Source organism: Danio aesculapii, chromosome 1 (assembly GCF_903798145.1).
Source record: "Danio aesculapii chromosome 1, fDanAes4.1, whole genome shotgun sequence".
Classification (NCBI taxonomy): domain Eukaryota; kingdom Metazoa; phylum Chordata; class Actinopteri; order Cypriniformes; family Danionidae; genus Danio; species Danio aesculapii.
The window spans coordinates 16930167-17002255 of record NC_079435.1 but is presented as its reverse complement, the minus strand read 5'-3'; the positions used below and the strand labels follow the sequence as shown (position 1 = coordinate 17002255).

Sequence of the window (72089 nt, the reverse complement as noted above, 5' to 3'; positions counted from 1 at the left end):
AGTGATGCAAATGTCACTGAGCCCCGATAAGAAGGTAAGAGGGCTGGTGCTTAATTTAGCATACCGCGATAATAGCAATGCTGGAGTTCGACAACAAGAGTGTCTCGGCTGCTGAATAGACTAATTAAAATTACATCATGGGTTTTCTTATCATGCTTACGGAGCTGCCACATGATTGGGCATCGGGGGAGATTCACAATTGCAGGCGATTATGAAAATTAAGATGAGATCGCACAGCACACCATGTTGTTTAATAAGAGAAATCAGCGCAAAAGAGCTTAGGTGGTGCAGGAACGCATCAGACAAACAGCTTCTTGATTTTTAATTATCAGACATGATAAAATGAGATCTAAAACAATAGAACAAAATTACTGGTAAGCGATTATTATTTTTTATTTTTTCATTCTTATAGAGGTTTAAATCAGCAGTTTCAGTCTCTCAGATATCTGACTTCAATGTCTACATATATTCTGGATAGGAACCTATTTGACAATCACTTGTAATCGAGTAGAGGAACTGTTTCTTACGGAAAAGTGGCCAATTTGTGGTGCATAATGGCACCAAAGTTCAATTGCACCACCACACAGCACTAGTTTTAGCTGCAATCATGGCCTTTGTTAAAAGCTGTAAAAGTGCTGTCACACGTTTTCATTTACAAACAGTAACGCAATGGATTGTAATGCAAAGTTTTAAGCGCCAGCAAAATTTAGACTTGCAGGGTAGCTGTAGTAGAAATCACGGCTTGAAATAGGGAAGATTGAGGACACTTACCTGAATTACACTTACCTACACTTACCTAAATTTGTTGTTCTTTTTAGAAAATATATATATAAATTAACAAGAGAACAAGGCTGTGATCACAATGCAAACCTCCAGAGTAGGCATGGGCCAGTGTAAGATTTTGACGATATGATAGCCTTGGATAAAAATATCACGGTATTGTGATTACTGCTCTAAAACATATTCTTTTATTTTTGTGAAAGATTTATAATATTTTGGAGCAGTAAACATGTCAGGCTAAATAATTCAAAGGAATCATTGACTTATGCTTTCTTCGTTAGTTTTAAATACAGATTTCTTTACAATTTAAAACAGCATCTTTGGATATTTTTTCTGCTTAAGATACTGTCCTCCTAAAAAACAAAAAAAATGTAAATAAAAAATCCTACACATACCCTAGAAACAGTATTACAAAAAATGTTGGCGGTTTTAAAACCTTGGCTTTTCCAAACCACGGAAAACTGTTATCATCCCATGCCTACTCCAGAGTTTGAAAAACATGTTTGAATGTGACAGAATTTTTGCTCTCCAGATAGTTGTGAATTCTCACTTTGGACCATTTGGTGAAACTGTGAGTTCATTATATTAATGCTAAAAATAATAGGGATGCAACAATACAATTTTTTTGGAACCGATCCGATCTCAATACCAAAATTATCTACCGATACAGATGCGATACCAATACTGTGCCAATTTTTTGTTTGTTTTTTGTTTGTTTTTCTAAGCATAATACAGTTTACATAGCTCTGGTGATAAACTCAAATATTAAATCTTCTTTAGTAACAAATAACAGACCTATAGGCCTACTATACAATGACAGACAACACACTCTAACTAAAAACATGATGATTGCTGTAATCCAGGTTACAATATTTAAGCATTCGTTATGAAATTGAGCTGTTGTCGTCCACTTTATGTGTTTTTTTTAGATTAAGATATTTCTCTGAAATCTGATCATGATGACCGCATGGCGCAACTCTCCGCCAGAGAGAGCCTGAGAGACAGGCTGCAAACGCTGTTTGGATCATATTTGTGCATTGATGATGTTATTATATTCATAAAAGGTCAGTCAAGTTAGCGTTAATTTGCATGAATTTAATGTTTTAATATTTTAAACTGTCATGCTGTAATAAAATAAACATGATATAAAAATTAAATGAGTGTGAAGTGATTTCATTTTAAACTTTCATAAAAGAGTTATTAAACATATCATTAACTTTAAGTTAAAAAGAATAATAGTATATTCTGACATAAGTTTTTAATAAGACTTCAAACAATGCCCATTTTTGCCAGTGAATTAAAGTTATGCGCCCTGTATGGAACACGATTTTAATAATGTACGGAACACCGTTAATACCTATCATCTTCTGTACGGTACTTTTCCCCTCTGTTCTCAAAAACTACTGGTCCAAAAGGCATCAATCAAAATTTGGATTGTGCAATAAGTATTCACCCAGAGAATGAACACACAAACATGCTTATCTGGCTTTTAAAGACGGAGGAGTGGTCGTTTGAGTCCGCTAAATAGCGAAAAGTGTACGGAACATGGTTAGTCTACGTTGAAACTTAGTCAGATGGTTTGTATGGTTAACCGCTTCTCAGATTACCTTGGCTTATAACAATTCATATGCCAACTGTCCACCGGGGCTCTACGACGCATCGTTTTTCCGCTACATCGAGATTTGTCCAAAACCTACTTTTGCAAACTAGTCCAGTGTTTATTTAAGTTTGTATTTCATCTACATAACATGTGTCAAACTGCTCTGCATAGTTTAGTTCCAACTCTAATTAAACACACCTGATCAAACTAATTGAGTGCTTTAGGCTTGTTTGATATGTACAGGTAGGTGTGTTGATGAAGGGCTGGAACTAAACTCTGCAGGGCGGCGGCAATCCAGGAATTGAGTTTGACACCCCTGATCTACATTGATAATGATGCTTTTATACAGTAGGCACAGTTGATTTTCTTATTCAAGGAATTGTTTTATAAACCTGCACTTGGAAAACAGGGGTCCAGTTTTAAATTTTTTTAACAAAATTATATTGTATAAAGCTGCTTATTAAAAGACAAAAAAAGTTTGTGCGATTTGACGTATATATTTAACTGTGATTTTTGCGTGTATTTAAGTGTCAGTTTTGAATTCATAATAGTATGTAGCACACACTTTAAGTGAAAGGAATATAAATGTACATTAACTATATATATATATATATATATATATAGTTAATGTACATTTATATTCCTTTCATTTACAGTGTGTGCTACATACTATTATGATATGTATATATATATATATATATATATATATATATATATATATATATATATATATATGTATATATGTATATATATATATACACATGTATATATGTATATATATATATATACACACATATACACATATACACATATACACATACATATATATATACACACACACACACACACGTGTGTGTATTTAATAACTATCCATATAAACACGCATTTACAATGCAGCCTTTCACAATAGGGTATATGCAGAAGGATTTAAAAAAAAATTTCATATGGCGAACTGTATGCAGTTACAAAATCAGCGCGTTTAAGGTCTGTTTTCTTTAAAAAATTAACGATCTCCACTCCCTGATTGATATACAATGTAAATTCGGTCTCAGATTGTACAAGAAGCACAGCAGTAAATTACATTTTTCCACGCAATTAAAATACTTATTTTATACCAGTATTTTCAATGGAGTTTCTGCGCTCGCCTGCTGATCCTGATGGGCACGTGCGTGTAAACGGCTTTTCATCTCAGTTCACGCTTCAACAACTAAATGAATGCTGAAGTCTAATTAATGGATTATATCTTAATTACATTACAACATCGGTGCTATAAAGGGAACTCTAAAAAAAAATTAAAAGTCACATTAAGTGTTCACTATAGGTTTATGGGAAGAAACACATGCTGTGCAAATACTCTATTAGCTAATCGCAATAATACAAGATTTACAGAGAGTTATATATTAATGATAATTACAATTTGAAATGGTACTACCTGACAGAAAATTTACCTTGAAACTGCCAGTCATGACAGCACTAAACATGAGCCCCAGGTTTCTTTTTGATATAGAATATAGTGAATCACCAAGACTTGTGCTTTTAGCTAAATATATTCTGTAATTATTTACTGAAGAAAAACTGTCACCTACATCTTAGATGTAGGGGGAAAAATTGTGGTTGAACTATCACTTTGTTTTAAACTCAGTTCACAGATTACAAAGCATTAAAAGCAACAGCAATGCATGAAAACAGTTTTTTTAAAAAGAGCAAAATAATCTGAATAATTTATTCATTCTTCTATCAACATGCAACGTATGACTGTTCACAGTTTCCACATCTCAAAACTGCTCACACTTGTTGGAAACAAAAACACAGAAATATTGTTTGTAGCTATTCAAACAAGATTTGTCTTTGCAGCGCTGGCTGTTTAATATTTAAAGCCCTTTTGCATTTCTGAAACAACAACGCCTGTCAAGACTTGCAGAATGTTTTCAAGATGAATATGGGGAACAAACTCAGGAAGGATATGATTTTAAGTTATTAGTTACTATTGGCCTATGTTGTATTGTTTAATATTGCTTTTTTTTTTAATTAAAAGTTTTGTGTTAGTATGATACATAAGTGCACCAACCGGCCACTTTATTTGGTGCACATTACTAGTATCCGCTAGTGATAGCATCACACAGTAGCTGCAGATTTGCTGGCTGCACATCCATGATGCAAATCTCCAGTTCCACCACATCCCAAAGGTGCTCTATTGGATTGAGTTCTGGTGACTGTGGAAGCCATTTGAGTATAGTGAACTCATTGTCATGTTCAAGAAACTAAACTGGCATCAATAAGACATTTGCGCCCACAGACCCACCGCTGACTGGATTTTTTCTCTTTTTCGGACCATTCTCTGTAAACCCTAGAGATAACGAACAGTTGGACAGGTGTACCTAATAATTTGGCTGGTGAGTGTAGGCCCCACTGTTGGGTGTAATTAGTTACAAAGTAACTAGTTACTGTACTTAGATTACTTTTAAGCTGAACGAGTAAAGTAAGGGACTATTTTTCATTTTCAGGTAATTTAATAACAGTTACTTAAAATGTACTTGTTTAAATACTGTTCATAAATTCAGTTCTGGATCAATCAATTAAGAGAAGCAGAGTAATTCATTTATCAAGCAGATTGAATATGCTTGAGAAACTATGAAGAGAAATTAATGTTAATATATGGTTTGCATTCAACATTTTGTCACTTTGAAATGTTTCGCGTTTTGATACATATTGTATGCGTGTATATTTTGGTCGTCTCACATGTTTGTTCTTGAACGGGTCGATAATATATTGAAATGTCCATAACTTTTGCAAATAAAGTTGGATATTCTAATCCATTTATTGTCCAATTTGTCAAAATTAAACATCAAAATAAATATAAACCCGTTCTCACAGCCAATGTGGGCGATCGCTCTTGCTAGGGGTGGCATGGAGAATAATACAACCCCCCCCCCTTCATTTTTGTCTGCAAAAAGGGCGGCACGAAAGCCAGTATAAGGGGCAGTATGGAGACTCAACACCACAGCCCCACCTCTCCATCACAACACCCACAAATCCCCAAAAAAATCAGATTTAAGGAATTAAAAGCATTTAATTTATATTGTCTATGTGGCATTAAGATTTTTATGTAATGCATTTATGTGTTGAATTTTAAGTTGTGTTAAGTCAAGTAATTTATTAACTTATTGAGTGAGTTACTTTTAATTACACAGTAATTAAATTTAAATTAGTTTATATATACACTTTATTTCCCCATTTTACAATGGTTTAAATGGCAGAAATATTTAAATTTATTTAAAGATCTATTACAGTTGTTCAATAAACCTTTATATGCAAATGATCAAAATTCAATGTCAATTCATTTCTGAGCAAAAATATAGTAAATTTGATTTTACATTTTGTTTAATGAACATCATATAAACCAGTGTGAATATGAAGCTTTATTTTAAAGTTAAAAGAAACCATTCGTCATGTTGCCATAGTTGTACGCATGCTTCTACACAGGTGGGTCATTTTTAATGGCCTCTTCCAGTCCTCTAGAAACCCAGAGGCAAGCCCTGAGTGCTATTGTCATAGGATGTCACTTTTCCAATAGGTCAGCATTCTTCCCTGCCAGAGCTGCTCTAGTCTACTGCAAATGCTATTACCGTGAAGTAAATTGTTTAGGAGAAACAATGGCACAGCGACTAACTGGTCAGTTACACACGCTAATAGAATCGGACAGGTAAGTGTTGAAACATTTCTAAGAAACAAGCAGGAGGATCGAGATTGTACGACCAAAATATAAAGCCAACCAAAAATTGTTCAGACATCAAATATGTATAATTTTAATTTATTTTTTACTAGTGGGTGCAGGTCACTAGTTCCTTTAAGTGAGGATAGCAAAAAAAAAAAAAAAAAAGTTAACTGTGACACATTATAGCCATGAAAATCAAGTTTGATTAACCTAACACAGTGATGACTCAATGAGGTAACACAGTGTCCTAACAACATGCAAGATAAGACATTTGGCTGTCTGCACTCCACATTATGCAGAGCCAACAGGACAGAAACATTTAAATGACAAAGACATTCAGAAGTGCAGAATATGGTAACATTTTAATTTAAGGTGACCTAGTTACACGTTCCATGCACTTACTATTGTAACTACAATGAATTATGTAACTAACCCTAAACCACTTTCTAACCTCAACCATCTAGTAATGTAATTAATGTACTGTGTGTAAAATATTGTGCATGTAATTAATTCATATTACTCGTTATTAAATGAATAATTACACTGAAACTACATCACCCAGAATATTTTCACAACAAAATAGACTAATAAATGAGCATTAAAGCTCATTAGCATTAATCAAAGTACACACGGAGTTGCTCATGTTGTTGGTTTGAGTCACAGATGTAAAGTTGTTTAATATTTAATCCATATGTTTGCTTGTCATTTGCATTTTAAGATTCAAGGTAAACTGCTGGCATCACATAAAAATCTGCTGGCATCACATAAAATGGTGTTCAATGTCACGCTGACAGCATTTAAAAAACTAACGTCCATAGCTTCATCAACCTGGATTCGAACCCATTATCTCTGCATGATAGTCTGGAAATCTCACCATTTCAGTAAATCACTTAAAACCTCAATTACACTGTGGGCTATTATACCTCAACTTGCTTATCTGCTTCTTTGCTGAAGCTGTTCCAGAGCAATGCATAAATGACCACTAGGTGTCACTGTAGAGACAGGTTTTAAAACGTTTCAAAGCTTCAACACATTTTCTTCGGCTGTTTTATGAAGCCTCGCTTTGCCCACCACTACATAAAAGGGAAAACTCCACGATGGGAGAAAACAAACAACAAGACAGTAAACAACAGGGGAAAACAAAATCCTTACCTGACGCAGAGCAGGAGAACTAGGCAACACAAGACAGCTCACAGAGTTCACACTCAAAAACGGAGTGAGATACAAAGAAACAATCACAACTTAAATACCCTGGCTGGAAGTCACAGGTGATCGGAATCAGGTAAACATGAACACACGAGGAAGAACTGTGGCATAGGGGAACACGGGGACCTCTAGGGGCATGGAGATAAAGTACAGGATGGTGACAGTTTAGTGTAGAACAAAATACATACAGTGCATCCGGAAGTATTCATAGCGCTTCACTTTTTCCATATTTTTTATGTTACAGCTTTATTCCTCATAATTCTACAGACAATACCCCATAATGACAATGTGAAAAAAGATTTTTGAAAATTGTTGCAAATTTATTAAAAATAAAAAAACCTGAAAAATCACATGTACATAAATATTCTATAAGTATATAAGCAATATAAGCATATAAGCAATACTTTGCTGATGCATGTTTGGCAGCAGTTAAAGCCTCAAGTCTTTTTGAACATGATGCCACAAGCTTGGCAAACCTGTCTTTATAGGAATTTTTGCCCATTCCTCTTTGCATTACCTCTCAAGCTCTATCAGGTTGCGTAGGAAGCAACGGTGTACAGCCTTTTTTTAGATCTCTCCATAGATATTCAATAGGATTTAGATCTGGGCTCTGGCTGGGCCATTCAAGGACATTCACCGAGTTGTTGTGAAGCCACTCCATTGATATTTTGGCGGTGTGCTTTTGGTCATTGTCCTGCTTGAAGATGAATCGTTGCCCCAGTCTGAGGTCAAGTGCACTCTGAAGCAGGTTTTCATTCAGGATGTCTCTGTACATTGCTGCATTCATCTTTCCCTTTATCCTGACCTAGTTTTCCAGTTCCTGCTGCTGAAAATGGTATTCTGCTGTGTTCACACCAGACGCAGAATGCCCGGAATTTTTGACAAATTCCAGGTTGGAATGGCTTCCGTCTGGCCACTCTACAATACAGGTCTGATTGGTGGATGGCTGCACAATAGGTTGTCCTTCCAAACATCTTCCACTTATGGATGATGGAGGACACTGTGCTCATTAGAACTATCTGAGCAGCAGAAATTTTTCTGTAACCTTCCCCAGCCTTGTGCCTTGAGACAATCCTGTCTTGGAGGTCTACAGACAATTCCTTTGTCTTCATGCTTGGCTTGTGCTTTGTCATGCAGTGTTAACCCTGGGACCTTATATACAGGTGTATACCTTTTCAAATCATGTCCAATCAACTGAATTTACCACAGGTAAACTGGTAAATATACCATAGGTAGGTCGCTTGTACCACAGGTATAAGTTAATTTAATCCATTTTGGAATAAGGCTGTCACATAAAAAATGTGGAAAAAGTTAAGCGATATGAATACTTTCCGGATGTGCTGTAGGTGCAACATGAACCAACAATGCAATGATAGTGGAGTGGATATTGTCATAAGAGTTGCTTGAATTATTTGGGGTTGATTGTAATCCATTAAATAGTGTACTTTCCATTCAAATGTTCCGACAAAGTTTAACTGCACTTTTAGAGCATATTTTATTATCATTTTAACTGTGGTAATGTGAGAAATGTTGAAGGTGTGTGATAATTTCAGGTTTGACCACAGGTGCCCACATGATGTGGTGTATGTTTCTGCCACCGGACTCCAAAACACCCCGAGATGCTCGAGTGACTTCCATTAACTGCTCAGATCACAGCATCTGATGACAATGCTCAGCGAGACATTATGTTCCCTACTGACAGACCCTTGTTGTACCATCATTTCCTTTGTATAAGAAATTTCACACTGCGAGTTAAATTGACTCTTTCAATCAGTTTCCCAAAAAAAAAAAAAAGTCGCCAGTGTTCTCACTGATGCAGTCAATGTGCAGTCTGAGTGTTCTGGTGATGAGAGGACAAATGGAATGATAAAATTGCCTGACTGACCGCAGTTTCATGTTTGGTGTGAGGTAAAAGGACCCACCAGTATAGGCCAGAGATGTGACTAAATCGACAAACCAATCCATCAAACTGTTCTGTCTCAATGACTTCTCTATTCACATATTTTTATGCACATTGTGGAAATCACATAAAAAATGGCAAGAGGCATATAAATGATGGAAATGCATATTAAAAAGTGTATACACACAACTGAGAAGGATACATTACATATACATTACATTTTACATTTAGTCATTTAGCAGACGCTTTTATCCAAAGCGACTTACAAATGAGGACAAGGAAGCAATTTACACAACTATAAGAGCAGCCACAACTTTTATCCAAATAAGAAAAAAATGTGATTAAACTATGATGGAAACACATTTTATTTTATTTGTGACTTAGTTTTAAAAGATTATGAGATAGCAAAATGGGTGAGATGGAAGGGCATTACTTGACAAACCAGCAGACTGGCCACATTATAAAACATCTGAAATGTTGTTTTGGTCATTCTAAAGTGCCTTAGTGAAAATCTGTCATCAAATTGATGGGTAACACTTTATAATTACACACTGTGAATCATGTTTTAAGCATTAGCGAATCGTTAATTCTTTATCTGTTAAGCATTAACTCTACATTAACAGATGTTATTAAGCAGTGTATAACTGCAGATACAAAGGCTCTATTCTTGACTTAAAAGCACATGTAAAATGTGATTTAAAATGTTCATACTTTGTTAATTACTATTTTTTTCATTACTAAATTAAGTATTGAATTATTTACAAACCAGTTATTCTAGAGAAGTTGCTGGTTTTTAAAGATTATTTAGAACGCGTAAATAAATGATTAATAAACTATTTAAATAACATTTATATATCTTATTATTCAGGCATATATTAATAGTTAATTTGTAGGTTAATAAATGCTTTATTAACTTAACTTCATCCAGTTTTGTGACCTAGTGAGGACTATTTATGCTTTATTAATCCCTTATGAATGACAATTAAAGACTCAATTATATTCTAAACAGAAAAATAAATGACTTTATTCTTTTCTATTAATTTGAAGATACACAAATGAAACTAAACATCATTAAATAAATGAAATGTTATCTTAATACAGTTGAAGCCAGAATTAAAAGTTAAGGTAACTCAAACTATTCGAGGAAACTGATTGCAACAAATAATTTAAGTTCAAAAACTAAAAGTAATGAGTACTGTGAACTTAATCCATTTGAGTAACCCAAGCAATTTGAGCACAGTAAAACCAAATAAATGAAGAGAACTCAATCCAACTGAGAACTGTTACTGTAAAAGCCAATAAGTTATGATAACTCACACTGTTTGAGGAAACCGATTGCTACAAACCATTTAAGTTCAAAAACGAATCTATATGAGTACTGTGAACTTAATCCATTTAAGCTGAGGTAATGAGGTATTTAATTAACGCATTACTTTCAACACAGAGTTCAAAACTCTTTTCAAATGAGTAGAATTAACTTTCAATTCAAATTTTGAGTTAACTACACTCATTTATAAAGTTGCCAGTTGGGTTTTACAGTGTACCGCATGTCTTTGGACTGTGAGCACCTGGAGGAAACCCACACGAACATAGGGAGAACGTGCAAACTCCACACAGAAATGTCAGCTGGCCCAGCTGGGACACGAATCAGCGGTCTTCTTGCTGTGAGGTGACAGTGCTAACCACTGAGCCACCATGCCGCCTTTCTCTTCTTTCCATAAATTGCAAATGTGTTCATGCGTGCTCCAATCTAGCTTTCATTTAAATAACAATAAGTTCAAATTCCCAACGTTTGTGTAAACAAGTTAATTCAGCGAGTGACTTCTCCTTGAAAGTAAGTCATATGGTCCTTTTTGATTCGCCTCAAAAAGTGACAGACTCTGCCTAATTAATTAAACGCAGAGCTCCCGCTGCTCGAGAGACGAAACGGTTGAGGACCCTTTTCATGGCTGACATCACAGGCAATAGCTTCCTTTTTTATCTCGCTTTCCCATGGGAGACATACTTCCCCTGCTCTTTCATTTCCGTCTTTTCAGTTTACTTCCCTTCTCTCATCACCTCTCTGAGCAAATACAATAAGTGTCCACATGTGACAGCAAATGGCAGTGAAAGAACAGGTGGGACTCTTGGAAATGAAAAAAGAGATAATATTGAGACATACACACTGTGACCACTTCTCATACAAGATAGCAGCCCTAATCATCCCTAAGAGAATCGAATGCTTGTTGAAAATGAAACAATGGAACAAAGATGCCTCCAATCATTTAAAGCACCTCAAATTTTACAAAATCAAAACCTAGCAGCTGCATACCTGCAGAATTGCAATTGCATTTTCAATAATGCAGCTGAGGGGAAACTGAAGGATGGAAATCATCCTGGGTAAAAGCAGTTATGTACAAACTGGCATGGAAAAAGCGTAGGCGGACTACAGGGTCTTGACTGAGGAAGCTTTTTTTTAAATGTCAAAAAGTCTGCCTTTTTAAATCTTTGCATCTTTATAAAACCACTTACTTTATCTGCGTACGTGCCCTTTAGCAAGAAATGCAGTTTTTTAAATGGGAAAAATGTTCTGAGATTCAAATTAAGGTTAAACATTTTGTAATTTTGGATGCATGTAACTTTCTCTAGCTCAGTTTAAAGTGAAAATGGGACACTTAAATATCAGTGTGACGTAACTCTTTGAATCTTTGAACTCTTTGGATGTTTCTTCTTGTAACTCAGAAACTGATCAAAGTATGTCATGATGTAAAGTGCATAGCTGGTGCAATGTGCAATGTGAGAAGTTAGGATGGATCAAGGGAAGCTGTTTCAACAGGCTAAGGTTGTCAAAGCTGAGTTACAAAACTAGCTAATCAATAATAAGTCATAATAACTACAATGTATAAATGGCCACAAAAATCATAACAGAACTAGGGCTGAGCGATAAAATTGGTATCGATGTTTATTGACCGAGCACCATTGTCAATATTGATAAAAAAAGATTTGTTGTGTAGTTTTGGTATGAAGCGCTATAGTTTTATTAAAATGTGGCTGCTGAGCGCGTGCCTTGGAAGCAGTGGCAATAAGCTTGGGGTGTAATTTTGTCCTTTCCAATGGAGGCGCGCGACTTGCACGACGCGCATATGGGAGCGACATGCACATGTTGTCCAAGCAGCGTGCACGTGAACCACGCGCATTTTCCGGGTGCATTTTCAGGGCGCATTTTCCAGGTGAACCTAGATGAAAACAGCTCAACTTTTCCGAATGCTGTATGCGCACCATGATTCATGAAGTAGAACTAACCAATCTGCTTCACACTTTTATGGAATATACACATTTCAGTAATAATGGCAAACTAATTACCTCAGACAAACACAGCGCACCCAAACACTGCAGTGTTTTTTACTTTTCTCCATAAACTTGCATCATATGGAAGCATATGAGTAGCATGATTCATTTCGAAGTGTAATATTCAAAATGGCAATGCAAAATGTTATATGGGAATGTATTTTTGCATTTCAATTAGCATTTTCCAAGACATATGTGCAATGTTTGCTGCAGAATGAAGATGAAAATTAAATCCCATCGTTTGCATTTCTCATTTCAAACACGGTTTTAATATGTAAATTGGATCCACATTTTAATGCTTTATTAGTTGCAAAATTGAATTGAAAATGCAATACACAAACTGAATTTGATGTGTATTACAAGCAGAAACTGTAGCAAAATGATCATTTAAATGTTATTTGTCCTAAATGCATTTACACTCACGTCTAGGAAATGCAGGATTGCATTTTCAGCATAACACTGTGGGATGTTTGTAGCAAAATTCATTTTGAAATGTAATACACAAACGATTTTGCAATATGTTAAATAGCAATGTATTTCTGTATTTCAGTTAGCATTTTCCAAGACACATGTGCAATGTTTGCTGCAAAATGAAAATGAAAAAAAAGAGAATCCATTTTCATTTAATGCATCGCGACGAATCAAAGCCAATGTGAAATTGAAAATGCATTCTGGCCTGGCCAAGCCCACATACGGCGGCCGTTGCTGCAAGACAGGTATTAGATTTTGTCGTCACGGCTGCAGCGAGGACTACTTGGGACATTTGGCAGCATAAACATGGTGAAGTCTGTTCCTCAGCTTCTTCATGAAACTGCACACGCCCTCGAGTGTGAACCGGGAAATACTTTGGAAAACCACCTCCTAGCTCAGTTAAGATGGTTTTAGGTTTGATATTCGCCGGACAATCACGCACGTAATTTTAGGGATCATCTGCGAATTACATTGACCGAACCAAAACGCACAGTAATGCAAAGCAGAAAATAAGTATTTCTAGAAGATACCAGTAAATGGGTAGAGGCCAGACTGATTTACTATAGATAGCAAGGATACTATACCTTTCACTATACAATACATAAAAACAGAAATAGGCAATAGCTCTTGTCATAAGGATACAGTAGACATCAGCACAAGTCAGGGTCTGGGATAGAACCCAGGTCTCTGGCATGAGAGACGAGTGACGATACTACAGAGCTACTGGGAGTGAATGAACACATCGAAAGACAACTTGCCTGCACACGGTACATTCCACACACTATACACAAATGCACACAAGATACACTCTACACATTTACAGACATGATACACTTCAAACATATACAGACATGATACTCTCCATACATGTGTACACATAATACACTCCATACATATGTACACATGATACACTTTCAAAATATACACACTATACATATCCACACATGACACATATGATATACCCCATACATATACACACATTATATATTCCATATATATGTACACATACATTCCACGCATGAAACACTCCATATATATGCACACAATATATCAGAATCAGAATCAGAATCAGAAAGAGCTTTATTGCCAGGTATGTTCACACATACGAGGAATTTGTTTTCGTGACAGAGCTTCTACAGTGCAACAGGATTACAGAGACAGGACAAAAAACAGATAATAAATATATTTTTTTAAAAATAGAAGTAAGTAGTGAGTGCAAATATACAGATTGAAAAGTGTATGTACATGTTTATTACTATATACAACGTTATATGTGCAGCTGTTATGTGCAAATTGGCATGTAAAGTGTGTTGTTAAATAAGTGTATATGTGTATAAAAGTGTATAGCAAGTAGTGATGTTGGTTCCGCAATTATTATCATCAAGTGTTCATGAGATGGATTGCCTGAGGGAAGAAACTGTTTCTGTGTCGGGCTGTTCTGGTGCGCAGTGCTCTGTAGCGTCGACCAGAAGGTAAAAGTTCAAAGAGGCAGTGTGCTGGGTGTGAGGGGTCCAGAGTGATTTTGGCAGCCCTTCTGCTCGCTCTGGATAAGTACAGTTCTTGGGGAGTAGGAAGGGTTGTACCAGTGATTCGCTCAGCAGTCCGAACTATTCGACGTAGTCTTTGGAGGTCGTATTTAGTAGCTGAGCTAAACCAGACAGTTATTGATGTGCAGATGACTGATTCAATGATGGAGGTGTAGAACTGTTTCAGCAGCTCCTTTGGGAGGTTAAACTTCCTCAGCTGACGAAGAAAGTACATCCTCTGTTGAGCTTTTTTGACAATGGAGTCAATGTGAGTGTCCCACTTCAGGTCCTTAGAGATGGTGGTGCCCAGGAACTTGAATGACTCCACTGCTGCCACAATGCTGTCCATGATGCTCAGTGGGGGGAGAGCAGGGGGGTTTCTCCTGAAGTCCACTATCATCTCCACTGTTTTGAGCGTGTTGAGCTCCAGGTTGTTGTTACTGCACCAGACAGCCAACTCCTTAACCTCCTGTCTGTAGGCAGACTCGTCACCGTCCTGAATGAGGCCGATAAGTGTGGTGTCGTCTGCAAACTTCAAGAGCTTCACAGAGCTTCACATATATACACACATGATACACTTTATACATAGACACATGTACACACAAGTCAGGGTTTGGTATAGAACCCGGGTCCCTGGCGTGAGAGGCGAGTGACAATACCACTGAGCTACTGGGAGTCAAGGAACATGTCGAAAGGCAACTTGCTTGCACACGTTACACTCTATACATATCCATACATATGCACACATGATATACTCCATACATATGTACACATACAATACACTCCATACATATGTACACATACATTCCATACAATACATGTACACTCCATACATATGCACACATGATACACTCTATACATATCCACACAAGATACATTCAATGCATATGCACACATGAAACACTCAATACATATGCACACATGATACATTCTATACATAGACACACATGATATACCCCATACATATACATTCCACACATGATACACTCCATACATATCCACACATGATACATTCTATACATAGACACACATGATATACCCCATACATATATAGACATGATACACTCCATACATATGCACACATGATACATTCTATACATAGACACACATGATATACCCCATACATATATAGACATGATACACTCCATACATATGCACACATGATACATTCTATACATAGACACACATTATACTCTCTATACATGTACACACAATACACACAAGTCAGGGTCTGGGATAGAAGAGGCGAGTGACGATACCACTGAGCTACCAGGAGTCAATGAACACATCGAAAGGCTATCTATACATGTACACACGATACACACTCTCCATACATATACAGACATGATACCGTCCATATATATGCACACATTATACACAGTCCATACATTTGCTCACTTGATACACTCTATACACATACACTCCATACAAATACAGACATGATACATTCCATACATATGTACACATGATACACTCAATACATATACACCCCATACATATGCACACATGATATTCTCCATACAAATACAGACATGATACATTCCATACATATGTACACATACAATACACTCCGTACAAATACATTCCATACAATACATGTACACTCCATACATATCCACACTCTATACATATACAGACATGATACATTCAATGCATATGCACACATGAAACACTCAATACATATGCACACATGATATACCCCATACATATACTTTCCATACATAAATAGACATGATACACTCCATACATATGCACACATGATACATTCTATATATAGACACACATTATACTCTATATACATGTACACACAAGTCAGGGTCTGGGATAGAAGAGGCGAGTCTCTGCCGTGAGACGATAAAGACATGATACACTCCATACATATGCACATATGATTTACTCCATACATATACAGACATGATACACTCAATACATATATATCCACATATGCACACATGATACAATCTGTACATATCCACTCATGACAAATTCAATACATATGCACACATGATATACCCCATACATATACACACATTATATATTCCATATATATGTACACATACATTCCACGCATGAAACACTCCATATATATGCACACAATATATATACACACATGATACACTTTATACATAGACACATGTACACACAAGTCAGGGTTTGGTATAGAACCCGGGTCCCTGGCGTGAGAGGCGAGTGACAATACCACTGAGCTACTGGGAGTCAAGGAACATGTCGAAAGGCAACTTGCTTGCACACGTTACACTCTATACATATCCATACATATGCACACATGATATACTCCATACATATGTACACATACAATACACTCCATACATATGTACACATACATTCCATACAATACATGTACACTCCATACATATGCACACATGATACACTCTATACATATCCACACAAGATACATTCAATGCATATGCACACATGAAACACTCAATACATATACAGACATTATACACTCCATACACATGTACACATACAATACACTCCATACATATGTACACATACATTCCATACATGTGCACACATGATACACTCTATACATATCCACACATGATACACTCTATTTATATCCACACATGATATCCTCCAAACATATGCACACATGATACACTCTATACATATACAGAAATGATACATTCAATGCATATGCACACATGAAACACTCAATGCATATGCACACATACAATACACTCCATACATATGTACACATACATTCCATACAATACATGTACACTCCATACATAAGCACACATGACACATTCAATGCATATGCACACATGAAACACTCAATACACATGATATACCCCATACATATACAGACATGATACATTCTATGCATAGACATACATTATACTCTCTATACATGTACACACAATACACACAAGTCAGGGTCTGGGATAGAAGAGGCGAGTGACGATAAAGATATGATACACTCCATACATATGCACATATGATATACTCCATACATATAAAGACATGATACACTCAATACATATACATTCCATACATATCCACACATTACATATACACTCCATACATATGCACACATGATATATTCCATACAAATATGATACATTTCATACATATACACACATGAGACCTTTATACATACATGTACACACAAGTCAGGGTCTGGGATAGAACCCCGGTCTCCAGCGTGAGAGGCAAGTGACAATACCACTGAGCTACTGGGAGTCAATGAACAATCCATACATATGTACACATACAATACACTCCATACATATGTACACGTACATTCCATACAATACATGTACACTCCATACATATGCACACATACACTCTATACATATCCACACATGATACACTCTATACATATACAGACATGATACATTCAATGCATATGCTCACATGAAACACTCAGTACATATACACTTCATACATATACACACACGATACACTACATACATATACAGACATGACACACTCTATACATAGGCACACATGACACCCTCCATACATATGCACACATGATACATTCTATACATATACACACACAATACATATTTGTCAGGGTCTGGGATGAAAATGAAAATGGATTCTCTTTTTTTATTTTTATTTTGCAACAAACATTGTACATATGTCTTGGAAAATGCTAACTGAAAACTGAAAAAACTTATAAAGCATTAAAATGTGGATCCAAAATACAAATTAAAACATATTATTTGAAATGAGAAATGCAAACGATGGGATTTAATTTTTGTTTTCATTCTGCACCAAACATTGCACATTTGTCTTGGAAATTGCAATTTGAAATGCAGAAATACATTGCCATTTAACATATTGCATTGCCATTTTGCATATTACATTCCAAAATGAATTATGCTACTCATATGCTTCCATAGCATCAGAGAGCAGCAATGATTTGTCCGTTTGTCATCCTCTGAGAAAATGGTTGATGGTCACCTAGTGAGAAATGCCAGGGAGCACGAGCTCAGAGTCCATTTTAAATGGTCAAGGAATCCAAACACTTGTCACTTCAGGTCAGAATAACAACACATGTGAAAATGAGTGCCCTATAGCAGCAGTGAGGAGATTGTAAATAAAAAAGTATCTTAAGATGTTGCCAGAATGGCTTTTTGGTGTCTTTTCTTTTGCATCCCAGCCACTAGCTCCCCATCTGATAGATTTTTTAGCATAGGGGTAATGTAGTCATTCAATTCACAATTTGTAATGTTGCAATGTGTATTTGAATAATGATGGTTAGGTTCTTTACTTGAAAGCTCAGATTTGATTATCATAATTTGTTTGTATCATAATGTTACGCTCTATACATATACACACATGATATACTCCATACATATACAGACATTATACACTCCATACACATGTACACATACAATACACTCCATACATATGTACACATACATTCCATACATGATACACTCTATACATATCCACACATGATACACTCTTTTTATATCCACACATGATATCCTCCAAACATATGCACACATGATACACTCTATACATATACAGAAATGATACATTCAATGCATATGCACACATGAAACACTCAATACATATGCACACATGATATACCCCATACATATACTTTCCATACATAAATAGACATGATACACTCCATACATATGCACACATGATACACTCTATACATATCCACACATGATATACTTCATACAAATACAGTATGTACACATGATACACTCAATACATATACGTTCCATACATATCCACACATGATATACTTCATACAAATACAGTATGTACACATGATACACTCAATACATTTACATTCCATATATATACACACATGATATACATACATGTACACACAAGTCAGGGTCTGGGATAGAACCCCAGTCTCCGGCATGAGAGGCGAGTGACAATATCACTGAGCAACTGGGAGTCAATGAGCAACTTGCTTGCACACATGTTACGCTCTATACATATACACACATGATATACTCCATACATATACAGACATTATACACTCCATACACATGTACACATACAATACACTCCATACATATGTACACATACATTCCATACATGATACACTCTATACATATCCACACATGATACACTCTATTTATATCCACACATGATATCCTCCAAACATATGCACACATGATACACTCTATACATATACAGAAATGATACATTCAATGCATATGCACACATGAAACACTCAATGCATATGCACACATACAATACACTCCATACATATGTACACATACATTCCAGACAATACATGTACACTCCATACATATGCACACATTATACACTCTATACATATCCACACATGATACATTCAATGCATATGCACACATGAAACACTCAATACATATGCACACATGATACATTCTATACATAGACACACATTATACTCTCTATACATGTACACACAATACACACAAGTCAGGGTCTGGGATAGAAGAGGCGAGTGACGATTAAGATATGATACACTCCATACATATGCACATATGATATACTCCATACATTAAAGACATGATACACTCAATACATATACACTCATTACATATACACATGCACACATGATATATTCCATACAAATACAGACATGATACATTTCATACATATACACACATGAGACCTTTATACATACATGTACACACAAGTCAGGGTCTGGGATAGAACCCGGGTCTCCAGCGTGAGAGGCAAGTGACAATACCACTGAGCTACCGGGAATGAATGAACACATTGAAAGGCTATCTATACAAGTACACACCCTACATACATATACAGACATGATACAATCCATACATTTGCACACTTGATACACTCTATACATATCCACACATGATATACTTCATACAAATACAGACATGATACACTCCATACATATGTACACATGATACACTCAATACATATACATTCCATACATGATATACATACATGTACACACAAGTCAGGGTCAGAACCCCAGTCTCCGGCATGAGAGGCGAGTGACAATACCACTGAGCTACTGGGAGTCCACACATGATACACTCTATACATATCCACACATGATACACTCTATACATATACAGACATGATACATTCAATGCATATGCTCACATGAAACACTCAATACATATACACTTCATACATATGCACACACGATACACTACATACATATACAGACATGACACACTCTATACATAGGCACACATGACACCCTCCATACATATGCACACATGATACATTCTATACATATACACACACACAATACACATTTGTCAGGGTCTGGGATAGAACCCGCAATATGCAATATGTTAAATGGCAGTGTATTTCTGTATTTCAATTAGCATTTTCCAAGACATATGTGCAATGTTTGGTGCAGAATGAAAATGAAAATTACATCTTATCGTTTGCATTTCTCATTTCAAACACGGTTTTAATATGTAAATTGGATCCACATTTTAATGCTTTATAACTTTAAAATTAAATTGAAAATGCAATACACAAACAATACATAAATTTGATGTGTATCAAAATGTCCCAAATAGTCCTCGCTGCAGCCGTGACAACAAAATCCAATACCTGTCTTGCAGCAACAACCGCCGTATGTGGGCGTGGCCAGGCCAGAATGCATTTTCAATTTCACATCGGCTTTCATTCGTCGCGATGTATTAAATGAAAATGGATTCTCTTTTTTTATTTTTATTTTGCAACAAACATTGTACATATGTCTTGGAAAATGCTAACTGAAAACTGAAAAAACTTATAAAGCATTAAAATGTGGATCCAAAATACATATTAAAACATATTATTTGAAATGAGAAATGCAAACGATGGGATTTAATTTTCATTTTCATTCTGCACCAAACATTGCACATTTGTCTTGGAAATTGCAATTTGAAATGCAGAAATACACTGCCATTTAACATATTGCATTGCCATTTTGCATATTACATTTCGAAATGAATTATGCTACTCATATGCTTCCATAGCATCAGAGAGCAGCAATGATTTGTCCGTTTGTCATCCTCTGAGAAAATGGTTGATGGTTACCTAGTTAGGAGAGATGCCAGGCAGCACGAGCTCAGAGTCCATTTTAAATGGTCAAGGAATCCAAACACTTGTCACTTCAGGTCAGAATAACAACACATGTGAAAATGAGTACCCTATAGCAGCAGTGAGGAGATTGTAAATAAAAAAGGATCTTAAGATGTTGCCAGAATGGCTTTTTGGTTTCTTTTCTTTTGCATCCCAGCCACTAGCTCCCCATCTGATAGATTTTTTAGCATAGGGGTAATGTAGTCATTCAATTCACAATTTGTAAAGTTGCAATGTGTATTTGAATAATGATGGTTAGGTCCTTTACTTGAAAGCTCAGATTTGATTATCATAATTTGTGTTGTTGACAGAGTTTAAGGTTTACTGTATCATTATTATTGACATCTTATACAGATGTTGATCTACCTTAGTTGCACACACTTTGCAACATTTAATTCTAAAGTTTAGGAGTCTCATTAACACTGGTATTTATTTTATTATAAAGAGATGAGATATTTTGCTTAAATATTTTTGGTTTTGACTATTAAAACTATTTGCCTTAGTAATGTTGGTAAATTAAAATACAGTGGTAAATTAAAATAAATATTCCTAAATGTATTGTTAAAATATTCAATAATTATTTCTATTGAATGATATGAAACATGAGATCATTTTTGCAATATCGCCCAGCCATAACCAGAACACATTACTATTCCAAAAACAGTATATGTGGTTAAAAATGGTCAACTAAAGCTGCACAATTCAGGATAAACTAAGTATGTCTGAGTTGACATTGCAATCTTATGTAAATAATCATGCAGCTCAATCAGCAGCACTTAACATCCAGACTGCAAAAAAAAAAAATGCATGAATTAACCCACCTCTCATTTCCTCACCTGTGTGGAGTCTCTTGAGCTCTGCATTATTGGCATATCTGAATAGTTGTTATTTTCTACATGTCTTTATGTCTAAACATGTTTGTTTGTTTGTTTTTTGACATTATGGTGTACGTCTACATTAAGAAAACAACTGCCAGTGCGTGCTACAAATTGTTCATTTTGACAGGTTATATAACAAAAGACTAAAGAACGATTTGGATAACATTGCTGTCTCCAGTGATGTAAGACGGCTATCAAATCTGTATAAAATAACTAGCTTGTAAAACGAACACTGTTCCAAACAACACTGTGTTTACATTTTTATCCTGTTCAGTATTAGACAAAGTGTGAACAAAAACTGTGAACAGATATTATTGGGCTTAAAAGGCGTAATCAGTCTTAAAGCGGTGCTTGCTGGTTTTACACTAAAATATAGCCTATTGTAAAGTTTTATATCTATAAATGTAAATATATGTAAATCCCTTTTAAGTATATTCAAACAAGAAGTATGCCTAGAGTGATGTCTAAACTCATAGAATTTGTGCTTTTTGCTTTGTATTTAATAGGCCTGTTCGTTTTTGTGTTTATATTACCCTCTCGTTTCCCCTTATTTCTCTCATGCCTTTGTAATATATTTAATTCATAATTCCTTTGTTGTTTAAAAATGAACTAAAGTTTGTAGAGACTGTATTTTGTTTTATTTGTAAATCTTTTGTTGTCATAAAAAAAAAAAAATGATGATGACAACATGTGATCGGTGATCATGACTCCAGCAACTGTGAGCCCCCGAGCATGCTGTCCGGCTTGACGGCTCCGTTTTCAACTCCGCCCAGTCCCGCGCTCGGCTTATCTCGTTGATCACCGGCTGCAGCTGTGCTTCATGTCGAACGCACCACTAACCTCATCAGCTCTTCTTATGAATGAATGACGACTGTTCACTGTTGTTCAATGGCGGTTTGTTAAAATATCATGTCGTCTGACAATAGACCCACCTGCTGGCCAAAACAGGTTTAACAGCTGCCTGTTTAAACCATAAGTAGGCTACTTGAAAAGTTAAACGTTAGCCTGAAAAACCTATTTTACTTGTAAAGGGAACTGTCCATAACCCACGACTGTCTTTAAGCTTGTAAATATTTGTTTAAAATAGTATTTCAAATATATGTTTCTGGTTATTACGCAAGGCACGCTATGACTTCATATTATGTGTCTATATTATTCAGCTTTTGCAAAGGAAAATGTCATTAATCTTTGGTCCTCTGCTGCACCCTTGTGCTCATCAAGAAGACAACTTCACAGCCAATCTCATAAACCTCTTTATAACCATTGTGTGATCCATAACATAATCTTAATCCATAATCCATACTGTGTGGTACGGAAACATTACAGTTCTATCTAAAGCTAAGCTTGGAGGGCTGGTGAAGACAGCCATGAGAATCATAGGAAAAAGGGAATGTCGATCCTTACAATCTCTCTATGAGCAATCAGTTCAGGGCAAAGCTAATATATTAGCTGACCCCTCACACAGTTTGTTTTGTGAGTGTGAGTTACTGCCTTCTAGTCGACGATAGGCTGCCTGTGTGCAGATATAATCGTTTTATAACCTACATTAATTAGACTTTTACATATGTAATATTTGTTAACGATTGAATGTTTGTGTTGATTTGTGTTTTTTGATGTCTGTTTCTGTTCAGTGTATGCAAACGTGGGCCTAGAGTCCAAGACAAATTTCCCCATTGGGGACAATAAAGTGTAAACAAACAAACATAACTTATCCATAACATAAATATCTTATTAAATTGATTGTTCTAGCTTTGGATGCATATTGGTCAATAGTATGTCAACTTCTATACCTAATATGTTTATTTTTGTGTTTCAAAAAAATCAAAAATATACTGAATTTACAATATTTATCCTTTTGTGCATTGTGATGTATTGACTATAATCAAAGGCAATTACTTATATATTTATTCATGTACACATGGGACTTTTTTAGTAACAGTTCCTAAGAAATGTGATTTACTTTAGAATGTAAAACAACAACATAATATGTTATACCCACTTCCAAATTACAAAGTTGATTGCTTAAAAAAAAACTATTTCCTATTGAACGATGCTGCTGATTTAAGAGTTCCTAATATACATTGGCATATGAATAAATCATGCAAATAGTGTTTTCAGGTTCTGAGCTGCTGTTGGTTTTTGTTGCCTGTTACCCATTTGTGTGTGATGTTTAGAGTTCATCTTTTCATGATGACCATCTGTAGGTATTAAGAACGTTTGTATCTGTCTGTCTGTCGGTCTAATCTCTAATTTCTACCTATTTTTTCCATAAAAATAAAAATGACCTTCGGCAAATAAAAGCACATTTCTAAACTTTTGTTCTTTTGCTTCTATTTTTAGTGTGACTCGATGGCGCAGTGGGTAACACTGTCACCTCACAGCAAGAAGTTCTCTGGTTCGAGCCTCAGATGGGTCAGATGGCACTTCTGTGTGAAGATTCCGTGTTCACATGAGTTTCCAGACTAATAAACAGACTAAGCCAAAAAGAAAAGGATTGAATGAACTTCTATTTTTAGTAGTAGTAAATCACTTTGGATAAAAGTCTTTGCCAAACTATTTTCTTTTTCGGCTTAATCCCTTTATTATTCTGGGGTCACTATGGTTTAGTTAGTTTAGTTTAGTTTAAAACTTTATTAATCCCCTTGGGGCAACTCATTCCGACATGGTGGTGCTTCACATATAACAAGAATGACACATCAACACTTAACATCAAGTACAAAAATAAAAATAACAATAATCCATCGAACAACTACATTTATTACGTAACCGAATTGCTTCAGGCACAAAAGTAAATTTATAACGATTTGTGGAACATCTTATTGTCCTTAGACGTCGACCAAGGGGCATCCACTCAAAATGTTTATTTAAGGGGTGTGTACTGTCTCCTAGTATTTTATGTGCCATCCTCAACACCTGCTGTTCATAATAGTATGCAAGACTTTGCAGGGGAACTCCCAAAATCTTTGAGCACAAATTAATGATGCCTTGAAGACGATTCTTTTTTTATATAGACGGTGAAGAAAACCAGCAAAAAAAGGAAAAAGACAAAATACTTTCAATAAATGAATTATAAAAGGTCTTAAGAATAACTTTCTCTACATTGAAAGAGTTAAGTTTCCGCAATAAAAACAGTCTTTGATGAGCCTTATTCATAATTGTATGTGTGTTTTGATCAAATTTCAACCTGTTGTCAATAATTGTTCCTAAGTACCTATATTCCTCCACAACCTCAACCTGTGTGTCATTGATTAGCACTTTTTGGAGAGCAGGTGTTTTTTTGCCAAAGTTCATTTTTTTACACAGCGGATGTCCTTCCAGCTGCAACCCATCACTGGGTAACATCCACACACTCATTCACACATACACTACAGACAATTTAGCTTACCCAATTCACCTATAGCGCATGTCTTTGGACTTGTACACGAACATGGGGACCCAGCCGAGGGTCGAACCAGTGACCTTTTGCTGTGATCGTCCTTCCCACTGTGCCACCGTGATGCCCTCTTTGCCAAATGATTAAATGAAAATGTAAATTGAATTGTGTGCCCTGACAAGAATTTATTGGCTGCACAAAACAAGTAGCGATGAACATTCAAATTGACTAAACAAAGTAGTGTAACAAATGTATTGAACATTATTATTATCACTGCTTTAAATCCAGCGACCTTCTCTGTTTAATCACAGTCTCGTAAGGTCTTTTCTATGGTTCGTCGTGTTTCTTTTCCTCGCCGGTCACTTCCTCTGTCTTTTCCTCCTCTTTCTCTTTCTCCTTTACCTTGTCTTCCTCTAATTTCTCTTTCTCTGCCTCTTCCTCTAACTTCTTCTCTGGCTCTTCCTCTTTCTTTTCTCTCTCAGTTTCTTCCTTCTCCTCCTCCTCCTCCTCCTCCTCTTCATCCTCCACCGCCTCCCCAACAAAGCGTTCAATCTCAACAATTCGGCGTCTGATACTCTTCCGTGTCTCCTCTTGTTGTGCCAACAGCTTGTTCACCTTGGTCTGCATGAGCTGTAGTGTGCTGTACATCCGGTTGACGCGGTCTTCCAAATCCCTCTCATCCGGCTTCAGCTTAGAGGGGTCCAGCTCCAGCAGACCATCCTTCAACAGAATCTGCCTCCCTTTCTCCTCCAGCATAGCCTTGGCATCCGGATATTCTGTCAAAGCCTCCATCAGATCGTCTTTGGACAGGCAGAAGAGGTCTGAGTAGCCAATGCTTCGGATATTAGCTGTCCGTCTATTTCCTGCTTTGCTGCCCTTGATGTTTAGAATACTAATTTCTCCAAAGTAGCTTCCATCGCCAAGAACAACAAACTGAGTCACACCGTCATCCGCCACCACAGCAAGTTTACCATCCTTTATGATGTACATCTCACGACCGATGTCACCTTTACGACAGATGTAGTCACCAGGGCTGAAGACTTGAGGGCGAAGCTTCAACACCAACTCAATCAGCAACCCGGCCTCACAGTCTGCAAAAATACGCACTTTCTTGAGTGTATCTAAGTGTACGTTCATGCCAATCTCCGCTCGTAACTTGTCTGGCAAGTACCTCAGTACTTCTCGTTCATCTTGCGCTTTCTTGTTAGTCCACAAGTAGTCAAACCACTTGATGACCCGGTCCTCAAGCTCCTTGCTGACATGCCGTGCATGCATGTACTGCTTAATATTATCAATCCGAGCCTGGAACTGAGCCTGGGCTGCGTTCATATTTGAGATCATTGTTGCAATGTTACCTACAATGGTGGCAAAGATCAAGACGCCAACCAGAAAGTCAACTACATGGAAGAAGAACTCAGAGTCAAGCTCTGGAGATGGCGTTTCTCCAATGGTGGTGAGAGTAAGTGTGGACCAGTAGAGGCTGAAGGAATATTTCCGCATGAGCTCTCCAAACTCAGGCTCGGTGAGAGCAGGATACACCCATGCATCCGACCCAAATCCAATAGACTTGGAGAAGGAGAAGTAGAGGCAGGCGTTCCAGTGGATGATGATGATGATGTACATGACCAGAGTGCAGATTCGGAAGATGTTGGGGTAGTTGGTCATGGTTTCAGAGATTTTGAAGAACTCAAACATGCGGTTCAGCCGGAGTAGCTTGTTTATGCGGATCTCTGGGTAGTCTAACCCTAAAACAAAGTAAAAGATGTCTGTGGGTAGCATAGAGATGACATCGAGGCGGAACTGGAGACTGTCGGTGTACCGCTTGCGGAGGAGCTTCTCATCTTTGACAAGCAGGCCCTGTTCCAGGTAACCTGGTTAAAAAAAGCATGGCTGGTTAAAGTTACGGATAAATGATTGGAATAAAGTTAATTATATCACAATATCACTTTTAAGAATTTTTTGATTGTGTTTAAAAGACACAGATAATAGATATCCATAGACAGATGTCTTAGCTAAACAAGGCTAAATTTGTACTGCAAGTGAAAGTCACCTGTGAAGTCTGACTATTAGTCTTTTTTTAGACTATTGTTAGACATCTATTGTATTTAGGTGACGCAGTGGCATAGTGAGTAGCACACTATTCACAGCAAGAAGGGCACTGGTTTCAGCCTCGGCTTGGTCAGTTGGGGTTTCTGTGTGGAGTTTGCATGTTCTCCCTGTGTTCGCGTGGGTTTCCTCCGGGTGCTCCGGTTTCCCCCACAAGTCCAACCACATGTGGTATAGGTGAATTGGGTAGTCTAAATTGGCCGTAGTGTATGTGTGTGAATGAATGTATGAATGTTTCCTAGTGATGGGTTGTGGCTGTGGCTGTAAATTGTATTTATTTTATATTCTTTTTTTAGCCAAGATGTTTATGTTTGAACATCTATTAGACATCTTGCAAACCCTTGGTAAGTTAGCATGATTATCACGTAACATATAACTCAGATTAAACAATATTATTTCTGTGTCAGTGTCATTGTAGTATGTGTGATTGTCAGTGCGTGATTTTGACTTCTAAAGTCCTTGAGGACAAGATACATACTATACTGCACGTTCCTTCCTGACCAATCACTGCTTGGTGACTTTAACAACATTTGTGATGTCATCAAGAAAGCAGAAGCAACTTCCACACTGTAAAAAATATTATGATGATCTACTCAATTTTTTGGTGAATCAAATTTACACTTAAAAATATTGAGTAAATTTAAGAATTATGTAAATTATACAAAAAAATAAGTAGATTCAAAGCGTTAGATGAAGTAATTGCATAAATACAATGTAATAAGTATTTTAATTATATAATTACATCATTTGATTATACTTATTTTTCAACAGTTACTTAATTCTTACAGTATGGTCAAAAACACTAGAAAAAAATCTACTAAATCTACTCAATTATTCTGGTGAAACATTTTTACTTTTAAAATTATTGAGTAAATATATCGTCACCTTATAAGGTGGCGTCACTATTATAAGGTTCTATCTGACATTTTTGTCAAAATTGAGTTATTGACATATTCTTATTAAATGACAACTTATTTACATTATGGTATGTTTTTTATAAGTTGTTTACATTTTAAGACTTTTTTTAAAAAACAACTGTTACACACATACTGTTTGCTATATTGAATGCAAAAACTTTGAAGCTCAATATCTCAAAATCATTCAGAACCCAGATAGAACCTTATAATTCCCAAGTGACGATATTTTAATTAAGTACATGTTACAAAAAAATGAGTAGATTTAAGTAATTAGTTAAAGTAATTCATAAATGAAATTGGGTAAATATTTTAATTATATAATTATATTATTTAAATTTACTTTGTATTTGAATTCATTTTGTAGCATTTACCAGTGAAATAATTGAAATTAAAAAAAATAAATAAATAAGAACATTTAAATAATTAGATGAGCTGTTCTCATGAATTAAAAAAGTTAAATACATAAGTAATTCAACGGTAAACACAAGGGTAATTGAACAAAGGCTACTGAAGCTAAATTTTGTAGGGTGTACCCTAAGACCTGATGAACCTTTACCTTATAAAGACCATGTAGGTGTGCAGATTTTCTTTTGATATTTTGCTACTGTGTTTGTTTTTGATCAAGCACCTGCCTTTGGAATCCCTAGATGTGCGCACATTTCTGTTTCTACTTTACTTTCTTGCCATCAGCAAATCAGATGGATTCGAATCGGGTATAAATCAGAAAACAAGCTGCACTGTTGAACCAGCAACTCATCAAAATAAAAGCTGGATCAGTTAAAGTTTAAAAATTAAGTAATTAAAGGGGTAGTTCACCCCAAAAATGAGAATTATCTCATCGTATACTGCTGGTTGCTGGGACCAATTGACTTCCATAGCAGGAAAAAATGCTATAGAAGTCAATGGGTGCAAGCACCAACATTTTTCAAAATATCTTCTTTTGTGTTCAACAGAAGAAAGAAAATCAAACATGTTTGGAACAAATCAATCACAGATTTGTGCCTTCATTGAAATATCTGAACTCACAAGCGGCATACTGTACCTGTTCGTGCTCTGAATGCCATATCAGCCAAATAAAGCAGGTCAGAGGTGTAGTCCAGGAGGAACCACGTCAGTAGATATTCATGCTGAAGCTCCTCAAAACAGGCTCTGTGTGAACAGACACAATAAACATACACTCAAATATATTCCAAATACTGTACATACGTTGTATCTGTTATGAGTGGACATATGGGTTGAAGGGAGTAAGGTAGATGAGTTTTTGTATTCTATTTGTGTTCTTCATCTTATGAACATCGAATTATTACCGTGCAATTATAACTGTCCAATTGTACATGACAGGGAATGTGATTATAAGCAGCCACTGATAGTACAGAAGTCCCGCAGGGTTAATCACAAACACCTCCCTGGGCCTGGAGAAAATGAAGTTGACATGAGAAATAATCAATGGTGATTGCTTTGAACTTTTGATGATCACAGATTAGAAATGGCTAATAAAAAGCGCAAGACCAACCCCTCCTTTTTTTCCTTTTCCTTTTCTTTCTCCTTTTCTTTTTCTTTTTCCTTCTCTTTTTCCTTCTCCTTTTCCTTTTCTTTTTCCTTTTCTTTCTCATTATCTTTTTCCTTCTCGTCCTTTTGATTCTTCTCCTTCTTTTCTTTCTTCTCTTTCTTTTCCTTTTTCCTTCAGGATGACACAAAGGTTAATACTATAAAACATTTAGACATTTTTTTATAGACAGATTAGTTCAGGTATTCTACCTACTCCTTCTTTTCTTTTTTCTCTTTTTTCTTTTTCTTCTCTTCCCTGTGGAGAGCAAAATGCACATTACATTAATACACATAAACATGTTAAAGAGACAGTCAGTCCAAAAATGAAATTCGGTCATCATTTACTCAACGTTCACTTGTTTTAAAACCTGCTTGAGTTTCTTTCTTCTGTTGAACACAAAAGAAAATATTTTGTTTCTTTTTGAAAACATAGATGATATTTTGAAGAAAGCTGAAAATCTGTCACCATTGACATCCATAGTAATAAAAACAAATACTATGGAAGTCAATAGTTACAGGTTTTCAGCTTTCTTCAAAATATCATCTGTTTTCAAAAAGAAACATTTTATAACCATTTGAGGGTGAGTAAATAGTGAGTCAATTTCCATTTTTGAGTGAACTATCCCTTTATTATATTATATTATATTATATTATATTATATTATATTATATTATATTATATTATATTATATTATATTATATTATATTATATTATATTATATTATATTATATTATGATTACTCCTCATTGTTGTTGCTGTTGTTGACATTAAATACTCGTCCTGGAGTCGGAACTGGAATTGGGTCTTCGTTGTCCTCCTCCACCTCAATAATTGGAGACACTCGGGGTGGGACTGCTACACCCAATGATGTAGGTACAACCGTCATGATTCCTTTCCTAAAACAATCAACTTAAAAAATAGTTTATAATTAAATAATTTACATTAGGTAAAAGTTATGAACATTTACAAAAATAAATAAAAAGATAGTTCAAAGGCTGGTTCGTGCTAAGAAGGATTCCCATCTGCCTCTGCACTTACTTTTCAATGTTAAAACACTTTACAATAACAGTACATGAATAATGATGTAGTGATATGTAAATTAAACATTACTTTATTATGAACTAATGATGAGGTAAGGCATGTGCTAATCAAAAACTAACTTTAACTACAACAGGAGTCATGTGAGTTCACGTGTGAATAATGTTTACACTGTAAAAAATGCTGTAAAGTTTACAGTAGTACTGGCAAATTTGGTTTTATTTTGCAAAAGATTTACATGTGCACTGTAAATTAACAATTACAATTTAATTATTAATGTACAGTGCACTTTTCAATTTTACAGTATTACTGCCAACCAAAATTGCCAGTAATACTGTAAATTTTACAGCATTTTTTACAGTGTACCCTAATTACTTGTTAGTACATTTGTTAATTTATGAATTAATGCGTTGTTTAAGCTAAATTTAACCAAAATGAACTCATGACCTGTTATTGTATCTTGCAACAGGTCATGAGTTTATTTTGTTTACAAAAATGTTAAATATTGGTTATATTTAGTTTAAACTGTAAGTATAATATGTACTAACTATACCATAAATACTATATATATATTACACACTACCTACTAAAGTCTTGTTGTCAATTCCAGTTGTAATAGCAACAAATAATGACTTCTAGTTGATCATTTGGTGAAGTGGCAGAAGAAATCTGTTGAACTGCATCCCAATAATCACAAATACTGCAGGAGATCGAACCCACGTGGACCCAAGATTCTCACAGTAATCAGTCAAGTTTGGTGAAGGAAAAATCATGGTTTGGGGTTACATTCAGTATGGGGGCTTGCGAGAGATCTGCAGAGTGGATGGCAACTTCAGCAGCCTGAGGTATCAAGACATTAGTGCTGCTTATTACATTACAAACCACCGGAGAGGGAAAATTCTTCAGCAGGATAGCGCTCCTTCTAATACTTCATCCTCCACATCAAAATTCCTGAAAGCAAAGAAGGTCAAGCCCAGTCACCAGACATGAACATTATTGAGCATGTCTGGGGTAAGATGAAGGTGGAGGTATTGAAGATGAATCCAAAGAATCTTTGGAAGTCCTGTAAGAAGACTTTCTTTGCCATTAAAGTTTACTTTATTAATAAGTTATTTGAGTCATTGCAGAGAAGTATGGATACAGTCCTTCAAGCTCTTGGGAGTCAAACACAATATTAACTCTTTTTTCCACTGCACCATGACTTGATATTCCATACTGTACATTTTTTCTATTAAGTGACAAGACTTGTGTCTAAGCAAAGTCAGACCTTACTGTCCTAATTAAACCATTAAAAATCAAGGCATGATCATATTTGATTTTGATAAAATACTGTAAGCGTAATCTAGAGGCCTTTGCCTTTGATATAAACCTCTTCTGATACCAAATGATCAACTAGAAGTCAAGTTATTATATTTTTTTCCTAAAACGTGTATCGGCAAAAAGTCTTTTACTTACAAGTTATTAAGGGGGCCATTATTCACACATGAATTCATATTAGTACCTCATTTTTATGTACTGTTATGAGAGGGGTCTGGATGCAGACCTGGTGCAGTGCAATCTGAGCTGCATCCAATGCTTTAATGGGCTGACCTAACCACACCCCTAACCCTACCCCTCATAGTAATGTCACTCGCTCCATTTAACTGCATTGTGTCTGACACTGCATCACTGAGTGATGCAATCTCAGCTGGCATCATAAAGGCTGCATCCAGACACTATTGACTGTTATAGTAAAGTGTTACCATTAAAACAGACCATTTAAATACCATTAAACATTTTTAAAGTATATGTGTGCAGACTTAGTATAATATGTATTCTAGACTGAGTGTAAGCAACGATCCTAGTATTCCAACTAACTTAATAGATATTTTAACTCTCCCAGCATTTTATTAATTGATATTTTTACAACCCAGGATCACTCGACTACAAGTCTAAAGCAAAGCAAAGCCCCAGTTCAGATGAAACTCACCAAATGTTTTCCTTTAGCCCAAATCCTGTCCCATCCTCTCCTGATCAGAAGAATCACTGAGCCCCAAAGAAATTACAGGCCTTTCTGTCTGGCGGAATTAAAGATACAGTCAAATTACAGCTAGTGCTTTGAAAGGAGGAATACGCCTGTGGTTCATTTGTTCTGTTGTGCTCTGTAATGATATCTCAGGCTTGCATGACCCTGAGAAGGATTTGGAGATTAATGAGAGACCGGAGTGACAAAGACAAAGCCTCCTCCCTGCTTTCTTGAATGGTACATTATTTATATTCCCTCCAACAAAAGTCTGGGTGAGACCCATACGCAATTATACAATTTTGGCAACTTGTCGTTTTTTTGCTTTAATTGTTCCATTTTCAGACCTAATTTTATGTTAGTGCTTATGGATTTACCAGATAAACATGTGTGAATTACAATGTTTGTTTGTGGTATACTATACTAACTATTAACTTTACTTTCATTGTGTGTGTGTTTGTCGTCGCCATGTTATTCTGGTGTAATTTGTGTATGTGCTTGCTAGGCTGTGAGCTGTAGAGTGGAGTGAGAGATTTGGCTCATGTAGCAAAATCTGCCCAGTCAGCACTCTTCAACAGATCTGCTTTATCCTATTAAAACAAACCTGCCAGCCTTACTTTCACACCCACTTGCAGCTTTATTAAAAAGCCAACGCGAGAAATGGAGTAGGTGGCCTGTTTCATTGGATATATTTCGATTTTGTTTCATCATACATTTTAATCTTACGATAGTTTCTTAGTATTTTATTTATAAATTTAACAAGGTAATATGTGAGTGTATACATAAATATATTAAGTATTTATTACAAAGATAAACTGTAGATAATATCTGTCTATGTGTCCGTCCATATCTGTCTGGTATGATAGATAGAAGTTGCCAGATTGAGGACCAACAGTGTGCCTGAATATCGAACCTAAACGCTGATTTAAGGCTGATTTAAATTGTGCACTAATAAAAAGCCTAGATAGAATTGCCTAGACGATTACTTCTCTTGCAGCTGGACAACATAAACTTGATGGCATGATCATCTCAGGTACACCTCATGTGCTTTATTCAGTGTTGAATGCTAACAATGTGAGTTTGAATGCCATTTTACATGACATGTATTGCCATACTACTGAAAGCAACAAATAGTTTCACCTCAGATCTTGAAAATAAAATAAATGAATTTTGCCACTGTGAAATAATGCAAACAAACACATGTCGGTGATTCAGCATCTAATGTTACATTTAATAATGTTAAAGAGGTTTAATATGTATTAATTCGATTCTAAACCTTACCATTTCTTTGGAGTGCAAAAAAATGCACTATTCTGTGCTTCTGAATGGCTGTATTTATTCATGTTGCGTCTGGTGCAAACAGCCAAATTGCTTATCACTGCAAATCTCATCACAAAGCATGTTGTTTGAACACGGGGTTACAATGTAATCTGCTCACCTAATCTTTATGTTCATTATATTTATATATGCTAATTAATAACCTAATCTGGAACTCTGAATCTGCATCTCATTTCGGAGTCTGCTACAGTCCACCAGAGGTCGCATTTCGGTTGCAGGCGCATACTTTGAGAGTCTTCCTGACTGAATGAATGAAATACGCTGTTTTCCAACAAGGCAACACTGGGTGTTGAAATATAATTGGCTAAAATGGCAGTGGGCGGGTTAAAAGAACTAAAACAAAGACAGCGTTCCGGTATGGAAAACACATTTTCAAAGCAGAATATCTGACTTCAGCATTGTTTTTTAAATAAACAAGAATGTTCACTTAGCATGTTTCTTAAATATCTGCAAACATATTATTTTTTTTATGCTTTAGAAGAGTCAAAATCTTACACACAGCACCTTTAATAGAACTGTCAAAATGCACAGCATTCAGAACATCTGCTTTCCAATGTTGTCCACCATGTTAGCTGCATTGACTGCATCACATGAATAAAATGCATCATCGTTTTCACTGTCCATACTGAAACATGAAAATAGTGTGTCTTCAAATGTATCCACTTTGGACATGGTTTTCAAATTGATAAGTTTTCGTTTCATAAAAATACCATCTCAGGCCCTGTACAAACCATCAGGGGAATTTTTAAAATGCATTTTTGTGCGGTTTGTCCACATGAAAACAGAGTAGGGGGTGACTGAAGCCAATACTTTTTTAAAAAATATGGCGAGGGTTTTCTGAAACTCCAGAGACAGTGTCGTGTGGACACTGCAACTGGAGTTTTCACCTCATGGCATCAGCATGCGTGCTGTTTTCTCCTTTCTGATTGGCCAACAACGCTGGGTTCACACCAAATGTCGAAGACATAAATGAGACAATTTCCGCATGTTCGCGGCAAGCGTATAACGTATTCTATGTTGTTCGCGGGCCAGTAATCCACCTCTGTTCTCACATTTGTATTGACTTGTTTGCATTTCAAAACTCACAAAATGCTTTATTCCCCGTTTTGTGTGAACCCTGTGTAAAAATTGCCATCACCGCCCCCTGTTGGTTTGGCATATGCTTAATATGAATCACAGTGAGGATTTGCATGTTCATTAGGATAAAGATTTTTTTACAAATGAAAGCAGTGAAAACCCTCATTTTAAAAATATCCCTGTATGTGTGGACATGGCCTCAGTGTGGAGGTCCACAAACGGATAGAAAAATATGCGTTTGGACTTGGCCATATTTTCACATTACTTTCCTTAAAAAGTAAAAAGTAGCCCTTTTAGTTACTTTTTAAGGGTCACTAGTTTGTAATACATTACTTTTAAACGTTACTTTCCCCAACACTGGATTTGAGGTAAAACCGGCTTTCACATCTTAATAATATTACCTTGTACCTTTACAGTGATTGGTTTCTTCACACAAAATTAAATTTTGTCCATTTTTATTTTTTTAAGTGTTACAAAGTTACAATTCAGTTGATAAAAAAGACATTAAAATTGCAGTAAGAAAAAAAGACATTTTATTTTAAGAAACTGAAAGAAAGAAAAAAAGACACTGAAAAGTAACGCTGTCTGCAGCAGTATCGGCTCAATTCGTACAGTGAGGTTATTATAAATCGTCATCTGCCAGGAATTATTTTCACACAAAACACAAGCAATGTGCCACATTTGGATCCAGCAAGCCAGTCTTGCGCTCCCCCTTGTTCTAGCCAAGTCCCTGTGCTATATAGACTACAAAGGCGTGGCCTTAATTTCAGCGATGTTACCGTTTGGTTATGATCTTGGGGGCGTGGCTTGTCATCATCCCTCTCTTACTACACTGGCAGAGCAGCATCAGGAGCTTCAGCCATCAACACCTGCTCTCCAGCAGCCACATCAGGCCCAACAACCGTGGTGTCGATTTCCACTGCCACGGCAGGGGCCTCTGGACTGAGGGCCGGATCTACGGCAGCAACGGCAGCAGCGATGACATCAGCAGCTGGTTCAGCGACATCAACAGGTAGGATCTCATTTGCAGCAGCATCAACAGTGGCAGCGGTTCCAGCAGGTTCAGCTTCGGCTCCAGCTTCAGCTCCAGCTTCGGCACCAGCTTCGGCCCCCTCTGCCGCCTCCGCACCCTCAGCTTCTGCTCCCTCAGCCTCATCTGAGTTCAGTGGAGCCGCCGGCTGGGCAGGCTGGGGGTAACCATAGTGTGGGTAAAATCCACGATACTGTGGCTTGAGTAGATAGAACAGTGGGATGCAACCTCATTAATGTATATTATATTAAAATAATGTGTGACACAGTTTTGATAAGATGCAATAACTTACTGCAACTTCCTCATCAGATCCATCTCCTGTGGGTGCAAAAGCTGCGGGGTTGTAGAAATAGCCCTGAAAGACATTTTTTTAAAGTGAAGCATAAGCACAAAGTACTCTCAATCACAACTTATAGTATAACCAGCCCCAAATACAGTACAAAACAGAAATGGCTTTCGAAGCAATTTTAAGAAACAACTGTTATTTAGCCATATTAATAAACCAAGAAATCTTTTTTTCTTCATAAAAAATCTTTTTGGTCCAATGGAATGATTTTATAGATGTTAAAGATTGTCTGTAGAAATATTAATACCTATATAGAAACTTCAAATGTGTACTGGCCACATTGTAGTTTTTGCTAGCAAAGCCTAGCTAAACGCTAAAGTACCTTACATAAATTTTTTAAGACCTAGATAGCAATTTAATAGTTTATGTTAAACTAAATGCTACATTACATCGTAAACTGATAATGTTACTCATTAACTGATAATGTTACTCTTCATTAAATTAGCATATATTGCAAACAGCATACCGCTATTGATACGCTAACATCAGTATACTGACGTTTCAGCTGGACTGTAAACATATTTTGGGTTTATTTCTGCATAAAATACAATACCCTTGGACTATTTTCCAATAGGAAATACTATTTTAGTCTGTTTCTTTTTTTTAGTATTTATAAAATATGCTATTAGTCTCTGAGTAAAAATAGATATAGCATGCTGCTAACCTGCTGAGGTATTTGAGGTGAAACCTGAGGCTGGGTCTGTGAATAGAAATAAATATTCAAAAATGTTTTCAGAGATTTGTTGTTCATCATCAAACAGCAAAAATGTTATGCTTTAGCAAAAATTAACCATGATTTTACAACAAATTAAGGTAACACTTTATTTTGATGGTCCATTGGAGCATTAGTAGACTGTCTGATTAATATCTGTTGTTTCTGCTCCTTCAACAGACATTTAACTGACTATAAGAAACTTTGCAAGTTCATGTCAACTTACACTATCCCCAACCCTAACCTCAATCTAACAGTCTACTTATAATCTAATGGAATTAGTTGATATGTAGATGCAATGTAACTTAAATTCCACAAACGAACCATCAAAATAAAGTGTGACCCAAAGAAACAAATTTCCTGTCAGTTAAGCCATGATTTTAAGTTAAACCGTGGTATTTATATAATGAAGAAAACCATGGTTACTACACTTTTACTCTAACAAATGGTTGATTTTTATAAGGAATTGAATGTTAAAGAATAAGAGTGGTTTACATCAACAGGTGCAGGATCTACGGGAGCTGCAGGTGCAGCCTGTGAGGAACAGAAAATCCATGAAGTTAAACATATTCATACTTTAAAGTCTTATAGCATGTTGAGATGATTAAATATCTAGCATACAGGCAGTTGAGGACCAGCAACAGCACCGTACCCCTGAAATACATGAAGCATATCATATAATGTCACATAATAATAATAATATTTAAATCTTCTAAGCCTTTAGCCTTTTTATCATTGAACAAACCTGTTGCCGCAGCTGTCCTAACATTCTGTAGAGTTCCATCAACTGCAAAGCTGTGTTTGCATGACTAGCAATTGCCTGCTACACATGAGAAAATGTAATATGAGCAATTTAGAAGTTAATGTATGGAAGAAATCTGAAAATCTAACCATACGTTCATCCAAAAATAGAAAATACCTCATATGTTTTTCTCTCTCGTGTGGTTTTTGACATTTATGAGTTTCTTTTCATAAAACAGATATTTTGAAGAATGCTGGACTTCCATAGTAGGAAATGAACTACTATAGGAGTCAATGGGTCCAAGCAACCAGCATTTTTCAATATACCTTCTTTTGTGAAGAAAGAAACTCAAGTTTTTGAAGTAAAAAAGTCATTTTTGGGTGAACTAACCCTTTAAAGGGCCTTTAAATGAGTAAAATAATTTGCTTCTTAAAGCACGAAGGGCATTTTAACAATCTAAAGAAACTTTTGTGAAATATAAAGCTTCAGTAGATGCTAAATGAACCATCAATTTCAACTAAGAACCCTGTGTATTGCAAATATGAATAGATATCAGATCTTAACACATCTTACCTCATTACTGCCACTGTCAGGGGCCTAAAATCCACAAAGCAAGAATCAGATGTCATAAAATGTATCGCTCTGACAGTTATTCTACCTTAAACTGACAGAAAATGATACACAAGAACTCACAGGGGCAGCTAGTGAAGAGCCCAGCAAACACATCAACAGCGCCACAGCTTTCATATTGCTCTTATGATCCACAGAAAGAAAAACAAACACAAGCTTCTTACTGGTGAACCATTCAATCTTGACAGTAATTTTTTTCCAAAAAAAAACTTACCTCTTCGGGAGGTCCCAAGTACAGCTGGTTGACTTCTTTGAGATTAAAGAGGAATGAACAAGCACTGGAAAAGACTGCTATATATACTTGGCAGATCCCAAAAGAGGCCAATCATCTCCCAGGAACGAGCAAAATCTATTTTTTGCCCTTATTCTTAAAACAAGGTTGGAATTACAACTGTTAATGAGCCATTATGTGTAATTATATGCTTCGAAATTCTGCTTGGTGCACAGTTCTTCAAAAAGACAGACGAAAAAATGAAATTGTCTCGCAGACAGGAGGGTTTGTCTGTCTGTGGTGTTTGATGAAGTTTGGATGGGTATGACGTTCAGGGGGCCCGTGACAGTGCGGGACTTGTGGGCGCCTGCCAAATTGATCAATCTAATTAAAACAGATCTTCACAATGGAGGCTCAATCACACATTCTCCTGCATCTTCCTAATTATAGACGTTATCCATGGCTTTCTTGCTGATTCATTTTTGAAGATGTGTAAATCTTTTTGGTTCCTTGTTGTTGTGACCACACTGACATCTTTTTAGTGTTGTTGTCGTCTGTGCTTTTTATCACTTTACTATGCAGTTTGGAGCTTTACACGGGTTGATGTGCTTTGTGCTTTAGGGAATCCTGATCCAGGGTGGCTTCTATCTGATAACATAAAACGAAATGTGAGCATAAAAGGTTTATAGAGACCCTCCCTCAGTGCTTAAAAGAGTCAGGCAAGAGAGAACATATAATCTGGATCCCCTACAGTCATTCTTGCAGACAAGACATTTATTTTTCATTGGGTCAGGTTTTTTTTCTTCAAAGTTGTCCTTTGAACTCTTGTAAGTAATGTATTTTCCTTAGGGTCAGGTTTCAAAGGTTACTGCTTTTTATTTTACTTTTATTTATTTTTTACTTGCTTTATCACGTTTTAAACTTCCATTAATAGATTCCAAAAGGTCAGTCTATTTTAAGTACAATAAATATATGTTTTAAAGCAATACAAGTTTAAATATATCTTTTTTTTTAAGGATATAACAACTTGTATGTGGAAACAGCTGTACTTTATGGGTTGGCTCAGTGGTTAGCACTGTAGTCTCACAGCAAGAAGGTCGTTGGTTTGAGTCCCAGCTGGACCAGTTAACATTTCTGTGTGGAGTTTGCATGTTCTCCTCGTGTTCGCATGGGTTTCCTCCGGGTGCTTCAGTTTCCTCCGCAGCTCAAAGACAAGCGCTATAGGTGAATTGAAAAAACGAAATTGTTCATAGTGTATAAGTGTGTGTGAATGAGAGTGTATGTATGGGTGTTTCCCAATACTGAGTTGCAGCTGGTAGGGCATCCGCTGCATAAAACATATGCTGGAACAGTTGGCGATTCATTCCGTTGTGGTGATCTCGGAAATAGCGACTAATCCAAAGGAAAATTATTGAATGAATAAACTCGTATTTATCTAACCAAATAATAATAATTCATTCTTTTTCTTTTCAGCGTAGTAATCTGGGGTCGACACAGCGGAATGAACCACCAATTTATCCAGCATATGTTTTAAGCAGCGGATGCCCTGCAACCCATCTCTGGGAAACATCCTTACACACTCATACGCTACGGACAATTTAGCCAACCCAATTCACCTGTACCGCATGTCTTTGGACTGTGGGAGAAACCAGAGCACCCGGAGAAAAAACTCACGCGAACGCGGGGAGAACATGCAAACTCCACACAGAAACGGCAACTGACCCAGCCGAGGCTCGAACCAGCGAGCTTCTTGCTGTGAGGCGACAGCACTACCTACTGCGCCACCGCGTCACCAATAATAATAATAATAAACAATAATGATTATTCGTTATTTCCCACATTATTCAATAATGCTGATCATGTACACTCATTATTGCTAAATAAGACATTCACTGTTAAAACTACAGTTGAATTAGAAATTGCTTACCATAGTACACTCAAAAATTGAAATATGCTTTTTGTTCAAACTACTTTATTAAAATGAGCTAAAACAATACAATTCTTAAGGGCTTTTGAGACAACTTAATTGTTTTATGTTCAATCCACTTAAATGAGTAAAAACTAATAACTTAAATCCTTCATGTTGACTCAAGAAAAATCAATTGTGTTGTTTTTTACAGTGTACATGATTTTGCTGCTTGTTCAAACTTCTCATGTAAATTGAGCTGAAACAACTAATTCTTGAGATTTTTAGGGGGACAACTTAATTGTTTTATGTTTAATCTATTTAAATTTGTTAAGTTAACTTAATCAGTTTGTTGTGGGACAACTTAAGTAAATTGTGTGAAACCCTGCAATTTTTAGTGTATAGACGGCTACCATGGTCAAACATGTGTAAACCAAACACCAGATTTGATTGTATTAACTTATCAACAAACCTAACAGCCACTGAAATGCTATTTTGGAGACGATATAGGATGTACATATAAAAATGAGATGTCATGTTCATTTGTCATGTTCATTGACTTCTATAAAGCGTCCTAGCAGGCACACAACATCATTAGATATTAATATTAGTTTAGATCGAGGTCGTGATGTTGAATGATAAAAAAATTCAATGTCTAGCCAGTGTCTAAAGACAACAGTATTTTGATGTCCAATAATGGCGACAAATGACATTGATATTTGGTTGATTTTAGGTTTTGTTGGAAAGTGATTAAAATCCAACGTCGAGCCAACATCTTAAATCATATTGACGTCAAAAACCAACATTTATTTATCAGGTATAGCTACCAAAATCCAACGTCTGATAGACGTCATAGTGGTAAGTCCATTGGAAAGTGACTAAAATCCAAAGTTTGTCTGACATTGGGTTCTGACGTCAAATCGATTTTCATTTCCACCCAAAATGCAACGGCCCATGACGTTGGGGTACAACGTCATCAGACATGTTGACGTCCTGTGCCTGCTGGGGTGCTTTTTTAACAACATGGTCAAATCAGGTGTGACTATATGCACACTGAGAAAACACATGCAAAATTATAGCCCTAATACAAAAGAATTGTAAGACTTTTGGCTCTTAACCATTTTGAATATAAGAATACTTTAGTTTTTTATGCATATGTTAGCAAATACTGTCACAATGAAGTAATGTATAGTCCATTTGATAGTGTGAGCTTTGCCGTTATAAAAAATTGGTTATAAATATACCGTTAACAGCATTATGGGCTGATGATAAATTTCACATCACACATTTTCATATATCCTATAGTGCAAAAGCAGAAATATACAACAGTGAAATTGCACTGTGATAAAACAGTTTATAATAGCTGACTGCACAATTTTACCTTATTTTAAAATTAGCTATTTGTATAACTCACTTGAATGAGTATTTGTACATTATATTTGAACATTACTTGGGTAATTTGTCAGACTAGAATCATCTAAAACATTTGCAGTTTGCAGATATAGATAAGCAGATATGGCATATACAAGATGTGTGGACTACAAGAGTTACTTGTGAGCAAATAAATACAAAAAGTAGTAAACTGGCTAATGCTTCACCTTTGATAAAAAATACATATATGTGTAATTAACACTGAATCAGGATTGCAGAGCTAATTAAACAGTTGTATGATAATTATCACACTGAATATCTCATTACGTGTTGAGGCTTAATGTACCAGCAAATATAAAGGAATGAGCTGATTTCTAACATAAAGTTGGTGTGACTATTATATAATAAAGACTATTAGTTTATAATTCCTGATATTATATATTTACGTTACTATTGAATGTCTCTGGGTTTTAATAGCATGAGCTGTAATTTTATATTCACATATCTTATAGCTTCCTTCTGGGTGCAAACTGATCAAAAAACTTTTTCAGTGCCACCACAGTCCAAAGACATGCGCTATAGGTGAATTGAATAAGCTAAATTGACCGTAGTGTACAGTTGAAGTCAGAATTATTAGCCCCCGTTTATTTTTTCCCCAACTTCAGTTTAGCTGAGAGATTTTCTCAACACATTTCTATACAGAATAGTTTTATTAACTCATTTCTAATAACTGATTTATTTTATCTTTGCCATGATGACAGTAAATAATATTTCACTAGATATTTTTCAAGACACTTCTATACAGCCTAAAGTGACATTTAAAAGCTTATCTAGATTAATGAGGGTTATTTGGCAGGTTAGGGTAATTAGGCAAGTTTTTGTATAACCATGGTTTGTTCTGTAGACTATCGAATAAAAATATAACTTAAAGGGGCTAATAATTTTGACCTTAAAATTGTTTTAAAATAATTAAAAACTGATTTTATTCTAGCCAAAATAAAATAAATAAGACTTTCTCCAGGAGAAAAAATATTATCAGACATACTGTGAAAATGTCCTGGCTCTGTTAAACATCATTTGCGAAATATTTGGAAAAGAAAAAAATTCAAAGGGGGGCTAATAATTCTGACTTCAACTGTATGTGTGTGAATACAAGAGTGTATAGGTGTTTCCCAGTGCTGGGTTGCGGCTGGAAGAACCTCCGCTGCATAAAACATGTGCTGGATAAGTTGGCGGTTTATTCTTCATTCCGCTGTGGTGAACCCTGATTAATATAGGGACTAAGCAGTAGGAAAATGAATGAATGAATGAATTCATTAGTATCTATTAGAAATTTCATAGCTCCCACCACAAAAATAAATAAAAAAGCGCACTGTGTTTTTGTTTTTAATCAACTTTATTACACTAATCACAAAAGGCCTACATGATACAGGAGACATCTGAGATTCAATTAAGGTATGATTGTTTAATTATAATTTTTAATTATCCATACATCATGCAATTACAGAAGTTGTGTTATGGGCAGATCATCACATGTTAAAAATCAAAATCAGCTCAATGATTATTCAAGGAAACATTTTTACTAATTCTATTTAGCATTAGACAACAACAAAACAAGAAGAAAAAAAATTGTTCCACGCTCTTGTTGCTTGATGTCTTTTTCTTACTTCACAGATGTGTCTGCGGGCATAAGAAACGACAAGTTAAACAACAATAAAAGACACAGATGTGCTGAAACGCTTCAACTATTGTGCTCATAAATCATGAGGTGTGAATTAAAATTAGACACAATATCTCACCAGGTTTCATGGTCTGGTAGACACCTGAAAAAAAGTGTAGACAATTAAAACAATTGTGTTATACACACATAATCAGCCATTCCTGCAAAACTGCTGCTGACACACAACATTTACAAGTTCTCATTTTGGTTAAACACATCCTAGCTGAACGCAGAGCTGAAGGAGTAATTATGTTGTCACAGTGGAGTTTTGCTGAGGGTTGTGTTTTTAGCTTCACACACACACACACACACACACACACACACACACACACACACACACACACACACACACACACACACACACACACACACACACACACACACACACACACACACACACACACATACACACACCTGTCCTGTCTGAGCCTGTTGTTGCTGCTGCTGTTGCTCTGGTTGGGTTTGCTGCTGAGGCTCTTGGGTTTGTGGAGGACCATCCTGGAATGGTGGGTTCTGTGTAAAAAAATACATAATAAATTAGAGAATAAGAGATTCAAGTGCTTCAGAAAATTTTATTTAACATATAAATATGAAAACTAGGTATAATTGTCTCACCACGGGTGGCTGTTGAGGAACAGTCTGTGGCATCAAGTCGAAGGGGAAGATCTGTGTATTTTAAAAAAAAATATATATATATAACGTTGTTTTGTTACGCAAGAGAGAACTCTTGTTTTGCTTTGTTTTTAAAATAATTATGTCAAAATGTTGAAGTAATTTAAGGAATTTACATTGGGAAGCTGAGGTATGAGGGGGACATTTGGTTGGTCCTGAAAGTAAAACAACAATTTGAGTTGTGAAAAACGTGCAGTATTTTTGCTAGCATTAGCTTGTTATGACATAAACAAATGATAGGTAATATTTGCTACCATTAGCTTGTTATGATATCATATAAACTAATGAAAAGTTATATTTATTAGCATTAGCTAGTTATAGTGGACAGAAGAAAACATTCATTACCTGAGCTCTACCGAAGTCGTAGGGGTAAAACTACAATAAGGAGAAGCAAAATCACAATTTTTATTGTGTCAAAGCATCTAACATCAGAAAATACTATAGTAAATATACTAGTGTTTATAAACATACATAGTAAAGTACTTAAATCAGTCTGTTATGGTAATTCTACAGTTGCTAAGGTGATACAACAACTAATATAAACAAACCATGCTATACTGAACAAGGTTTTCTTCAACTAGCCGGTATGTTATACTACAATACACCAGTTAGTAAAAACTAACACAGACAAAAGCATTTATTACAGTGCATCAGTACACTATAGAATGCATTAACACAAAAAAATATTGAGGTAAAATTGGTTGTATATTCGCAGTCGTTCAGTGGCAACTTGTTACATGCTCTCTATATTGTATTCCATAGTACTTTGAATATTTGGTCCTGAATTCACATGTAACTATGACATCAAAACAACATTTGAACTATTTACTTGACTGAACAATGTTGTTCTTTGATAGTAATTGGCTAATAATAAGATTTCAAATTAGCAGAAAATACTTTTCTGAAAGTATATTACTAAGGAGTAAGTTCAAATGTGTAAATATAAAACCAACTTTACCTCAATGTTGAAGCTACTGTAATATACAGTTTACTAATACACTTTCCTGTGGTGTGTTTTAAAACACTATAGTATTTACTAAAAGGTAATGTAGTATTTTTAATGTTAAATGTTTATCTCTGATATTTAAAAGCAACACGTGTATGTTTATTGAAAGCGCCATAATCATCTTTTCACTCACGATTTCGACGCTTTTTCTGCCGGGAACTTTTGGGAGCGAGTACTTGATGAACGCTTGTGTGGGGAATGACTGAGGACAGAAAAGGAGACACAGTGCGTGTGAATGCTAGTCCTCTTCATGTCGTCTTTTGATACACATACGCTCATAGAACTGATTTAACTTAAGAGTTTGCATCTCAAAACAAAGAAACTAAAATGAGTTGAGAGAATTGAGAAAGACATCACAGACTCACCGATGTTCCCGCTGCTCCTCCTGCTGGATTAGCAGAGAATCGCGGAGGGAAAATCTATGTGGAAATAAGGAAATAAGTAAATGAGTAGGATAATCAATGATAATAATAATCCTTTTAAGAATATAAACAACTAAAAAAACTAACATTTTTGATAATGTAGAATGTGCTTCATGTGATAAACAACAATTTAATTTAATTTAATTTAATTTAATTTAATTTAATTTAATTTCCCTGCTGAAAAAAACAGCTTAAACCAGCCTAAGTACGTTGGCTAGTTTAAGCTGGTCAACCAGCCTGGTCAACCAGGGGTTTCGGCCATTTGGTTTAAGATGGACATAGCTGGTTTTGGCTGGGCTCCTAGCCTGTCTAGGCTGGTCAAGCTCGTTTTAGCTGGAAACCAGCCTGGAAATGGCCAGAACTCCTCTAAAAACAGTTTGGTCGAGCAGCTAAAACAAGCCAACCAGCTTAGGCTGGTTTAAGCTGTTTTTTTAGCAGGGTTAATTTGATTTAATTTATTTATTCATTCATTCATTCATTTTCTTTTCGGCTTAGTCCTTTTATTAATTAGGGGTCACCACAGCGGAATGAACCGCCAACTTATGCAGTATACTGTTTGTTTTACGCAACGGATGCCCTTCCAGCCACAACCCACCACTGGGAAACAACCATACACTCTTGCATTCACACACATAGACTACGGCCAATTTAGCTTATTTAATTTACCTATAGCGCATGTCTTTGGACTGTGGGTGAAACCGGAGCACCTGGAGGAAATCATGCTCCCCACTGTGCACCGTGACACCCTATTTTATTTTATTTTATTTTATTTTATTTTATTTTATTTTATTTTATTTTATTTTATTTTATTTTATTTTATTTTATTTTATATTAATTAATGTACCTGAAAACAATAATTTACACTAGCACAGTAAAAGTACAATATTTGTTTGTTTGCTTGTTTTTATGTAATCTAAAATGTGCTTTTTGTGGTATCATCTTAAAAAAATGTGTTAAAAAATAAAAAACAATACAATTATAATTTAAGTAATATACTTTTATTTGTAAATAATTAATAATGTTTTTTATTTACATTCAATAAAAAAATTATATCGTTAAATATTTTTTGAAGTAGTATTAATCTTTCATTGTTGTTTTATTGTTTAGTTTATGTCATTATAATTATACCTATATAATACATAATATACAGTTGAAGTTGAATTTTCTTTTCTTTTTTAAATATTTCCCAAATGATGTTTAACAGAGCAAGAAATTTTTCACAGTATGTCTGATAATATTTTTTTCTTTTGGAGAAAGTCTTATTTGTTTTATTCGGCTAGATTAAAAGCAGTTTTTAATTTTTTAAAAGCCATTTTAAGGTCAAAATTATTAGCCCCTTTAAGCTTTATTTTTTTTCGATAGTCTACAGAACAATCCATCATTATACAATAACCTGCCTAATTACCCTAACCTGCCTAGTTAATCTAATTAACCTAGTTAAGCCTTGTAATGTCACTTTAAGCTGTATAGAAGTGTCTTGAAAATTTTCTAGTAAAATATTATTTACTGTCATCATGGCAAAGATAAAATAAATCAGTTATTAGAAATGAGTTATTAAACCTGTGCCGATATATAGCCATGTCCCACTGCTACGAGTGTGATATTGCTCATATATATATATATATATATATATATATATATATATATATATATATATATATATATATATATATATATATATATATATATATATATATATACTCTTTTTTTAAGCTTATTTTAAAGTTTAGATTAAACACACTAAGTAAAAAAAACCTAACATGCTAAAAAAAAGTATTTTGGTTAGAAGAATTAGATCAAGTAAAAAATCCAAAAGGATATGTTACAAGGCAGCTTAGTACCACATACAAGTGTTAAATGTAAGGTATGTACAAACAACAAAAATAAAAATAAAACCATACGATTTCCATGCTGATCGGAGCATTCATAGCAGGATGTGGCTGTGATGGCATTCCCTGGAAGCCACCAGTATTCCCCTAAAAAAAGTCAAATGAAAGGAGGTTTTAATCCATACTAGCAGATGCCCAAAAAGCACATGCTTCCTTCACTTATAATTAGTGCATTGAGTGTATGTTCTGTAGTAACCTCAGTACAGTCAGTTAAACCTATATATCATATAAACACATGTCATGAAATGGTGTGTCATCATACAGCGTAATATTACTGAGCTATTTCCATCTTGAATCTGAGCGCAATGTGTTGATTATGGTCAAAGCAAGAGATTTCTGAAGACTTTTGTGCTGTTTTTGGATATGGAAAAGTCAAGAATGTTGAAGTGTGGTTGACCCCACCTGCCTCGGGCTGCCATAATGAGGGAGATAATTGAAAAACGGTGAAAGCTAGAGAGAGAGATAAACATACACACGCATGAAAACTGATCCCAGACACATAAAACAAGCCTTAAGGCAAGACACTGCAGGTGAATAGTGAAAAACATATAGTACTTCAAGTCAAGAGCTGCAAACATTATTTTAATATTACAATTATGTCAAGATATGCAAATTAGTAAACAAATATGAACCCTGGATGAAGTCAGATTCAAAATTTGTGTTTCTATTTGCTAGTTTTGACAGGTTTATTGAGTTATGTGAAGCTATAACATTATATAATTCAGAAAACACTTCAGGATGTTTTCTTGTTTTTTTTTTTTTTTGTAGAATCAAATGTATATAACCAGGCACGTTATTTGTGAATATATCCATCAATAATTTTTTTAGATATAATTATGAACAAAAATATGAAGTTTGGTGCATGTAAAAGCTTATAAAGCAGAAATTTATAAACTAAAATTTATATGATCAATTAGTCATGACAACATATGTTTTTAGTTCAGTGTAACTTCTTAAACTAAGTAAATCATGTTCTAACTTGATTTACTAAGTTATGCAAGCTGTTTTAAGTCAGTTTAACATAATATAAGTTCAATGGACTCATAGGGTTAATTTGATTCAGCTTAAACATTTAAGGCAACCAGAATTTTTTTACAGTGTAGATGTTTAATGTATATATCCAAATATTTCTCTATATAAATGACTTTATAGCCCCCCTTTGATTTTTTTTCTTTTTTAAATATTTCCCAAATGATGTTTAACAGAGCAAGGAAATTTTCGCAGTATGTCTGATAATATTTTTTCTTCTGGATAAAGTTTTATTTGTTTTATTTGGGCTAGAATAAAAGCAGTTTTAATTTTTTTAAAAACATTTTAAGGTCAAAATTATTAGCCCCTTTAAGATATATTTTTTCGACTGTCTACAGAACAAACCATCATTGTACAATAACTTGCCTAATTACCCTAATGTCACTTTAAGCTGTATAGAAGTGTCTTGAAAAATATCTAGACAAACATATTATTTACTGTCATCATGACAAAGATAAAAAAAATCAGTTATTAGAAATGAGTTATTAAAACTATTATGTTTAGAAATGTGTTGAAAAAATCTTCTCTCCATTAACCAGAAATTGTGGAAAAAAATAAACAGGGGGCTAATAATTCAGGGGGGCTAAACATTCTATATAAAAAGTATGTATTTATATATATATATATGTTTTATTGGCTACTGAACAAATCACTTTTCCAATGACTTGCTTAATTTATGTACAGTAACTCGCCTAGTTAACTTAACTAACCTAGTTAAGCCTTTAAATTGTACTTAAAACACAATACTACTAGCCTCTTGCAAAATAACTACACTGTAAAAAATTATATGATCAATTAGTCATGTTACTTCAATAAGTTCATTGTAACCTATAAGTTAACCATGTCCTAACTTAGTAAAATATTATATACTAAACTAAAAATTTGTTGTTAAAAGTATTATGTTACTCTTCATCAAACATCTCTTGAAAAAGAAAATCTAAATTTTATAAGATCATTTTTATTAACTTTTATAAGATAATCGTTTTCCCTTCATTTTTACTGTAATTGAAATCTACAAACACAAAATGATAAAGTACAGCAAAACCACCTAAACGTGTATTTTTGGGTGATTTCTTTACATTGGAAATAACGTAGACAGAAAAAACACTTTATGAAAAGCTAAAAAACATTGTTAGAAAAAGTTTTGGTGTGAACAAAGAAAAGAAAAAGAAAAACCTTTACAATCAGGTCAATAATACACTGTACAAAAATCCTGGATTCCACACAATCCCTTCATCTTGTCTCAATGCAAATCCATTAAGTTAAATTTTAAGTTGATTGAACATAAACAATTAAGTTGTCCCTGAAAAAAACTGCAGAACTGTGTTGTTTCAACTCATTTTAAATAAGTATTTTGAACAAGCAGCAAAAATATGTTTTTGAGTGTAGTGTATTGAACTTACAGGTGCAGCTGACACTGCACCGGCCAGCAGAAGACAGAGAAGAGACGTCCACATGGTTATTGAATCAGCAAACCTTATAAACAAAAACAGAGAAGTCAAAGAAAAGTAAAGGAGTTCTATATTTCTTAACTAGAACATTATGCAAACACTTACAGTGCACAGGAAGGGTCAGTCAACGTGGTCACCTTTGCTGCAGGTTGAATCGCTATAGATTTGGGACTGATGCTTTTATTTGGTGTCAGGCTCAGTGCTCAGCCAATCACGTGCAGGCTAGACTTCATCATGAGCTCACCAATGGAGAAAGATGGTGATTGAGAAAATGACCTGTAGTCAGACATTGTCTGCCCGTCTGTCGGCTGTTATTATAATGATGACGGTTGAGGAACTGCTGATATCACCAGCCTGTCTGTTCAAGCTGTGTTTTGAAGATACTACATATCAGTGCTAACAGAAATAGCAACTGAGCTTGTGTTTTGTGTATGAGCTTATTGGTGTTTAATCACAGTTAAAAAAAACTGTCGGAATAACAGTATAAGGAAAAAAATTCTGATTATGTGTATTATACACTGAAAAAATATTGCAGCCTACTTTTCTTAGTTGAATAAAAGGAACTTAATAGTATCTCATCTTACATCAGTCAAACTGACAAAATATTAAGCTAAACTTTGTATAACTTTTGTTGAAACTAGATTAATTTTAGTTAAAGTAACATAAAAACATTTGTTTTAATGACTTTTTGTCATATAATTTTTACAGTAAATATTAAACTATAAAAAAGTTCAAAGTCAAACCAAAATCACAAAAATAAATGAATCATACATACAAACACTGTAAAAAAGTAATTACACAAAAAATGATGTTTGCTCTTTGTTCAAGCAATATATTTAATTTTTATCTTTTTAAACTGAACTTGTGAGTGCTTTTTGGGACAGAAATTGTTTTATGTGCAATCCACTTCATTCATTGAGTTAATTCAATTTCTTCAAGTTGTCTCAACAAATCGATTGTGTGGAACCTACAGCATTTATTACAGTGTAGTTACTTTAAAAAGTGAGTCAAGGCATTGGCTTAAAAGCAATAAGTTGACTTTACTTTAAAAAGTGAGTAAACATAACTGTTAAGTCGGCTTAATTTTTATTATTATAAGCATAATTAATTTACTTAATAATTATAAAGCAAACACGTTTACTCATCACTGAAAAACTGTATACTAATTACTTTAAAAGTGATATAATATAATATAATATAATATAATATAATATAATATAATATAATATAATATAATATAATATAATATAATATAATATAATATAATATAGGTGATTCAGTGGTGCAGTAGGTAGTGCTGTCGTCTCACAGCAAGAAGGTCGCTGGGTCAGTTGGCATTTCTGTGTGGAGTTTGCATGTTCTCCCTGCGTTTGCATGGGTTTCTTCCGTTTCCCCCACAGTCCAAAGACATGCGGTACAGGTGAATTGGGTAGACTAAAATTGTCCGTAGTGTATGAGTGTGAATGAGTGTGTATGGATGTTTCCCAGAGATGGGTTGCAGCTGCAAGGGCATCCGCTGCATAAAACATATGCTGGATAAGTTGGCGGTTCATTCCGCTGTGGCGACCCCAGATTAATAAAGGGACTAAGCCGAAAAGAAAATGAATAATATAATATAATATAATATAATATAATATAATATAATATAATATAATATAATATAATATAATATAATATAATATAATATAATGATTTGGTGCTCATTCATTATTGTTTAAAGAAGTGTTTATTTATTGTTAAAATAAATAAAAAAAACTATTTAAAAAATTTATTCACATAAAAAATGACACACATGGAAGCAAGAAATTGACTGTATAGTTTATTAAAAATCAAGATATAGAAACATGGTTGGGGTAAAAAGCATCCGATTTAAGGGCTCTCACGCATCAAGCCTCTGAGAGAGCACCATCCCTGACAGATCAACAAATTTGGAATGCAAGAAAATAATGACAATTAGCTAAAAACAAGCAGCTTCTGTGTTGTCTCTGGAACTTGTGGTCAAATTATACGTGCATCTATAAAAAAGAAACAATATGATGAATATAGTGATGAATTACAATTTTGCATCCTACATACCGTCACCTTTGTATTATAAGGTTCTATCTGACATTTTTGTCAAAATTGAGTTATTGACATATTCTTATTAAATGTCAACGTATTTACATTATGGGATGTTTTTTATAAGTTGTTTAAATTTTAAGACTTTTTATTTAAAAAACAAATGTTACACACATACTGTTGGCCATATGGAATGCAAAAACTTTGAAGCTCAATATCTCAAAATCATTCAGAACGCAAAAAGAACCTTATAATTCCAAGGTGACGATATGTTAGAGGAATGTAACATTATCATTGATCAATTTATTTGTAGTAGTCAGTACTAGATTATAATTACCACTAAATTAGTCATCATGATCATCATCATCATCCTTTGGAACGGGAGCCTACCAGAAAAAAAACAACAACACATACACTGTAAAAATGCAGGATTGCACACAATTCATTCATGTTGTCCTAACACAAATCCATTAAGTTATCGTAACTAATTTTAGTAGATCGAACATAAAACAATTACGTTTTCCCCCCAAAAAAACTCCAGTGTTTCGTTTCAGTTCATTTTAAAGTACTCACTGTAAAAATAATACTGTTTTTAAACTATCAAAACTTTTTGACAACTATCAAAACTTTTTTGTCCACCTTGGGCCTCAATGACACCCTGTAAAAAATCTTGACACATACGGTATATTTTTACATTATTTAACATGTTTAAGTCAAGGTAATCAGGTTTCAACTAAATTTCTTGGTCACACTGAATTTGATGGACCATTTGTTGAGTTTAAGTTACATTGCATCTACATGCCAACTAATTCTCATTAGATTATAAGTAGACTGTTAGGTTGGGGTTAGGGTTAGTGTAAGCTGACATGTACTTGCAAAGTTTCTTGCAGTCAATTAAATGTCTGTTTAGCAGCAGTATCAACAGATAAAAAGCAGATAGTCTAATACTCAAATGGACCACCAAAATAAAGTATTACCAATTTCTTTAAGTTACACAAAGTTTAACTTAATATTTTTAGTCAGTTTTACTGATGTAAGTTGAAATAACTAGAAAAGTTAATTTTAATTCAACTGAAAGTTTAAGTCAGTAAGATTTAGATATACAGTGTATGACATTAATTCACAAAATAAATGGATGTACCGGGGCAGCAGGAGCAACGGGGGCAGCTGGGGCAGCAGGGACAACAGGAGCAGCAGGGGCAGGACGGAAGTCAAAGGGGTACAGCTAGAAAACACAGAAATATATTTAGGAAATTGAAGAAAATGATCTTATTCTTGAGACTCACACATCATGTGGCAATAAATGTGAATAAAAGGTGGAAAACACGTACAACTTCAATGCTCTCTTTGCCTGCGGGCTGCGGAATCTCGTGTTTAATGAAGCCACGGACGGGTTGAGCCTGTGGAGGATGAGACAAAACAAAATGAGGAAGAACTGCAATGCATGCTAAACATTCAGATGATGAGGAAAAAATATTAGGTGCACTTGGAAACTTACAGGAACTCCAGCTGCAGCCTGCTGAGCTGCCAAAAGCTAAAAAAAAAATAACAAAATAAATTATATATTAATTATTTTTAATGCATTAATAAGTACAATAGAATATCAAAATGAACACAGTGATAATAATAATAAAAAATAATAATCTTTTTCACACATACAAGCTCGATTTCAGAAGGTCTTGCTGCAGCAGGGGCCGCTTGCTGAGCCTGTAAATCATCAAAGACACTTCTTATATAATAAACATCCTATAATGTGAAATATACAGCTATTGTAAAAGATTAAATTCTTTTGATTCACATTTTACAGTCATGTGTTTGAGAAAACTTGTTTTATTCTGTAACTTGTTTTATTTTGACTTTCTTCAGAACTTTTAAACAAACAAAACAACATTTCTAAATATTTTTTCTGGTTTCTTTCTTAAAAATTAGTTCTTAAAAACAATGACAATATTTTTATTTTAAAATTTGTAAGAAATGTTATCAAGTAAAAAGAGTTTTCAAGTAATTTTTCAATTGCTGTATGATTCTAAATGCCTTGAAATGCTTGATTTAGGTTGTAAATTAAATAAATGTATCATAAATTCTTGATTTGGATCAAACTAACCTGTGGAGCCATTACAGGTTTGTACTCTACCTCATAATACATCACTTGCTGTGGGTCAGAAAACAAGAAAATTAGTATCACAATATTTCCATTATATATTATGCTATCCTAGTCTGACTAAATATCTAAATATATATATATATATTTTAAATGAATATAGATCATATACCGGAGCGCAGTAAGCAGCTCCAATGATGAATGCCAGCAAAATGAGGGATCTCATGATGATTGATGATGTCTGAAATGAAATAATCAACATGAAATATGAAATTAAGAACAAAATACATCAATGTTTCAACTTAGTTTTCTGTTGAATTAAGCGTACTTTACCTTGGTTTAAGTCTCTTGAACGTGATCAGGATTGTTGAGGAGGATTTTGTGATGCTGCGTTCTCGATCTTCGCTTTATATTCACATGGCAAACAAAAAATAGCATCAGTATATGATTGGCTTTGGTGGGTAGCCAAGCTTCATTAAAGAGGACAAAAAATGTGCGTTGAAAGCAAAAGTATAGATCTTTGCTTATCTCAAAGCAAGATTTTGGCCATGACTGTAATTACATTCAATTTGACTTGATACATGTCACAGTACAGTACATATAAATCAAATGCTAAATGCATTAAAGGCACAAGTGATGAAATCTCTTTGACGGCACTGTTCACGCTTGTTCTTCTGCCTGAGGATACTGCTACATATGCTATATGCATTTGTAAATAATATTATAAATATTAAATACCAAAGTAGACACAAAGAAAATAATAATGTACTTAATTTGTTGAAGAAATTCTGTTCCACTGAATATAAATGGTTAAAAATATGTTTCTACTCCTTTTGTGTTCAGGATTTGCATTTATAAAGTATATATATATTACAGTTATTATGTATACTTTTTATAAGCCCTCCTATAAAATCTTTATTCAGCAAAAGTTATGTTTAAAAGAGTAAGTGAATTTTATCTGTATTTACTATATTACTATACTTTTCTTTTCCCGCTGGAAATAATCTAGTTAAGCCGTTAAAGTGCATTTTAAAATATTAATAATAGTAAAATATTAATTACTCTCATCCTGGCAAAAACAAAAAGTAGCTATTAGAAATTAGTTATTAAAAATGTTATCTTTAAAATGTGTTGAAAGAAAAAGTCAATAACTTTAATATTAATATTCACCAGTTTTTGTGTTCACTATAAAATGAATTATATATATAGAAATTTATTCTATCTATTAAGGTTTACACATAATATTTTACATGTACTGTTTAAAAGTTCAATCGGTTCAGTCAGTCAGTAACAGGACATTAAGGCCCAGTTTCACAAACAGGGCTTAGATTAAGCCAGGACTCAGCCTTGGTTAAATTAGGCTATTTAAGCCACATTTATAAAAATGGCCTTAGAAAAATATATTACTGGTGTGCACCTGGAGATAAAAAATGACACTGACGAATCTCATCACAAGTTATTTTGAGTTGAGACAGCGCAAACATGCAATTTAATTTTGACTAGCTCTAAACCTTGTTTGTGAAACCGGGAGTAATTCTGTTATATTTTTGGAGACTTCAACTTCAGTTAAGAGGAGCTAAATCCAATTAAATTGGTCATTGGTAGGCCCACACGGAATCTGCGCATGCAGAAATCCACAGATTTCTGCAGATTTTCAGCCCATCATTGAGTCTGTTTATTTAGTTGTGTGTTAATGTGTGTAAATTTATATCTGTTTAGTTTTTTAAATGTTCATATGATTTACTTACAATACAGTTTGTAAAGTAACAATTTCTGTCTTTTAGTAGATATATAGTAAATGTAATACATAAGAGACCTGCTTTGTTGACCAAATACAGTTGAAGTCAGAATTATTAAACCCCCTGTTTATTTTTTATAATAGTTTTTATAATTTTTATAGTTTTAATAACTCATTTCTAATAACTGATTTATTTTATCTTTGCCATGATGACAGTAAGTAATATTTTACTAGATATTTTTCAATACACTTCTATACAGCTTAAAGTGACATTTAAAGGCTTAACTTAATAAGGTTAATAAGGTAGGTTAGGGTAATTAGGCAAGTTATTGTATAATGATGGTTTGTTCTGTAGAACAGTGTTTCCCAACCCTATTCCTGAAGGCACACCAACAGTCCACATTTTCAACCTCTCCCTAATCAAACACACCTAAATCATCTTAACATAACATCAGAAGAGACTCCAAAACCTGAAGTTAATGGGTCAGATAACGGAGACATCCAAAATATGTACTGTTGGTGTGCCTCCAGGAACAGGGTTGGGAAACACTGCTGTAGACTATGAAAAAATATAGCTTAAAGGGGCTAATAATTTTGACCTTAAAATGGTTTTTAAAAAATTAAAAACTGCTTTTAAGCTAGCCGAAATAAAATAAATAAGACTTTCTCCAGAAAAAAAAATATTATTAGACATACTGTGAAAATATTTTAAAAAGAAAAGAAAATTCAAAGGGGGGCTAAAAATTCTGACTTTAACTGTAAGGGGATCTAATAGGATTTGCATTGTAAACATTAAATACAAATTAAAAATGTATTATTTCTTTTATTTAACATATTAAGGTTTTAGTTACGATACACCCAAAATCATTCCGCATGAATCTGCAAATTTTTTACAATATTCTGCGCACAAATAACTAAAAAAAGTTCGCAGATTCTGTCTGGCCCTGGTTATTGGTCAGTTGTATATGTGTGTGTATTTAGCCATAATATAGCTGCAATCACTAATTAATGGGTTTAAAGGACTTTAGGACCTTTAGGTATTTTCCTTAAGAGGTTAAATTAATTATTTAGTCAGCCTACCCCTGTAATACATGTCCAAAAAAGCTAAGTTGTTCAGAATGAAGTACTCTATCGTACAGTGCATGTGTGAATAATTGTTAAAGGGACAATATTTTATGTTACTTCATAGCTTAAAGATGCTGAAAGTTCATTGGTCAGTGGTGGTTATGATTTTCAAGATATGCCCTATATTAGAAGACATGGGTAGCACTTTTATTTCAAGTAATTTGCACTAATAGTTTCTAAGTTACAGCTATGCTTATGTTGTTGTCTGTATTATGGTGCCACCTGTGGCCAAACAGTGCAACATATTTACTTGTGACCATAAATACACAGAACAGGCTCATAGGAAATGTGCCTCAGAAAAACGTTAAATATGTTGCTTCGGGTACGTTTCGTTGTATGTTTCAGGTGACAAAATCCACTAGAGGGCACTGTCTACCTTTCTGACAATCTGAAATGTATTACTTATGGTACATTTTGTTGTACATTTCTGAGACACGTCCTTCTTGTACACTTCCATGAGGAGGCAGAGCTTGTAGTACAGATTACGTAGCAAACCACTGACCTAAATCTTTTCCTAAACCCAACCAATAGCGTTTTCAAAAGCAAACGTAAAAGAAAAGTGCACTCTCAAAACATAGTTTTATACTCTGATTTTACATCACCGTTATCTCTTTTAAGAAACCATGTTCACCACACTCAAACATCATCACAAGTACAACACTGTACAAAGTGAGCTATGGAACAAACTGACCACATCAGAAATGTTGTCCATATGGAGATAAATAAGTGAGGTGAATGCGTTCCATCACAAATCAGAGACATTGTTAAGTTATTTGTTTTTATTTAGTGTTGAGCAAAGAAATACACTAAAAATATTCTTTATTTGTTGATAATATGTCCCTGTCAAATATCATTAAAGTAAAAAGGAACAAAAGTTGCCATCATACTCCACCATGTACCGCTGAAGAACATGGCGAGCCCCTTTACAAACTGGGAACAGCAGGAAAGCCGCCCATAAGGAAGTAAGTGGTCAGCTGGTAGCACGAAAAGTCCAACCACCGCCGTAGCGTTCGTTTTAAAGACGATTTGCAGCCATACGTACCTCTGGCTACATAATTTATGATCTCCAGAAATGTATATAGGCCTATGTTGGTATTGCCATGCATCAAAGTTTTAAAACTTTATGACTTATACTTTGGCCTGCCAGATCAGTTTTAAAGCAGCATGATGATCTTTTGTTTAAGCAATGTTCACTAAAAGCATTTGCTAACATGCACTTAAATGTAAAATGTGTAGGAGTAGAGAGCTGTTTTTGTCAGGGTCAATTCAATGCACGAAAATGAAGACCTCTCATAGTTTGAGCTTGCTGAATCTTGGCACTCTCATCCTTAATATGATCATGGGAAGTGAACATGATTGTGTAAGAAAAAAAAATCTACACACACACTGCATTGGTGAGGGTTCAATGAATTGTTGCTAGTCAAGCCAGAAACATAATATTCCCTGCAATAAAGATCCAATCACAGACTGTTCCTGGGTAGTTCAGCCAAAAATGAAAAACACCTCATCTTTTATTTTCCGTCATGTAGTTTTAAACCTTTATGAGTTTCTTTCTTCTGTTGAACCCAACAGAAGATATTATGGAATATGCTGGTTGCTGACACCCCTTCAAAACAAACTACTATGGAAGTCAATGTGTGCCTGCAGCAGATTTCAAAATATTTCGAGTTCAACTGAAGAAATAAATTCGAATATGTTTTGAACAAGTGAAACATTAAACAATGACAGAATCCAATAATTTTGGGTGAAGTATTGCTTTAAGTATTCACTTGCTTAAATTCAAATGATATATCACCAGTAGATAGTTTAGTGGTCCTAATGTTCTCTGTATGAATACCTTCAACAAATAAACAATATATTATACTAAAACCATTGTAGAAGTGAACTTTATAATCACAAACCTTTCTCTCTCTCTACAGTGTGCACATTTTTCCAAGTAATGTTAATACCACTGGCACTTGATGACAGATGAACTCTGCAACACAGAAATAGCCTCAGGCTGTCATTAACTTTGATTTAATTATAAGTCAGGTATATACATTGAGGCCCACACACACAGTTCACAGTAAAAGACCAAAAAGATATTTTGGTAACACTTTACAATAAGGCTCAACACATTTATTACAGTATTTATTCATCTTTGTTAACATTAGTTACAGTCGTTCACTGTTAGTCCTTGTTAAATCACACTTTGGATTTTAACAATGCATTAGCAAATGTTTAAATTAACATTAACTGTGATTAAGAAATGTTGTAGATGTATAGTTGACTGCTGCTAGTTAACCAACATTAATGGTACTTTATTATAAAATTTGACAGATTTATCAAAGTCACAAAGTCAAAAATGTACTTCTGAAAAGATTATAAAGCAGTAACAAATAATAAAAAAAATATATATATATATATACAGTTGAAGTCAAAGTTATTACCCCTCCTGGGCATTGTTTGTTCTTTTTCAAATATTTCCCAAAAGATGTTGAACAGAGCATAGAAATTTTCATAGTATTTACTAGAATATTTTTTCTTCTGGAGAAAGTCTTACTTCTTTTATTTATTGGTTTTTAATTAAAAAAAAAACACTTTAAGGTCAATATTATTAACCCCCTTATATTAAATATTATCAATATTTTTTTTTTGATTGTCTACAGAACATACCATTGTTTTACAATCACTTTCATAATTACGCCAAACTGCCTAATCATTCTCATTAACCTCTACTGTATACCCTAATAAGTTGAAACTACTCAAATGATTTTAGGAAAGTGATTCTCTCAGTTAGTTTGAGTAATGGAAAATCGACAACTCAATTAATTGAGTTGACCAAATGTGGTCTCTTCATTGAATCAACTTAAATGTTTAAGTACAGACAACTTAAATTGGCTCAAAGACTAAACTTCCAAAATTTTCAGCTTTTATATTCTTTTCTACTCCCAGGGTCTTTTATTGAAGTTGATATTTAGCCGCTCCATGTTGGTGTTTCATAACATCAAATTTTTACGAGGTGGGTTGTTAGTCCAACGCTCAATCCCCAACCTGGATGACCAATTTAGCTTACCCAATTCTATTCTATAAGACTATTGCGCATGTCTTTGGACTGTGGGGGACACCGGAGTACATGGAGGAAACCGTCTTGCTGTGAGGCATCATCACTACCTACTACGCCACCATGTCACCCCTGTGTGTATATCAACTAAGAATTAATTAATGATTTAACTTTTCTACTTTATCAGATAGGTTCTGCTGCACCTCAGCAAAATTCAGCATCACAAGCAAAATGACTGCCTTGTGTCATATAACATATATCGACCAATCAGCACAGTTGTCAAGGCAGAATTTCAAGTGCAACCAATCATTTTAAACCAATGGTCTTAAACTCAATTCCTGGAGAGCCACAGCTCTGCATAGTTTAGCTCCAACCACATCCAACACTCACCGGCTTAATAGTCTCTAGTAAGCTGCGGTCACACTGGACTTTTCTACCCATAGACTTCCCTTCATCCGCACACGAATGCGTCAGACCTGAATCGCAAGCTTGTGCGACAAGTTTCGCTGTTCACTGCATTGCAAAGTTCAAGCTTGATGAACTCTGACCGGAGACATTGCATCACTTGACTGCATGAGACCAACAGAGAATCAAAACATGACCTCTTTGGACAGAAATTTTAAATATATACCAATTGCTCGCTTTTTTAAATGTCTAATTACCTTTTCGCAGCACCGTACTACAGAATTTTGCAAGCTCAAACTCTAGTGTGACCGCAGCTGTAGTCTTGAACACTTTGATTAGTTGGATCAGCTGTCTTTGATTAGGGTTGGAGTAAAACTGTGCAGATCTGCGACCCTCCAGGAATTCAGTTTGAGAGCTGTGTTTTAAACAGAGACATGGTGAATCGTGAATCGTAAAATATTAATTAAAAGTTTTTTGCTGCCTAATAAGTAAGTTAAACACACCTGTTTAAGTTTTGATGCCAAAACTTGGTATTTTAAGTAATGTCAAGATATATTACCTTAATAACTTTAGTAATGACAACAGTGGGGTTTACAGTGTAGTTAAGCCTTTAAATGTCACTTTGAAGTTGAATAGTAGGGTCTTAAAAAATATCTTGCCAAATATTATGTACTGTCATCATAGCAAAGATAAAAGAAATCAGTTATGAAAACTATTATGTTTAGAAAAAAAATCTACTTACCGTTAAACAGAACTTCTGGAAAAATATATACAAGGGCACTAATAATTCTGACTTCAACTGTAAAGGATCAGAATTGCATTGAAAAATGACTCAACCCAATATATAAATCAGTTAGCTTAACATAAAATACATATTTGGGTAAATCTTGCATTAAACATGTATCTTAGGGGTACATCTCATTTGCAGTATTGGTGTCGACAGTATCAGAAAGCAGTGGTGGGGCTGCTGAAAAAAGATCTTCTTTGTATTCTGCTGTTGGGAGTGTATCGGGAACTAGATTGGGACCCCTGTTTTGAGGATTAGGGTGGACGGTAGGAACATCTGCTGAAATGAAAGCCCCGTGACCTGAATCTAAAGGTGCAAAAGAGTTGGTTGAGGGAATTTCAGCGGACACACATGGCGCTCGGTCACGATCCTGCGTGCCAGAAATCCTTCTAGGCAGCGCTCCACTATTTGGATGGGATCCACCAGTTGCAGGTATGGCATCTCTGCTAGGAGGCACAGCTATTACGCCGGGTTGCTGGAGCTCAGTAATGCCCGGGTAGGTCATTCCAGTGGCAGGGAAGGGGTTGGGTGGTCTTACAGGGCCAATGGGTACAACCGTTTGTGGTCCAGAAACAGGAAACACATTACCTCTTATCGCGGGTAAGTGCATGTTAACACGGCCCATGTTCTGCAGTGTGGGATATAAATAGAGATTAAATGCATGTACTTGATGGAATGAACACAAGAAGGCATTATGGGGCAGATTAATAACATAGTCTTATTTTAATGTGGTTTCTTGCATATTATTGTTTCACTGTAAAAATATTCGAACACTTTAGGTCACAATTCATGCTGTTAACTACTGATTTATTACCTGCCTATTATTAAGATACTGATTGTTCAGTAGTTATAAAGTATAATCTTTAAAGTATTAATCTTATCATTATACATCCCTAATCCAAAACCTAAACCCAACTTCTACTTTACTAACTATTAATAAACAGCTAAGTAGAAGTTTATCAAGCTAGTATGGTTATTTAATGGTTTGTTAATACTGTAAAGAGTGACCTAAACAAAAAATATTAAGTTAAACTTTGTATAACCTAAAAAAAAATAAAGTTGTCTTGACTTTGTCATTACATTTTTGGCATGTGCATTCTGAAATTGGATGACGTTTCAGATGTAGATATTATTGACTATTACTAGTATACAAGAAGGGGAGGGTGTCCTTTAAAGGTATAGTTCACACAAAATGAGAATTGTTTTTGTTCTGTTGAACACAAAAGAAGATATTCTGGAGAATGTTAGGAAAAAAGCAGGAATGTTATGGGAATTCAGTGTCTGCTTCTTACCATCATTCTTTAATATATCTTCGCTTGTGTTCAACAGAAGAAAGAAATTCAGATAGGTTTGGGACAAGTGGAGGATGAGAATGTGATGACAACATTTTTGGGTTGACAACATCACTTTAAATATGGCAGCCACTACACAATACAAAATGTTGTGATGTGGATTGCCATAATCTACAAGCAAAAAAATGCTGGGTTGCTTTATCTCAACTTTGTGTAAAATATGGACAGGCCAAAGATTAAAGGTTAAAAAGTGTTTTTAAAACTGTAATTCAAATTTAATTGAAACAATCCATTATTGGGTTTGTCCATATTTGACCATTGGGTAAAATCTACCAAGCATTCCATAGAGTGTATTAATAGACTGTCTGCTCAATCACCTGTTAATAATTAATTTTTATGGAAATTCTACGAATAACTATATGTGATACTGCAAGTACACTTCAACTTCTGCTAACCCTATAACTCTAATCTAATATTCTACTAATAATCTACTAATTATATAACAATAATAATAATAATAGTAATGATAATAATAATAATAATAATTAATTCCTTTTTTAATTTGATATTCCTTACATTATACACTTGAAGTCAGAATTATTAGCCCCCTGAATTATTAGCCCCCCTGTTTATTTTTCCCCCAATTTTAGTTTAATGGAGAGAAGATTTTTTCAACACATTTCTAAATATAATAGTTTTAATCACTCATTTCTAATAACTGATTTATTTTATCTTTGCCATGATGACAGTAAATAATATTTGACTAGATATTTTTCAAGACACTTCTAAACAGCTTGAAGTGACATTTAAAAGCTTAACTAGGTTAATTAGGTTAACTAGGCAGGTTAGGGTAATTAGGCGAGTTATTGTATAATGATGGTTTGTTCTGTAGACTATCGAAAAAAGAATTAGCTAATAATTTTGACCTTAAAAAATGGATTTTAAAAATTAAAAACTGATTTTATTCTAGCCAAAATAAAATGAATAAGACTTTCTCAAGAAGAAAAAATATTATCAAACATACTGTGAAAATGCCCTTGCTCTGTTAAACGTCATTTGGAAAATATCTAAAAAAGAAAATAGAAATAATTCAAAGGGGGCTAATAATTCTGACTTCAACCGTATAGTGCTTTTCTGAAAACTTAAAATGCTTTACACATTAGAGGGAATCTATATATAATGAGAGTTTGTTGCCATGTTATTGTAAAGTTACTTACAACTAAAACATGTTTAATAAGGGTCATCAAAATAAAGAGTAACCAATATATTTTTAAAAACTTAATCATTAATTAAATTATTTTTAGATCACTAAAAAGGTGTAACTGAGATGAACCAAATACTAAAGAATTAAACATGAATGTACCAATATATTTTCTTAAATGATGATGATAATAATAATAAACAAACAGAACGTGACCTATTCATACTTTAAAGCCTCACTGTTATTGAATTTACCTGAAGTTCCTCAGAGCTCAGTCCACCATATGACCCAGCCTTTAAAACACATTCAAACCAAAAATTATCACATACTGAACATAGTTGATGGAAAATATAATTTTCATAGAAAGAAAACGTAATTATTTAACTCACCATTCGCTGTGGCATTTGAGGAACCATATAAAAAATTGGTTGAACCTGTAAAACAGCATGTGTCATATTAGAATATGCACACTTGAGTTGCTTGAATCCATAATTTTTGCATTGATAGAGACCTGTTGTTGCTGCTGAGGCTGATTTGGATGCATTTGGTGAGCATTTTGCCCCTGTTGGGGCCTAACTGGCCGTGGAGCTGCATTAGCGGGATATTGCTGGAAAGCAGGCACTCCATAGGAAACTAATCAGAAACAATATACAGTATATTATTAGCCCTCCTTAATTTAAGCATACCCCCCCCCCCCCCCCCACCACCACCACCACCACCATGTTTATTTCTCTTTAATGGAAAGAATCTTTTTTTCAACACATTTTTAAACAGATTAGTTTTAATAACTCATTTCTAATAACAAATTTATTTTATCTTTGCCATGATGACAGTAAATAATATTTTACTAGATGTTTTTTAGGCTATGTTCAGCTTAAATTGACATTTAAAGGCTTAACTAGGTTAGGCTAAGGTAATTAGGCAAGTTTTTGTATAACAGTGGTTTATTATGTAGACAATTGTAAAAAGTATTGCTTGTAGTAGGGCTAATAATATTGATCTTAAAATGGCATTTAAAAATTAAAAACTGCTTTTATTCTAGCCGAAATAAAACAAATAAGACTTTCTCCAGAAAAAAAAAAATATGATAGGAAATACTGTGAAAAAATTGTTGCTCTGTTAAACATAATTTGGAAAATATAAAAATATAAATATAAAAAAGAAAATCATAGGACGACTAATAATTTTGACTAGATAAGATATTTTAAAGAGGATTCTGAGGCACATAAAGTATTAGTAAAGCATGAATGAACCGATTGACTTCTCTCTCAGTAGTTGGATGCTGATCTGACAAACTGCTGACAATAGATTTTATTTATGTGCACATGTTACTGATACTGGGGCGATATATTACTGTACATCAACCCTCTTTGTTCAGACACATCGAGTGCAGCAGGTTTTCTCAATCAATCAACGCACCTGAGACATGACACGTACAGAAGACAGACGGGAAGTTTCCTTCAGCCAAAACATTTGGATCATTTACAAAACAGGCGAAACACAAAGGCTTGCTTGAGGGTTACATTGCTAAATTTAATTAAGTTCAGGTTTGGACCCTGATTGAGAATAAACCTGCTGAACCCAGTCAGTCTGTTAGCTCTTCCTGTGGTGTATTTTTGCTGACTACAAACAAAAACCACACATATTTCTTTTATTGCAGAATAAATTATGGAAACACTCTTACTGTCGGGTTCCTTGATTGCTGTCCAAGAATGGGATAGTAGAAAAACTGAAAAATAAAGAAGCAGAAATGTATTTTAATAAATGTACTGACATGTTATTTAAAATAGTCAAATGTTTACATTATACTCTTAAAATAAAGATTGTTTTTAAATTCATGACGAACGTTTAGCATCAATAGAAACTTTCCTATGTTAAAAAGGCTCTTAAAGTGGAAAATGGTTTATTAAATATGAGGTTTTTAAAGGTTTTGATGTCACAGATCCCAAAATGTGTCGATGAATTTCACAGTTCAGTTGAGTGAAAGATGCTTATTATAAAATTTAACAGGCATGTATATACTGTAGTGCTTTGTTTAAAGACCCTATTTGTACTTATATAAAATGGGTCTAGTGTTTTTTGTATGTGTAAAAATATTTGGTATCACTTTATTTTTTTTGGTCCCTTTAATGCAATTTGTTGAATTTACTGTAAGTTACATTACATCTACAATGCAATGTTATTTTCGATTATTATTCAATAGACTATTAGGTTGGGGTTAGGGTTAGTGTATATAGACATGAACCTGCAAAGTTACTTATAGTCAGTTAAATGCCTGTTGAAGGAGGAGTATCAGCAGATATTAAGGAGACAGTCTACTAATACTCAAATGAGAATTAATTGGCATGTACATGTTGTTGTAATGCAACTTTTAGTCAACAAAATGTGCAATAGGGACCATTAAATTAAAATGTTATCAAATATTTATTTTCTATTACAGTAAATGACTGTTTTTGTCATATTACTTCTTTAATAATACTGTATTTATAATCTCTTCAGTAATTTTTCAGTTGTTTAGGATTATTAATTTACCGTATACTTCATTTTATTTAACATTCATTAGTTCATTAAATGATTAGTTACTTAAAGCGAGTAAACCAATTGCCTTAAAAGCAACACATTTACTTTACAAAAATAGTAAACTCATTGTCACTTTAAACTGTTAAGTTGACAGAATTTTTATAATTATGCTAATTGTTCTTACTTTTTAAAAATAAAAAGTAAACTATAATCACTTTTTTCCAATACACCTTTATTATATTTGGGTGTTTTTTTTTTCAGCTTTTCTGTATATAGCAAAATGACAGTAACGAAAATAAATCTGCTCTTCCACACTCCAGTGTGTCTTCTAAATTCAATACAGGCTATAATTGTAGCTTTTATAGACTTAATAACGCAAATATGTAATATTGTGATAATTACAGTAATTATTTGAAAACAGATGTGCTAAAATAGTCTGACACTGTAAAATGGAATTAGTTGACTTAAAAAGTGAGTACAATAAGCATAATTATAAAATTAAGTCAACTTAACAGTTTCAAATTACAATGCGTTTACTAACATTATTTTTGTAAGTCAACTTGTTGCTTTTAAGGCAATTGGTTTACTCGCTTTAAGTAACTAATCCATTTTTACAGTGTAGCATAGTTATTTATTTATAATTATTATTTAATTATTAGATTATTTGAATATAATTTCTATTATTCTATTTATTGTTTTATTTGTGTTATTCTATTATGTTTGTGGAGAGAGAGAAATTTATTTTCGTTTATTTTCAGTAATTGCATTTCTGTTTGCATTGTATTTTAATCGCGATTATTTAATCATATTTTGTATTTTTTTAAATATGTTGCTTACATTTTTGTAATTTAGATAATGTCTTTTTAAATCATTTTTATTTATTTTTACATTCGTCCCACATTTCTCCACACTGTTAACAATTTCTGTAATTGTAAAATTACACAATATTTAACTGTAAAATTAACTGTATTTTACTGTAGAATAGTTATACAGTATAGTACATTATTTTAAAGTTGCATTGTGGGAAATAACCTCTAAACACCATTAAAATACAGTGTTTTTTAATTTGCTGTAAATGGAAATACAGTATTTATACTGTAATTAGATTTACAGTAAGTTTCTGGCGAAATGCTGCCAGTAAGTCACTGTAAATTATACACGCTGTAAAACCCAACAGTCAACTTTATCAGATGAAATCAGTGTAGTTAACTCAAAATTTACTGAAAGTTAATTCTACTCATTTGAAAAGAGTTTTGAACTCAGTGTTGAAGGTAATGAGTTAATTAAATACATCATTACTTCAACTTAAATGGAGTTAGTTCACAGTACTCATATAGATTAATTTTTTAACTCAAATGGTTTGTTGCAATCGATTTCCTCAAATGGTTTGAGCTTAACTTTTTGGTTTTTACAGTGCAGGAAATTTTTTACAGTGCATTTGTAAACTCCTGCATTTAATCATTAACTGTTCTTAATGCAAATAAACAAATCTCTTAGCATGCGTTAGGTCAAAGCTTCTTTAGGCAACCAAAAAAAAGGTAAAGAAATGTGACGTTTCTAACCTGTGGTTGCTGAGAATAAGGAAGGTACTGAAACTGTGCTGGATGCTGTCTGACAGCAGTACTGGGGTTGGGTTGAGAGCCCCATGGATTGGACGCCTGTGGCTGAAGACCAGAGAGCATTATGGGAGATCCAGGCTGAAACTGCTGCATACCTCCCACTGGCAGCGATTCCTTCAAATCAGCATTAGGGGAGAGCTACAAAAAGGTTCAGGTATTAGTATACCGAAAAAAGAAAATGATGTTATTAATTACTCACCCTCGTGTCATTCCAAACCCCTGAGATCTTTGTTCATCTTCAAAATACAAATTCAAATATTTTTAGGTGAAATCCTCCAAAGTCAACAACAATCCGGACTCATTCAAAGTCCAAAAGATACCGAAAACACCTTCAGTGGTTCATTCGGAATATTATCAAGCTACGAGAATACTTTTGTGCACACATAAAACAAAAACAATTATTTTATTCAACAGTTTTATGTCCTCATTGTCAGTATATTGCATGTGCATATATTGAGGTTTCATCAGTGAATAGTAAACACGCACAATATACTGACACTGAGGACAATAAACTGTTAATTAAAGTCGTTATTTTTTGTTTTATGTGAGAACAAAAGTATTTTCGTTGCTTGATAATATTTTAATTGAATCATTGAAGGCATGTGCTCAGTTTTGAGATTGTTTTTTTAGATATCTTTCCAGATTTTGAACGAGAATGATAAATTGCTGTGAATATGACAGTTGGGTTGACTTGAGTGAGAGATCCTTATTATAAAATTTAACAGACATGTATATACTGTAGTTTTTGTTTAAAGGCCCTATTTATAGACTAAAATACTTACATTATGAATTGGTACTTGTGGGATTTTGTGTGTGTGTGTGAAAATTTCCCATTACATTAAATTGCTATATGTCACAAAAGTATTCTCATTGATTGCTAAAATTATAATTGAATCATTGAAGGGATGGTCCATTTTGAGGTTGTTTGAACAAAAATGATAACTTGCTCTTATGGAGAATGAAGGAACTCTCAGACTTAAAATAAATGGAAATATAAAACATAATTCTGAAGGTTGGAGGTTGGAGTATTTTAATTTTTAAAATAGAAGAAATGCTGATGTCACTTCCGGGAAGGAAGAAGTTGTGTCATAAAGATTTTATCACCGTCTAATATAGTTCAGTTAAGTTGTTATTAAACCTTTGTTCGAAACAACATCACTGGGCTGTCTAATGTTACTCATGTTTAAATCCAGCTTATTCAAAGAAAGAAAGAAGACAAGAAGTGACAGATTTATGACACAAACACAAGGTCTTCACTATAAAGTATGCTGGAGCTGGTTGGAGCTAATCTGCATGATGTTGGCCCTCCTTTACCAGTTTTAGTTCTTTATTGGCATTAGATTTCATGAAGAATCTTTAACTTCTATGTTATCTTTCCATTCTGCACAAGCAGGGGTGGATTTAACCAATAAGCAAGGTAAGCAGCCTCTTAGGGCAAGAATCTAGTTGTTTAGATTTCTAAGAGAGAGCGAGTTGGCAGCCATTAGCCTATTTGAGCAAAGACGGTTGACGATGTGCATCCACAAGATGGCGACAGAGACCGCATAATAAGCCCTCAGAGAAAAACAGCGTGATTTCAAACTACAGCTGATCAAATCATTATTAAACAGGTAAATGACTTTCTAAGTCAATCTTTCTCTTTTGTATGTTGTAGTGCTGTATACCATAGTAATATTGTGATCTCCTGATTGCAACAGAGAAATACTGTGAAATCTCTGTAGACTGATGGCATTTCATGCCGTTCAGCCTTATGATCTTAAAATGTGAGCAAAAATCTGCTGTTTTGTCATCACTTTAGACATTACGTTAGAGAATCATTTAAATACTAGATCTAAAGGGACGTTGGTGAATGAGCAACGGTTCCTGCTGTTCTGACATCAGCTGCAGATGTGAAGGAATGGTAAAAAAAAGTAGTTCCCCTTACAAAAGAGTTTTTGAGACTCTCCGTGTTTTATTTCTTTTTTATACACATGATTAGGCCATCAAACAGTTGTTCTGTCGAAACGCAATATCACCCTCGTAGCAGAGCGACGTGGCTATATATTGTCACTGGTGGGACACTAAGGCACCTGGTGCCGATATACAGCCACATTGCACTGCTACTCGTGTGATATTGCTCATATATAAAAAACATCATTCTCTATCATATTTTGTAAGGTTGAGGGTCTTATAAATAAAATTGTAGTGTAATCATTACGTCTGCACAAATTTGTCCCCCGTCCCCTAATAATAAAGCAGTCAAGCAGTCAAATCAGATGAAGATTTAGTTTTAAAATGAAACAATTTTTTATTTGTAGTTGTTTTCGGGGGGGGAGTTTAAAGAAAAAATATTGAAAAGAAGATTGAGTAATATAAGAAAAAGCCAGCAAGACAAACAAACAAATAAATAACTAATTAAATACAAAGGCTCCAAATCACTAAATCCAGCCCTGTGCACAAGGTTAATTACCGTGAAAATGGATGCTTTAGATTTCTAAACTAATGTACATTAAGAACAAAGTTCCTTTGTAGCATCACTCACTTTTATTTTTAAGAACTTTCATATTTACGAGTTAATATTCTCATTAACTGAACCCTTGTGATGTAGTTTACTCAAGTAAATTGAACATTGATGTATTAGCGTTCTTATGAAGTAAGATTTTTATAATGTAGCTGTGAACATCTCTCTAAAACTCTCATCTTTCAGCTGGATGAATAAAGACGATTAATGACTCACCGGAACGGCGGATGTTCCAGCAAGAAAGCACACGATCACCGCTATAAGCCTCATTTGTGTCATACCTAAAGAGACACACAAAGTAAATATCAAACTGACAAATCGCACCACACAAATTGATTACGAGATTGATAGCTAACACTGCATGATGTTAAAAAAAGACAAATACTCACTTTAAAATCCTTTGATCAAAACAGAAAACCGTAAGTGGAAAAGGCTGTACTTAAACACTGTCCATTTCTCAAGCAACCAATCAGCTGTGGGGAAAATATGAGAAATGGGCTCTGACTAAATAAAACCTCAGACCATAATTTAATCGTACAATCCAGAAAATGTCTAGTGTTTAAATGAATCATCAAATTAAGCCATTTTGAAATGTTTGACATATCCAGACGAGTTTAATTTGATATATTGGTTCAGTTTCACAGCATGAAAAGACAAATCAAAAACGGATAAATACGATCATAAAAATGAGGTTTGTTTGCGGTA

The 72089-nt window shown here is 34.5% G+C and overlaps 5 protein-coding genes across 6 annotated transcripts; all 5 read right to left on the bottom strand.

The window, feature by feature from the left end:
• Positions 1–26111: 26111 nt before the first annotated feature.
• Positions 26112–31304, bottom strand: cnga1a (cyclic nucleotide gated channel subunit alpha 1a). Its single transcript, XM_056456754.1, has 6 exons — positions 31144–31304; positions 30618–30659; positions 30369–30536; positions 30163–30267; positions 29898–30004; positions 26112–27703 (listed from the first exon to the last, which is right to left on the bottom strand). The coding sequence occupies exons 1-6, from the start codon at positions 31287–31289 to the stop codon at positions 26160–26162; spliced, it is 2112 nt and encodes a 703-aa protein (XP_056312729.1). The 5' UTR covers positions 31290–31304; the 3' UTR covers positions 26112–26159.
• Positions 31305–36368: 5064 nt separating this feature from the next.
• Positions 36369–39639, bottom strand: enam (enamelin). Its single transcript, XM_056456756.1, has 9 exons — positions 39533–39639; positions 39382–39441; positions 39262–39285; positions 38692–38769; positions 38568–38600; positions 38442–38480; positions 37899–37934; positions 37181–37243; positions 36369–37087 (listed from the first exon to the last, which is right to left on the bottom strand). The coding sequence occupies exons 2-9, from the start codon at positions 39433–39435 to the stop codon at positions 36686–36688; spliced, it is 729 nt and encodes a 242-aa protein (XP_056312731.1). The 5' UTR covers positions 39436–39441; positions 39533–39639; the 3' UTR covers positions 36369–36685.
• Positions 39640–44230: 4591 nt separating this feature from the next.
• scpp5 (secretory calcium-binding phosphoprotein 5) lies at positions 44231–51288 on the bottom strand. The gene is made up of 12 exons (XM_056456757.1): positions 51101–51288; positions 50948–51020; positions 48918–48965; positions 48528–48602; positions 46570–46623; positions 46338–46406; positions 45544–45573; positions 45315–45353; positions 45142–45192; positions 44941–45039; positions 44606–44629; positions 44231–44486 (listed from the first exon to the last, which is right to left on the bottom strand). Exons 2-11 carry the CDS (start codon positions 50999–51001, stop codon positions 44612–44614), a joined length of 537 nt encoding a protein of 178 aa, XP_056312732.1. The 5' UTR covers positions 51002–51020; positions 51101–51288; the 3' UTR covers positions 44231–44486; positions 44606–44611.
• A 1513-nt stretch (positions 51289–52801) lies between these two features.
• On the bottom strand, positions 52802–55596 carry scpp7 (secretory calcium-binding phosphoprotein 7). 2 transcript variants are annotated; one of them, XM_056456758.1, is made up of 9 exons: positions 55488–55596; positions 55327–55395; positions 55158–55205; positions 54713–54760; positions 54552–54587; positions 54385–54453; positions 54195–54278; positions 53391–53439; positions 52802–53010 (listed from the first exon to the last, which is right to left on the bottom strand). In XM_056456758.1, exons 2-8 carry the CDS (start codon positions 55378–55380, stop codon positions 53398–53400), a joined length of 381 nt encoding a protein of 126 aa, XP_056312733.1. In that variant the 5' UTR covers positions 55381–55395; positions 55488–55596; the 3' UTR covers positions 52802–53010; positions 53391–53397. The 2 variants fall into 2 exon arrangements, with proteins under 2 accessions (XP_056312733.1, XP_056312734.1); XM_056456759.1 differs by having other exon boundaries at positions 55327–55405; positions 55488–55587.
• A 6663-nt stretch (positions 55597–62259) lies between these two features.
• ambn (ameloblastin) lies at positions 62260–71857 on the bottom strand. The gene is made up of 9 exons (XM_056456664.1): positions 71774–71857; positions 71601–71665; positions 68828–69022; positions 66430–66474; positions 66232–66364; positions 65257–65378; positions 65135–65179; positions 65000–65038; positions 62260–62880 (listed from the first exon to the last, which is right to left on the bottom strand). The coding sequence occupies exons 2-9, from the start codon at positions 71661–71663 to the stop codon at positions 62371–62373; spliced, it is 1152 nt and encodes a 383-aa protein (XP_056312639.1). The 5' UTR covers positions 71664–71665; positions 71774–71857; the 3' UTR covers positions 62260–62370.
• Between the last annotated feature and the right edge of the window lie 232 nt (positions 71858–72089).

Coding starts and splice junctions, on each gene's coding strand:
- cnga1a (XM_056456754.1), bottom strand. CDS start 31,289: ATGACGGTTGTACCTACATCATTGGGTGTAGCAGTCCCACCCCGAGTG. Junction 30,537..30,617: donor GAGAAAAAAGAAAAGAAGGA/GTAGGTAGAATA, acceptor GTCATCCTGAAG/GAAAAAGGAAAAGAAAGAGA. Junction 30,268..30,368: donor GAAAAGGAAAAAAAGGAGGG/GTTGGTCTTGCG, acceptor CATTTTCTCCAG/GCCCAGGGAGGTGTTTGTGA.
- enam (XM_056456756.1), bottom strand. CDS start 39,435: ATGAAAGCTGTGGCGCTGTTGATGTGTTTGCTGGGCTCTTCACTAGCT. Junction 39,286..39,381: donor GCTCTTCACTAGCTGCCCCT/GTGAGTTCTTGT, acceptor TGTGGATTTTAG/GCCCCTGACAGTGGCAGTAA. Junction 37,244..37,898: donor CACCTCAAATACCTCAGCAG/GTTAGCAGCATG, acceptor AATGTCTTTCAG/GGCTATTTCTACAACCCCGC.
- scpp5 (XM_056456757.1), bottom strand. CDS start 51,001: ATGTGGACGTCTCTTCTCTGTCTTCTGCTGGCCGGTGCAGTGTCAGCT. Junction 48,603..48,917: donor ATTATGGCAGCCCGAGGCAG/GTGGGGTCAACC, acceptor GACTTTTTTTAG/GGGAATACTGGTGGCTTCCA. Junction 45,354..45,543: donor ACGACTTCGGTAGAGCTCAG/GTAATGAATGTT, acceptor TTTTACTTTCAG/GACCAACCAAATGTCCCCCT.
- scpp7 (XM_056456758.1), bottom strand. CDS start 55,380: ATGAGATCCCTCATTTTGCTGGCATTCATCATTGGAGCTGCTTACTGC. Junction 55,206..55,326: donor GAGCTGCTTACTGCGCTCCG/GTATATGATCTA, acceptor TCTGACCCACAG/CAAGTGATGTATTATGAGGT. Junction 54,588..54,712: donor GACCTTCTGAAATCGAGCTT/GTATGTGTGAAA, acceptor TTTTTTTTTTAG/CTTTTGGCAGCTCAGCAGGC.
- ambn (XM_056456664.1), bottom strand. CDS start 71,663: ATGACACAAATGAGGCTTATAGCGGTGATCGTGTGCTTTCTTGCTGGA. Junction 65,379..66,231: donor CTTTGTGTTTCGCCTGTTTT/GTAAATGATCCA, acceptor GTTTCTGATTAG/TTTCCTATGGAGTGCCTGCT. Junction 65,180..65,256: donor AGCCTCAGCAGCAACAACAG/GTCTCTATCAAT, acceptor GCTGTTTTACAG/GTTCAACCAATTTTTTATAT.